The 72,089-nt window shown below is 42.1% G+C and overlaps 2 protein-coding genes across 2 annotated transcripts; both read left to right on the forward strand.

Moving 5' to 3' along the window:
- The first annotated feature begins 1,205 nt into the window (after positions 1 to 1,205).
- Positions 1,206 to 12,459, forward strand: LOC146976665 (P2Y purinoceptor 14-like). Its single transcript, XM_085796720.1, has 3 exons — positions 1,206 to 1,358; positions 3,656 to 3,915; positions 11,673 to 12,459. The coding sequence occupies exons 1-3, from the start codon at positions 1,206 to 1,208 to the stop codon at positions 12,391 to 12,393; spliced, it is 1,134 nt and encodes a 377-aa protein (XP_085652846.1). The 3' UTR covers positions 12,394 to 12,459.
- Positions 12,460 to 14,503: 2,044 nt separating this feature from the next.
- On the forward strand, positions 14,504 to 30,902 carry gpr171 (G protein-coupled receptor 171). The gene is made up of 6 exons (XM_085796721.1): positions 14,504 to 14,642; positions 23,385 to 23,497; positions 23,591 to 23,786; positions 26,374 to 26,586; positions 28,098 to 28,226; positions 30,345 to 30,902. Exons 3-6 carry the CDS (start codon positions 23,619 to 23,621, stop codon positions 30,900 to 30,902), a joined length of 1,068 nt encoding a protein of 355 aa, XP_085652847.1. The 5' UTR covers positions 14,504 to 14,642; positions 23,385 to 23,497; positions 23,591 to 23,618.
- The last annotated feature ends 41,187 nt before the right edge of the window (positions 30,903 to 72,089 follow it).

Consider the following 72,089-nt stretch of genomic DNA (forward strand, 5'->3'; position numbering starts at 1 on the left):
GTCAGTCAGTCAGAGTACTTCACACTCAGTCAGTCAGTGTGATCTCATCTCAACAGGTTAATCTCAGTATCTCATGAGTGTGAACACTGTAAACAGACAGGTAGCTGAGCAGTGACAGCTGGAGGATGGAGACATCTGCATCAACAACAACATGTCGTCCAGGCAACTGTCAGCCCGTGTGTGTGTGTCTGAGGAGCAGCAGATAGTTTGTGTTGTGTTGATGGGGAAATGTTTTTGATGTGTGCCTCTTTCCAGGTTCACTGATCGTGATCATACCGGTGAACTGCCTGCAGACATCCTGCTTATTAGAATATGTGAGGCCATCCTGCAGAGACTTCTAGTTGATCTTATCAACTCGTTTCTCCTTAAGTTAAAATGAAATTTTGTGAAATTGCTTTTTGAGCATAAATGTTATCTGTCATTCTGTTTTCACCAAATGTCTCAAATGTGAGATAAAAGAAGCTAAACATTGACTTCACATTACATTTCAAACTTCATGAGATGTGTTCAGCCCTAAATGAGAAATTAGCTTTTTTTTTCTCCAAACAAAATATCAACTAAACACAAAATTTACTATATTTAGCCTAAAACAAAAACAATAGTTTGAAGAGCTGAGCAGGTCTGTGGCCCTGCTGTCTGAGGAGGCTGAACTCTCAACTCTCTTGTCTTCTTTTCATAATCTTCCTCATCAAATGAGTCAAAACTTTCAGCCTCTGAAGCACCGTCATCCTGCTCACTGCTTCTCTCTCTCTCTCTCTCTCTCTCCTAGCGATTCTGTGGTTTTCGAAGCGCTTCACAGTTGTTGTTTTGATTGACAAGGGCGCACGTATTTGAAAGAGGAGAGTCACAGGAGTAGTTGAACTGCTTTTCTACGGCGTAAAATGACCAAAATATAAACAGAAACAGCTTTGGTGATGGTGAGAACAGTAAAGCAAATAAAACCAGGCTTCTCCTCAACAGGAGAACAGATGTGTCAGTGAAAAGGCCTCTCACGGCAGCGGGGTCCGGTGTGTTGGAGGGCCGAGGAGGAAGGTGGATTTCTTACTTAGTTGTGTTTGTCTGCAGCGGTTCTCTGCTGCTGTGGTGATCTGTCAGCTTCCTCTCCGCTCTCACCACTTCCTCTGAGGCAGACGCTCGGTGTCTGACGGTGTTCAGACCATTTCAAGTCACTTTTCACATTTCTCTGCTCCAAAACATCCAGAAACATGATGAGTGACCTTGGAGGGGCCGGCAGCGTGACCCTGACCGGCGTGACCCCGACCTCCAACCAGTCCGCTAACGTGAACGGCACCTGTGATAACATGGCCACACCGGGGTTCCACACGTTTGTCATGGTGTTCTACAGCCTGGTGTTTCTGGTGAGTCTGTCGTCTTCAACTCCCCCCCCCCCCTTCCCTCCATCTGACTCTTGGACTGCGTTTACACGTGCCCGGCTATTTTCATAAACGGACATTTCACCCTCTCCGTTTACAAAAAACACTGCGTGCACACCAGTCCGTTTTCAGAAAACGTTTCGTTTACACCACCCGTGTATATATGCCGTTAAAGGGATAGTAGCATTTTTTTAAAAGTGGGGTTGTATGATCTACAAATAGCCCCTAAGTACTTGAATTGCAGTAGAAGACTCTCTGCACTCCTCCCGTTAGCAACGCCAGCCCATAATAGCCCTGCCCAGAGATTTACAACATACATTGTTGTGAATGGACCCAAAGAAACGGCCTATTTTTGCGGCCTAAAAGAGGTTTTACGTAAAAAAAAAATACACAGTTCCATTGTTCACTATAATATAATTTTTTCCAGCCCTTCAAAGTGCAGGAAAAACACAGTTTTTATTTGGACCAAACCAACTCACGTATCCCTCCGCCCAGGGTTAGCGCCCGCCGATCAGCAGTTGGTTAGGTCCAAATAAAAACTGTGTTTTTCCTGCACTTTGAAGGGCTGGAAAAAATTATATTATAGCAAACAATGGAACCGTGTTTTTTTTTTTCAGGTAAAACCTCTTTTAGGCCACGAAAATAGGCCGTTTCTTTGGGTCTGTTCACAACACTGTATGTTGTGAATCTCTGGGCAGGGCTATTATGGGCTGGCGTTGCTAACGGGAGGAGTGCAGAGAGTCTTCTACTGCAATTAAAGTACTTAGGGGCTATTTGTAGATCATAAAAACCCACTTTAAAAAAATGCTACTATCCCTTTCAGAGCATAGACCAGAGCGGCATTTTTATGCAAATGAGAATGACTGATGCATCCTGGGTAATTTAGGGGCAGCACCCGGCATATTTACATTGCACTCAGTGGCTTTTTGTGTTTTGATGGAGCGTAGACTAACTAACAATCAATTTGAATGTTTTATTTTGTGTTTCTTTTGTAGCATAATGTGTCTCATAATTATTTTGACACCCTCTTTGAAACCCACCGTTCACGCTATCTTGAAAAATTACAATGAATGAATCTAGCGGTATGCTCCTTTAGCCTCCCACAGTGATCAATGACTCCACACAGTGACCAGAAATGTCTGACCCAGACATCTACACGTATTTGGTGGAATCACCAGGGAGGTTTTGGCTCAGTGTTGTCTGTAAACAGCCCGTTAATAGACAACTTTTTGTTAGTTAGTTTGTCAAGCCAGTTAGGCTGAACTTTTCAATGGAGGGATGCCGGGCGCTGCCCCTAAATTACCCAGGATGCATCAGTCATTCTCATTTGCATAAAAATGCCGCTCTGGTCTATGCCAAACCTGTAGGTGGCAGTGTAGGGTGAAGCTGAAGCCCACGTTAGCCAATCAGAATCCCGCACATGATCCCACATAGCAACCTGATAGCAACAGCAACAACAACAACGTCACTTGCCCTCCTTGTGTGTAAAGTTTTAATATTTTTTCATGCGAGAAAGTAACTGTTTAGATGCCAAATATACGGCCAGTTTATCCAGATGAGGCTGTTTAGAAGTTTGCTCCGATGTTTCTCGGAGAGGTGAAGCTTCTTTTTTTTTCGGAGAAGTGAAACTCCACCTGTGGAGCAACGACCGGGACATCACAGAGGCAGCAGCCGGTCTGCAGAGCTGCTCGGTCGGCCAACCTCCGTCGTCATCCCGGGGGACAAAACTATCGCTAATTAACTTACCCGCAGGTTTTTAGAGGTTTACCACCGGCTGGTTAAATTATTTTTAGGAGATAAATGTTGGTCTCATTGATGAAATCTAACAATTGTGGCAGTAGCATTAGTTTGTTTGAATGAAAAGTGAAGCTTCATGTGTGTGGACAGAAGAGCAGCTCAGCCTCGTGACTCTGTACAGAAATCACCCCATTTAACGTTACATCAATAAATAAATGTTTTACAATGGACACATCAGTCTGCATTAAATTTGATCATTATTATGATTTATTCATTTATGTAATATGGTTACGGTTAGACGTCAGGGTCTGACGTCGGCTACCCAAATCTCCGTTTTTCTCCGTTTACATGCCAGAGTTTTCCAAAATCCCCACCCTGGCCGGAGTTTTTAAAAAGCATCATTTTCAGGGGCGTTTTCTCCGTTTGCGTGTAAACGGAGGGTGCAAACGATGGTTAATGTCTCAGTTTTTAAAAATAACCGGGTACTACGTATAAACGGGGCCTTGTTCAATCCAGATCTGTTCGTCTCCCTGTTCCCCGAGCAGGTGGGTCTGGTCCTGAACGGCTTCACCCTGAGGGTTTACTTCTGCAGCACTCAGCAGCACATGTCCAGCAGCGTGACCGTCTACCTGAAGAACCTGGCAGCCGCCGACTTCTTCATCAGCCTCTGCCTCCCCTTGAGGATCGCCAACTACGCCAGCAGCTCCGTCCCCGTCCGCCGCCTCTACTGCAACTTTGGCGCCTCGGCCTTTTACCTCAACATGTACGCCAGCATCCTGTTCATGGGCTACATCGCAGCCAACAGGTAGGCCCAGCCAGGTCACAACGCTGAGCTGTTTTTTTGTTGTTTTTGTTTTTTTTAAAGGGATAGTTCACCCAAAATTCAAATTTCACTCATTATCTACTCACCCTCATGTCGACTAAGAGCCGGGAGAATTTTCAGAGTCCTCCGTGCCTTCTCTGAGTTACGGGGGGGTCCGTGCAGCAGTATTTGTCCATATAATGGTTGTGAATGGTGCTCACTTTTCTTCGTCCAAAAAGACACACCAAAAAACATCCAAATACCTCCATACTGCTCGTCTGTGTGTCCCTCTTGTATTGAAGCCCCGACATGAGAAATTGTTCCGCCGGTTGCACTGACACAGGAAGAGCAGTGAACTGAGACACTGGGAGCTTCCGCTACAAACAAGCTTAAAATATAGACTTATTTTATTTTTTTCGGAACAATTTCTCATGTCAGGGCTTCAATACAAGACAGACATTACAGACGAGCACTATGGAGGTATTTGGATGTTTTTTGGTGTGTCTTTTTGGACGAAGAAAAGTGGTATCCATTCACAACCATTATATGGACAAATACTGCTGCACGGACCCCCCCCCGTAACTCAGAGAAGGAATGGAGGACTCTGAAACTTCTCACAGCTCTTAGTTGACCTGAGGGTGAGTAGATAATGAGTGAAATTTGAATTTTGGGTGAACCATCCCTTTAAATTGATTGGATAGTTGAGAGAGACACGAAATGGGGAGGCAGAGAGAGGGGGAATGACATGCAGCAAAGGGCCACCAGATTCGGGATTCGAACCGGGGCCGGTTGCCGCGAGGACTGTAGCCTCTGCATATAAAGAAAGTTCACTTTCTACATGAACTAGTTTAAGGTTCAGTTCACAGATTAAAAAAAAAAACTAGTTCAGTTCATAGTTCATAATTCAAAATTTCACGATTCCAAAAATGAACTAGGTCGTGGTTTACTTTTTTTTTTTTAAATACATTGCTGCAAGCTATTTATTTTCTAAATTATTGCCACAGCCCATATAGAACCATAGACAGCAATTATTTTATCAGTTTTAACACTGAAACTACGTGTCAGATTTCATCTTTGTATCCAATTTTGAATCCTTATCCAACCAGGGTTTACATTAGCATTGAGGAGATACGGCCCTCAGGATACTGGCATTTCCCCATTGTTGCTTTAACATTTTTTTTTTTTTAATGACACATGCGACAATGCGACACTGTGGTGGCTGGTGTTGCCAGATTGGGTGGTTTTTCCGCTACAGGTCTGTTTACAGAGTGTTTTATCTGGGTTTTCACCTGGAAGCCTCTATGGAAATCTGCCACACTCTTGAACTAAGTTATAGGAGAGATTGGGGTAGGATGAGCCACTTTTCATATTCAGGATCACTACGTCAAGACAATTATAGTTTTGTTGCCAACTAACATATCTTCATATATTTCAGGATGATGTGCATCCCCACTAACAAACAGAATGAGCGTAAACATAACAATTTTGATAATATAGCATGTCCAAAAAAAAGTGGTCTCATGGCTCAACTCAAATTCAGTAGATTCAGTTCACGTTTGCCCAACGATTGTTCATTGAACGCGTTCAGGCCCAAGCCCAACAGTGAAGACAAGTATTATTTGTGCACCTTTCTGTGTGTGAACTACTGTGTCGGTTTGTGTCATGATCAGTAAATGGTGTGTGGTATGTTCAGTGGGTGTTTGGCGTCACTCTGAGTCATGTTAGTCAGAAACAGCTGTGTGGTTTGCTGTTTCTTTGCATTACCACAAGTTTTTTTGTATACCCCATTTTTACAAACAGTTTGTCTCAAAGGTCTTTACACAGCATCATAACAACATCCTCTGTCCTTAGACCCTCACACCCACTGAGGAGAAACTCCATAGAAAAAACAGGAGAAACCACAGGGTGAGAGACAGAGGAAGGAAACAGACAAGAAACAGTTTACAACATGGAATATGGGAAAACATGGAAATAGTTTCAGTCAATTAACAAGAGATGATGAAGGCAGCTTCTGCTGGGCAGGCTGGGTCATGTAACTATGCTACATGTGTGTTTGCTGCTTCACTTCAGTGCTGCTGCCCCGCTGCCTGCATTGGTTAATTGGTTAATTAACCACATCCTCATTGTGCCACAGTGCCACAGAGCTCCGGGAACTTTTCACACTGTGAGAGAATTACTCTTCACTCTCTGATCTCTGATTGTTGTTAATTTACTGTGTTGTGACTTTGGTGTCCCTAGGTGTTAGAATCAGGCCTGTGGCAGAAGACAGAGCAGCAAAACCATTACTGTAGATCTCACTCAGATCCATTCATTTGAAATTCAAGATTTATATATATCCCCAAAGGGGAATTCAGTTTCCAAAGAGCAAATCACAAGGAAAACAGAACAAGTTAGTTAATACACAATCATCCATCCATCCATCCCTCTTCAATCGCTAAACTGCTTACCCTTCTTTGAAAAAAAAATGCAATGGAATATGCGGGATATTTATGCAATTTTATGTGATAAAACTGCTGGAATTTGCAAAAATTGCGGTTTGATAAATAAGAAGAAAAAGTGATTCCCCCAACACACACACACACATCACAGAAAGTGCTGGGAATAATTAAGTTCTCATCTTGTTTTATTTCAGACCTGAATAAACACAAAGCTCAAACAAGTTCCGTAGCTTTACAAAAAGAATACGCTACAACTTCTGTAAAAATGAATAAATTAAACAATAAACAGCAAACAATAAAATTAAATGTGTGCTTCCTGTTTTACAGAGGTACTGTAGCTATACAAGTGCAATCTCTTACTGTAACCTAAATTTACATACTGCTAAAAACTTATAAACTTACAACTGTAAGGTTTTTGAAACTAGTATGAAGTAACCAACTGGTAACAAATAAGTGCAATCTTCCAACTGTAAAGTTGCATCAACTCCTGAATGACTTTCCGATGACGTCACTTCATAACGTTCCCAAGGCAACACGAGGAGGCTGCTCTTGTTTGAAGTAAACACAACGTTTTTCAACTTTATGCAAAGATATATGTGACTCTTTTGCAATGAAAATGCGGGGATTATGAAATCATGCAAGCCCCGCATATTTTGCATATTTTGCACATTTTGCACGGAAATCTGCGATTTTTGTGGCGAAAGTACGGCGTCTTTGAAAAAATGCGTGCAGACTTTGGCTGATTATGCGTTGAATTATGTGATAGCATAATCACTTAAAGGAGCAGCAGGACTCAGAGTCTCTCATGGGTGACTGAACTTCTCACCTTCTGTCTAAGAGAAAACCATAGACACCCTCTTGAGAAAACCCATTTCTGCCACTCAGATTCGCAACCTTGTTCTTCCGGTCATGACCCATTGCTCATGACCAGAGGTGAGGGTGAGGACAAAGCTCTGCCTTTTGGCTCAGCTCTCTTTTCATCGCAATGTTGTGGTACAGCGATTACAACACTGCTCCCGCTGCAATTGCTATTATTATTATTATTTCTTAAGGTCCCTTTTGTACATTCAGAAGTTGGTAAATCTGCCTTTTCCTTTGATGCTCCAAAATCCTCGTGGAATATTCACCAACATACTTTGGGGCTGGAGAATATTCCCTCTCTTGCTGATTTTAAACAGTCTGACTTTTGTAAATCATTCTGCAATTGTTATTCAATGTAATTGTATTAATGCTCTGCTGCTGCTTGTAAACTCACCGTCCCTGTAAATGAGGGAAACCTCAGTGACCAACGAGTTAAAATTGGGATAAAACAGATCTGTAGCTTGAGCACCAGTGCAAGCAGTGAGCACATACAGGTCCCATGCATGGGCCTCACAGGACACATGATTAAAAAGAAAAATAGATAAGTAATACAGATGAATGAAGCGGAGCTGGAGGTTGGAGTTCCCCCCCCGGCCTGATGGTCCTGGATAAGAACACAGGATGTGAACAAACTATAAATATGAGGGCTGAGCTGCTGCTCTGGCCAGGTTTCACATCATCATGAGGATATGAGATTGTTCTGGTCACCTGTGCTTAAAAAGCATGAGGGATGTGGTCTGACAAAAATAAAAACACAGACAAAACACACAATAGAGAGAGAGAAGCAAAACACACACCATGGAGACAGCGCTGCACTGACGGTAAAAGTTTATCTTTAACAATCATCACCCACCAGCTTCCCTCAGCCCTCAGCCTTCCTCACCTCCATCCACCTTCCTTCCCTCTCTTACGCCACATGCAGGCAGGCTTTTGAACTCGCAAGTCACAACTTCAAGTCACAACTTACGACTTTGTAGCGTTCCAGGCAACCCGTAACTCACGCTTTTCTAACCTGTTACCTGTGAAAATGCACTAACGGCAGTCAAACCAGTAACTTCCTGTAGGAAAACCACGAGTTACGCGTTGCCTGGAACGCACCAGTAGTCCATGTTCTTTAGGTGCGTTCCAGTTTCCTCAGTTCTGTCAGACAACTCTGAAATGAGAACAAATCATTTATTTAATATAAGCGTTGCAAGCTGAAGCACAGCATAGTTAGCATATTCTTGAGCATGGTTGCAGCAGGATTGAGTGTAAGCATTGCAAGCTGAAGCACAGCATCAATTTCACTTTTGTATGAGTATCACTTTTGGAATCCATTGCACCAGTATGGAGACATCAGAGCAAACAGCTGAACCACCGGTAGAATGAGACTGTTAGAAAACGTGATAGACTGCTATAAACACTGTCACTGTTACGCAGACTGTGGTCACATCTGAGCTTGAGGACTTGGGTCTGAGGTGTAGACCATGATAAAATAGCATTATCACATGCACACAGTGCAATGTCACCACCACGTACAAGATGTTATGACCATGTGATCAACATTCAGTTGTGTTTTGTCACCACAGGTCTTACTCAGCTGTGTAACTTCTACAATAAGAGATCCAAACACTGGTCGGTCATTAGAAATAAGCGGCGTGCAGTAATGATGATGATGATGATGATGATAAGGCCAAACATCGTCAGTGAAGCTTCTGTCTTCAAGGTGGTCATGGTTCTCCAACGGAAAAAAAAGAAACAAGAAAAGACCAAGGACAAGAGGATTATAGAGGAGTCTTCCCAGGCTACTCACCCTTATCATGTCACTTAATTTATTAGTTCTTCTGGTTTTTGGAATGATCACTAGAGCCGTGAGGTCACTTGAGAATGGTTGTTACAGTAAATCTCCTAGGGGACGGTAAAGGGATAGTATACGTTGTGATATAGACATCCTCCTCTCTTTATAAAAGGTATCTCTACTTTCATTTTAATGGCCTCATTCACTCCTTCTGTTCTCCCTCTCTGAAATATGAACATTGTAGAAGTGTGTCCCTTATGGTAGCACATTTCTGAGCAACACATTTATGTAATTTGACCCAGAAGATAAGACGGATAGATGGATAGATTTATTAATGATACTCATTTATTTTTATATTCTATATCTATCTGTGCCTTTTTAATGTATGATCGGTGCTGTGCTGCTTGCTGGAACCTCAATTTCCCTGAGGGTAACCTCCCACCCATCCATCTATCTATCTATCTATCTATCTATCTATCTATCTATCTATCTATCTATCTATCTATCTATCTATCTATCTATCTATCTATCTATCTATCTATCTATCTATCTATCTATCTATCTAATACTTTATACTTTATCAATCTCCAGAGCTATAAAAAAAATGGTTAAGAAGAGCAGTGTAAAACAAAAATAAATAAAGAATATAGAAATATGAAATATAAGTATAAAAAGGACACAACTATAAACATTAACACAAATTTTGATAAAAACATAACTAAATAGAATTAGTTGTTATCATCAATCAATCAATCAATCGATCAATCTATCAATCAATTTATTTTAAGTTATTATCATGTAGAAAGAAAAGTGCTGTGTTCATGAACGCAAAAAAAGTGACAGGGCGGCGATGAGGTTTGGTTTATTCCAGTTCTTTGTGTGTAGGTCTCGGTGGCTGCATTAAAGAGACACACTAACTTAACTGTAACTGTGGACCAGACTGAGCTTGGTTTGGCATTAACCTGTCACGAGTCCGAAAGGAACCTGTTCAACCAGACGTAGGATTTGGGTGCAGTGGAAGCATGGAGGACCTGGGCCATCACTTCACTTCAAGCCATCGGGTCCTGATACAACACAAGTGAGAGTCACGTCTGTGCTCTCGGCAGGAAGTCTAGCATGTTTGGTGATGTGAAACTTTAACCACGTCCCCTAAAGCAGCTATTAGTCAGTGTGCTGAGCAGGGGGTCTGGCAGTAAGAATTATTTCAAAACATGTTATGTGGTCTAATGGCTTTGGTCCACCTTAACTTCCTGCTGTAGCTTCTGCACCGTACTTCACGACTCTACCGATAAAAGGATGTGACTATTAGCTTGGTCTTTCCCTTTAACCACTCTGTAGCTGCAGAGACCAAGTTTAAATGTTTAAAAGCTCACTGTCATTGAACACAACAGGGGATTTTGCAGATAGAGTCAGTTACAGTATGAACTTTTTTTTTTGCAATACAATCCAGCACCTCACTACAATCCAGCACTTTATTACGGGTATTTCTGCAAGACAAAAATAGAAAAAGCATGCACATCCGTCTAAGTCTAAATACTGGGTGCCAGACAACACAAGTAAATCATAGGAAAAAAGAAAGTCAGCACACCAACAACAGCTCCAGAGCAATAATTTATTATCACCAATAAAGAGAGTGTAAAATCATCATACAGTCATGACATGGGTACCGGAGGCATCTTGATCCGTTCATATCAGGTGATGAACAACAAATAAAAAAAGAGAAAAGGAAAAAAGTCCATCCGATATCTGTGTTTATCGGGTTTTTAAGTCTGAGGAAGGGTTTCTGACCCGAAACGTTACACTCCCTTTTTTGGTGATAATAAATTACTGCTCTGGAGCTGTTGTTGGTGTGCAGACTTTCTTTTTTCCTATGATTTCTGCAGTACAAACCAGCACTCTGGCATCTTGCAATAGAATCCAGCAGTACAGTGCACAATTTACCACTTTGGACAGGCATTTTGCAATAGAATTTCAACAACTTGCTATTTGGTCTCATGTGGTCCCCAACTCAGTCTGTGTTGTTGTGCTTTTCTATTTTGTTGTTGTTGCTCTCTCTCCTTCTCTTATTGGTAATACTTTGTATTGTTTTTCTATCTAACACCTACCCGCCAATGGGACAAGAGATGGAAATTAGCTGTATGGCTGTAATCTCATTCATATTTACTTTATAAATGTTCATTAAAGGTGTACAGAAATGGCCGTTTGTCCTGTTTGTCGCGCCGAGTTGTCACGAGCTGCAACACGAGTTTACCCGAGTAAGGAAAACAAATTTGATTAGTCGTTATTGAGCGGGCGGGATATTCAAAGCTTGGGGCGAGACCGAGCTCCGTGTGTGTGTGTGTGTCTCAGACGTTTGAATGACGGATTACGGATCCAATATCAGTGGCAGGTGAATCGTGTACAGGCTGACGTATAATCCGTGCGCCTGCATTATCCAATGCGGAAAAAAAAATACACACTTTCATCCTGGATTTACTCAAAAATAGAATTTTGCACAAAGTTTGGCCTACATCGTCTGATAGATGAGTTATTGCACTAATTTTATGATCCAGAGTGGTCTTAAATTCAGTTTTCTTTTCTGTACACCTTTAATATGCACTGTCCTATTTCCTAAATACATGAATACATGAATAGATTGGAATTGAAATTGAAAATTGAATGACGTTGTGGCCTCTCCTCTCCAGGTATCTGAAGATCGTCCATCCTTTAGGAACTCACGTCCTGCAGACGGTGCGGGCTGCTCAAGTCATCTCCGTGGTAACCTGGGTTCTCCTCCTGGCCATGATGATGACCTACGTCCTCTTGTCGCTGCTCACGCAGGAGCCATTAGACTCTGTCTCCACGACCGTGGGCTGTGGCGTCCTGCACAGCAAACCTGTCACCGTGCTCTACAAGGTCCTCCACTGCTGCTCCGCCGTCACCTTCCTGCTGGTCCTCATCTCCCTGGTCTTCTTCTACTACAGCACCTCCCGCAGGCTGTCGCTGGCCCTGAAGAGGCAGCCGGCCTCCTCCAGCCCCAACAAACTGGCCAAGTCCCGCAGGAACATGTTGGTGCTGGTCAGCGTCTTCTGCGTGTGTTTCGTCCCCTACCACCTGGTCCGTCTTCCCTACGCCTTCCTGATGGGCCGCTGCTCGTGGTGGAGCCAGGGCTTCTTCTACCTGAAGGAGCTGACCATCATGTTGTCTGTGCTCAACGTCTGCCTGGACCCGCTCATCTACTTCCTCTTCTGCAAGGCCTTCAGGGCCCAGCTCAACCTGGGGGCCGTGTTCAGCACCACACAAGCACAGACGTACGCAGGACGGTCTGTCAGGAGGAGAAGCAGCAACGAGCAGCTCAGCACCATCAGAATCAACAGGAAGACGTCGTTGGTCAGCATGACAACCAAGAACAACTGTGTGCTGTAGCTTCAAGCCAGCAGGCACTCATGACGTTATTAGTCTTCTAACAGAAGACTTCAGGTTTCCAACAGACCCGGGGTTTTTACCACCGACAAACCAACCAAACAACAGGATGTAAATATAATTTTAGCAACAGGAAGCACTCGTATTTATAGTTGTGTAAAATTCAAGATTTTATTTTATTTTTTAAATGAAGGTCTGCTTATATGTGAAACAATGTTGGATATTGAATTAGTATCACAGACCTAATGTTCTGACTTCACAAAATGTACAGATACATTCTGTGTGGACCATATGTATATGTTATAGATCAGGGATTAACTTCAAACATGAGTTTTGAGGACTCTTTGTTCCCTTCTTTCTTTCTTTTTTCTCAGCCAGCTGACCGTAATCCTCAAGAAAAGGAACACACGTCCAGGATATCAGATGAATTTACTTATTGAGGCTATGATTATGGCCAGTATAAAATACAACAGTGGCACCTAATGGACAAAACAGAGAACTGTCACCACACGGCCACAAGCTTCTTGCTTTTACAGAGTCATCACTCCACCACTGCCTGCAGCAGATCTTTTTTTTAAGTGAAGCAAACAATATAATGTACTTTAATATAATTAATTACTGTAAAATACTGTACATATATATGTAGAGGATTTTATGTCATAATGAGGGTTTGCATAAATGTCAATGCAACAAACAGAGCTGGTCACACAACTGAAGAGGAGGAAGGCTCACTCAGCCTCATTTTCCACTGTAGGAACTTAAAGGTCCAGTGTGCAAGAACTGGCAAGGTTTACTGACAAAATCTAAATATATTGTAAGTGTATAATCGCTATAAAATAAAATCTGTTCGGTTTTTGAAGCCTTGTAGCAAAGGTCTTGCTTGTATGTCGCCATCTTGCGTACGCCATGCAACCCGAACAGAAAATCCAGCCAACCAGAGAGCACGTTTTGTAAGTTTCGCTTTCATAAATAAACCAATGAAGGAGAAGGAAACAGCAGATATATGGTAAAATGGTTTCGATTTTCACCTCATCGCTCCATACTCCTGAAATACTCCCAGGTTTTATGATAAACCAAAATTTATTTTGTTCTCTTCTTGTTTTACCAATCACATAGATAGTCTCCCCCATTTATTTGTCCCTCAATCCATCGGATCACATTTTCATTCTGCGTTTGTGTCCATCCAGCTCTCTGTCCACACTCTCCATGGCGGAAACGATTACCATGCGCAAAACCCTTATTTAAATACCTATTTTGCGTACGCTAACCAAACACACAAAATTTTACTAGGAGCACGCAATTTAGCGCCCGTTATCTGGGCTCTCAGTAGATCCGGCCCTTAATGTCATTGTATTTCGTAATAAAATAAAGACTTTCTAGCCTATTCTAAATTTAATTAAGAATCATACTTTCCCATGTAGACCAGTAATACCAAAGTCCATCAAGGCACAGGCACTCATGTGACCTAACGTCAACTTCACTCCTCTTTATTAGCCTTTCTAACTTTTTCCTTTTCTTACTTCCTCATCTAGTGAACTCTTTTGTTTCTATTCAGTGATGTTTAGGGACTTACCCATCAGTTCTTCATGAATGTACTGTCCCAGGCCTCCATAAGGCTTAGTTATGAGTAAATGAGAAAGATGAGAAAAAAAAAAAACAGGAATAAAATGTCAAAGCAGTACAGACAGCTGCTGAGTCACATCTGAATTTCCACTGAAGGTCAATCTGTCATCAAACACCAGTTCTTGAGTATTTGTTGGTTCTTGTTTTCAGGAGCCAGTGATAGTAATGGAGTAGGCTGCATTACTCACCATGCTACACAACACCATTTAAAGAGGCATTAGAGTGTGTGTAAGTGTTAAAGTCTGTGTTATCTACCCTCCCACTCTTTATCATGATCACTCACTCACACACCCACACAGGTAACTGATATTCAAGTGACATTCACATCTATGGACGAGTGATAAACCAGACACTTTCCTCATCGCTGAAACCAACCTGACGTATGAGTCAGTTGCTGAAAAGCTCTGCATACGTTTGTATATGTTTGCACATGCGTGTGTGTGTGTGTGTGTGTGTGCGTTAGGGAAGTGTGGTCTGTGGTCTGATAACAGGAAAACACCTTTGTGTAGCTTCCGCAGCTCTGAGCACATGAGCTCACTGACAAACAGTTGGAGCATCTGAGCAGAACCTGGAGAAGCAGCAGCCGGTCGGAGAGAGAGCACAGGACCCGGGAGAGGACGGCACAGGAGGTAAGAGCTGCTTCAGGTTCATCTTCAGCTGTCCACACTGATCATCTCACCACGCTGAGCTCCCGACTCCATCATCCTCCGCCTGCTCTGGTTCAGCTCAGTGTGTTCCTCTTTAAAAGACTTAAGGCAAGGCAAGGCAAGGCATCTTTATTTATATAGTATAGCGCATTTCATACCAAGGCAACTCAATGTGCTTTACATGAAGACAAAACATTAAAAAAAAAAGAAGAAGCATAAGACAGAATAGAAACAAACAAAACACTAAAAACAGAGTTAAAAGCAAGAGCAAATAAAAGAAAATAGATAAAGTTTTAAGTTCTCAGCTATAAGCGCGTGAAAAGAGAAATGTTTTTAACCTGGATTTAAAAGTGCTGACAGTTGGGGCTGATCTCAGTTCTGCTGGTAGTTTGTACAGTACTTAAGTAAATAACAGTCTGGTTGAAGTATTGTGGAAGATCTTTGGTCTTTTGGGCAGGAAGATTCAAATTTAATGTGTGTTTCCTGGTTGGGTGACCTTATTATACCAAACAGCAGGCTTGGGGAGGAGGCTAACAGATTCCATGTAACGGTGTTCTGTAATTAGGATACGACTAATTGTATTCCGTTACAGTACAGAAAAAAACGATAATCGGATTAGCCACTGGTATATTTGATAAAAACGGGGGTAGTAGAGCAGACAGATGCACAGTGCACACTTTACAACACAAAACCACAACAAACCAACACGTGAAACGACCTCCATCAGTGTGTAGCCCGATCTCCGTTGGTCTCCGTTGTGGTTCAGCTCCGACTGTCGGATCAAAACCACGGAGCAGAACCAGCTAACGTGATAACAGCTGTGTATAAAGTGAGAATAAAATGTAAACAACAGATCACTTTGTCTTTCTGAGCTCGATGTGCTCGTCAACGTTCATTTTTTTCACTTTCTGTTTTTGTTCTTGTGGGATGGATGTTTTCTCAAAAAAAAAATGTCGCGCTTTTCCACCTCCACTATTATTTTTCTTCCTCGTCGTGTTGGCTTCAGGACCCTCCGACTGACCGGTGACTGCTGGCTTGTGTCGGCGGCTGTGACTAATGTTGACAAAATGATGATTTAACACTCAGGAGTTTATCCTTTGTGTTATATTTTCAAATTTACCAGATTGCTGGGTGTGTTTGACTTCCTGTTTGGAGTGATCTAATCTACGCTGACTGATGTGTGCTGGCATGTTTGGTATTGAAGTAATCCAGTACATTACTTTAAATTTGTGATACTTAGAAAAGTTACTGATCAGATTTTTCAACAGGTAACTTGTAACTGTACTGGATTACATTTTTAAAGTAACCCTCCCAACCCTGCCAAACACACACACACACACACTTTGACTGTTAAGGGAGTGTAGCAGCAGCAGTTGGGGTCTAGCCACTTTCAGAGTAGCAGCTCTCAGTCCATAGTGTAGTTTGTGATTCTGGACCATTTTCACCAGTTTCCCTAACGTCGTCTGGTTTCGTTTGCCTTTAGAAACCTCACCCACCTACAGATGACTCATCGGTTTCTTTCTCTTTTCTGTGATGCCAGTCAAGAGGTGAACAATGGTCATTTCACTCACGATAGAAAAACTATCATTTGTACTTTTACAGAAGTTTTCACAGAGGCATGGAATAATGATCTCAGTCTCACAATGGATGAAACAACATGGGCAGAAATCTGGCTTTTTTAGATTTCTATGAAACATAGGACAAATCAAAGTTTGACAGACATGTGGAGGTGGGGAGAAACCGGTACTGTGTCTGGTTATATGTTCATAAAATTATTGACAAACTCAATTTGATTTCCGATGTCTACCTTGACTACGGTTGCCAACTTCTTGAAGTAGAAATAAGGGACACAGGGCACTGGCCATGGGGTGGGAGAGTAAGGGGTTTAATATATAACATAATTTTAATAATTATTATTTCATTAGCTCTACATGAAATAGTTAAGATTGTTTGTACTACATCACTGTTTGAATGAGTCTTAAATATGATGAACTTTAACTTTTATCATAGCTTACAAATAATAATATTTATGAGTGGGGAGTAGGCCGAGTGAACTGATGCCTCATTCGTCAATGAGAACCGGCTGCTGATTACGTGGTAATGTCTAGAAATAGCCTAGAAAAAAACGGTCGATTTCATAGTAATGTCAAGAAATAGCCCAGACATAACGATCAATTGCAAGGACTCGTAGTGAAAAATTCTGGTCTTTCCCAAGAAATGAAAAGCATGAAAAGCATGTGTAATCTTTGCCTTTATGAAAAACATGACATTACTATGAAATTGACAGTCATTTCTAGGCTATTTCTTAACATTATCACGTAAATAGCGGCCTGTAAATTAATAATAAAATTTTATCTTCAAAAACACAGGACAAAATACATTCCTTATCTGTTCAATAAGGGACACGTCTTTTAGTTTCCAAATATGGGACAATTTTGTATTTTAAGGGACGGTTGGCAACCCTAACCTTGACTCTGGACCTCAGGTTCTGCTCCTGGGCTTAGCCAGCCCCCACATCAAAGGTTCTCATCGAAGTAGTCTGTTCAATATTCTTACATTTGCTGCCCGGAAAAACATACTGCCTAAATGGATTGATACTCCTACAATTGACCTATGGCTAAGCCCCCACCCTCACACTGCGTATAGGCATTCCCATTTGGACATTCTGCCTGGATGTCCAGTGAAATGAATTAGAAAAAGTTAGTTTTGCTTGGTTTTATGAGCTTTTCTCACTCAGACACGAGGTATCCTGAGAGGCTGGACCAATGGGAGCCAGCAGGCGATGTTACTGAAGCTCAGCCTGCCAGCTATCATGATGGGTAGCTGCTAACAGCACAGACACTTATCAGTAAACCCAGAGATAACTACATGAGTAGTAGTACATGAAATAACATCATCTGAAGGCAGAAACATGACATTTTTCATGTGAATAGATATTGGCATTGATGACAGCGGTTCAAGGGTGTGCAGTGTTTCCCACAGGATTTTAAAAGACCATGGCGGCGGGGAATGAAATGGGAAACACTGGTGTGTGTGACTCTGGTGTTAGCTCTGGCTAACGTTAGGTTGAGAAGCTAAAGTGAAGATAAAAGTTTTTTGGGGAATCCCAAAAGTTTTGAAAATACACTCCTCCCGCCCATGAACATGTATGGATTCAGAGCAGACCTTGGTGTGGTGGCCCGGGGTGTTTATTGCAGCAGCAGCTCAGACGACCGGTCCAGCCCCGTTGTTGTCTCAGCTTTCAGCAGGACACTCTGCCGCCGTGACATTTTGCCAGAATAAGACAACAAGGTCAGACATCAAGACTAGACAACAGCTAATTCATATGCGCACTCACCACCAACAGGGCAGGGTTGTTGAATCTGAAATGACCGACGGAGACATGCAGTTTATCATGGTTGCACTAGGGCCTGTACATTTTTGCTTCTAACTGAAACTTTTCATCGACTTTCTCCACAATAAAATGATTAATATCCCTTGCTCATTTTGGTAACTTCTGATGACATCTGATCTTTATCTCGCCAAAAATGATCAATGGTCTACTGCGAAATGTCTGGTACTGTGACAACTGCTTTTGTGCCTGTCACAGCATGTTGATTTGTTTGTCCAGTGAGTGGAGGGGAGGGCGTGGCTTAGCCATAGGTCATTGATAGGACGGCATAAGCTGATATTTGAGTTAATACAAGTGGAATATCCAAATGTAAAACGGCAGTTCTCTTGAAGACATCTTTAAACAAGCTGGTAAAAGACTCAGTAGAGACTAGGAAAAGATTGATTGCAGCACTGACATTTGGCAAAATTTCATCTTTGGGTTATAAGGTTAGAGCTCTACGTACTTGGTGATCGATTATCAGTTATTTACCAAGTCATTTTGTTTTATGAAATTTGGTACATTAATGTAAAAAAAAAAGAAGGATATATCCTTTATTCATGTATTTCTTTGTAATGGAATGAGCATATAAATTGTGGGCTATGTATGTCTTTTATCAGGGATTTCAGTAAGAGTGTAATTTCTGTGGCCACTGTTTGTAGTGGTTTCATTTTGTATGTTTATGAAAAATCACAAATTAGGTGCGAAATATAAATCAATAAATCTATATACTACATTATAAACATTGTCTATTTGACCAGTTTTATTTAATTTAAATGACATTTTGTTCCTGAATCCACCCGACTGCTGGGATTAGAATAAGTTTTCCCAATCCTACTAAAAAGTTTTGGACAACACAAACTGAAGGTTTGATCCAGATGAAAACCAAGATCTGATCCGCTCTCAGAATCCGTTTTTGGTTTTGATCAAGATTTGATCCAATCTATTATCCAAAATCCGATCAGATGACCTTTGAACAACTGGGCCCGAAGCACAAAACTCAAGGTCAGGGACAGACGTCTGTAGTGTGTGTGCTGCAGTGGGACTGTTTGTATGCTTGACTGGTGATGAGGTTCAGGTGGGAACACCAGGTGGAGAGGATGAGGCTGATGATGTGGCAGGAGGAGCAGGCTGCACAACTCTGGCACTGTGTTGTAACTGGGAAAACACCTTAAGGATGTAATATATCTAACAGACAGTAAAGATGACATATTGGTGGGTGTCTTCAGAAACTACAATACTCATGAGCTTCAGAGGAGAAGAAGTTAAAGAGGAACTATGCAGGATATTTATCTTATGTTTCATTTTTACCGTCATTAAACAGCTTCAGACTAACTGTGATGTTAGATAAATGACTTGTGACTTGTTACAGGGAGAGTGGAGGCTCACTTCCACATTGTGGCTGAAAACCAAACCAGCATGATCAGAGCTTCCAACCATAATCTCTTGTTTATGACAGATACTACGACACAAAGACACACAAATGCACACCACCGGGAGGAGGCTTAGCAAAACAGTGGAGAAGTGACCAGACTTATGTGCTAAATGATGCATAAATGACGATCAACGTTATGTCTCAAATGAATTATTTCACTTGTAAGCTGAGTAATAAGTGAGGGATAATGGAGAGTTAGTTGGTTGTTATGGAGAAATATACAGTATATATAATATTGTGCGTGCAAAAATGTGGACAAATAAAGTTTTACATGACGCTGCAGATATCTCTGCTACTGTCTGTGATAGAATTCAGTTGACCAGAGCTGTTCAGAGACATTGAGGACTTTCATTAAAATTTGGGTCTAAGGAAGGACCAAGGAAATGGTCTTTGATTTCAGAAGGCCCAGACCAGTCCCTGTCTCCATACAAGGAACAGATGTGGAGACCGTGTCCACGTACAAGTACCTGGGTGTGATGATGGATAACAAAAAGGGATCAATAAAGTCTTGATCTTAATCTCATTTTTAAAATTTCTAATGGAGCAGAAAATAAAACTATAACATTGTAACTGTAAGGTCGTTAACATTGTAACTGTAAGGTCGTTCCCACACCTGACCAGGAGGACTCAGTTCCACTGGGGGCTGAGAGAGGTTTTTTTAATGACTTGTTTCAGTTCTGCTTTCACATTGGAATTTCTGAAACACGCCAAACTTTCCAGTGAGTGGACATACAGTATGTAGAGTGGGGGACAACCAGGAGGTTCTGGTCCTGTGAGGCCTGCTGGTGTTGCTGGCTAGGGATGGAAAAGATCGGAAAGTAACCAGGTGCCTGATGACGAGAATCTTGAAATGAATCCTGAACCTAATAGGCAGTGTAAAAAAATACAGAATGGGTGATGTGAGTCATCCTGCTCGATGATGAGTAGAGTAAATACATCCTCAGTTTGTCAGGATACCAAATTAAAGGAATGTTAAAGGGATAGTTCACTCAAAATGATCTACTCACCCTCATGTGGACTAAGGGCTGGGAGAGGTTTCAGAGTCCTCCGTGGCTTCTCTCAGTTGCAGCGGGGCTCCGTGCAGCAGTGCATGTCCATATGACGGTAGCAAATGGATACCGCTTTTCTTTGTAACAAAAAGACACACCAAAAAACATCCAAATGCCTCCATGCTGCTTGTATGTAATGTCCCTCTTGTATTCAAGCCCCGAAATGCTAAATCTTGCGAGATTTGGACGGACCAGGAAGAGGAGCTTCCGCTACAAAACAAGCTTGAAATATAGACTTTTTTCATTTTTTTCGGAACAATTTCGCATTTCGGGGCTTCAATACAAGATGGACATTACATACGAGCAGCATGGAGGTATCTGGATGTTTTTTGGTGTGTCTTTTTGTTACGAAGACAGTTGGTATCCATTTGCAACCGTTATATGGACTTGCACTGCTACGCCGAGACCCCCTGTAACTCAGAGAAGCCACGGAGGACTCTGAAACTTCTCCCAGCCCTTAGTCCACATGAGGGGGAGGAGATAATGATAATTTCAATTTTGGGTGAACTATTCTTTTAACAGTGTGGAGGACTGAGCAGGTAGACAGACAGACAGACGCTTCTGCAGAGACGCAACATGTCACCAACAAGCCTCCAACCTCAGGCTGTGTTCTGGTGGCCTACTTTAACACCTGCAGCTCATTTTAGCTCACTCAGCAAGCGTGTGTTAAAGAACACCGGCGCTGAACATGAAAATATCAACAGTGTCATTTTAAAACTAGCACAGCAGGCGCTTGTTGTTTAGTTTTGTTGCGGGTGTAAAACAGGACTCAGACTAAAAGCAGAGTGTTACTCTGAGCTGTGGTCAATCTGACCGCCATGCACACGCTGATGATATGAACTGTATACTTCTTTTTTATCCTCTGTCTCTCTGTCTCTGTCTCTCTGTGTTGAATAACAGTCTGAAAGTTCTGTGAAAAGATGAGATAAACTTTATTATTGCCTCCAAGAGGGGAGATTTGTCCTGGGCAGTCATAGGTGCAGTTTGCTACAATACAATAAATTACATTACAATAAATTAAGAAAAAAATCTGAATCAGAAACAATGGCAGTGTTGGTGGTCTTTCAAATGATTTAGCTGTTTTTGCAGTTTTTCCCGCCTTGTGCAATAATCACGGACCAGAGAAGAGAAAAAAAGTCAGATAAAAGCTCATCTAAAGGCAATAAAGTAAAAAAAAACAGTGATGAAGAGAAACAAAGGCAACAGATAAAATGAATGAAAAGCATGAGGTAAAATAAAACATCAAAATCTCATTATGTAGCACAATTTTGAAGTGAATGCACACTACCTCAATGGTACTGTCGTCTATCATTTGCAGTTAATCTGCAAATCTGCACTTATTGTAGTTCCACCCCATGTTTTTAAGATATGAGGATAAGTGGATGAATGCTCTTATTATTTTATAGGTTTAGTACATCAAATGAAGGGCTCAGATCTCAGACCACAGACAGATACAGAGACAGACAACAGGTTGTTGTATTATTGCATGAAACTGCAGATACCAGCTCTTAACAGTTTACTTTGCTGAGTGTAGTCGTAACTTCTCACTTCTTGTTTTGTCATCTTCTGACTTGTTATCTAAAATCTGTTTTCTGAAAAGCCCGGAGGTTTATATTGGTTCATCTGTACAGCTCGCTGTGTGACTCACCCTCGCTGTGTCATCTGATCTGTCTGCCACCTTAAAAATATCAATGCGGAGGAAATGGTCCTCACACTTGGGCTCCCTTTTGTCGTTCTTGTTGAAACATCTAAATCCTCTGACTGTGACTCTCGGCTGTGAGAATCCTGTTTGTGCTGAATAGAAGCAGTGCTGTTCAACGCAAATGAATACACAGAGCTTCCTTGTGGTTTCCTGCTGCAGGCAGTTGTGCAGGCAACTCACCACAGCATTTGTTAGCTTCACATCCTGCTCAGCAGCACCTCAGCACACCTGGCTGTCGGTCTGCCACCTCCTGAAAAATCAGTTCAGTCCTCAACAAGCAGGCATGACGATGATGATGATGATGAATGACTTTATTTCGAACACGTCTAAAAGAAAATAATTAAACAAAATAATAAAAGTATCATCAAATCATAGTATGCACACAAGTATGAAATAGGAGTAGGAAGAAGTATACACTTTCCTACCTCTTTTCACGTTTTATATATTTTAATATTATTGCTAATAATATAGTATATCCATATAAATATGTTATACATTACATAAACGTCCATACAACATATATACATATGGCATAAACATCTATTTAAATATATATTAATTAATATCATTTTTCCAGCCCCTCAAAGTTCAGGAAAAACACAGTTTTTATTTGGACCGAACCAACTCACGTATCCCTCCGCCCAGGGTTAGCGCCCGCCGATCAGCAGTTGGTTAGGTCCAAATAAAAACTGTGTTTTTCCTGCACTTTGAGGGGCTGGAAAAAATTATATTATAGTGAACAATGGAACTGTGTATTTTTTTCAGGTAAAACTTCTTTTAAGCCGTGAAAATAGGCCGTTTCTTTGGGTCTGTTCACAACACTGTATGTTGTAAATCTCTGGGCAGGGCTATTATGGGCTGGCGTTGCTAACGGGAGGAGTGCAGAGAGAGGAAAAACTCCCAGGAAACCCCTTAGGGGAAAAATTTGGAGAAACCTCAGGGTGAGCAACACAGTAGGGATCCCTCACGTGCAAAATGTAGTTTATTTCGAAGAGGAAAATGAGTGAGTCCCTCCTCTGCAAAAACAAAACAAAAGATCATTTTTTCCTTAAATTAAAAAAAAAATGTTGCACATGTTGGCAAAAGAGTTCTTTAGAAATGAGTGAGTGGCTGTATTCCTGCACGCACTAATAAGAGCTGTTATTCTTTCATCTTTACCCTACTACAGATCTTGGCTCTTCCTGTTTCTGATCGTGCAGCGTACTGAAACACTGAAAACCAGACCCCCAGACCACAGGCAGAGCAGCTGCTCAACACAAACTTCCTCAAACTACGTCGACAGTAAGAGGGTTTCTTCTTCCCACATCGCTTTAAATATTCAAACTAATTGAACAGTAAAACTAACACATGTCTTCTATACTTTGTGTTTTTCAGTACCAGGTGAGCAGTTCAGGCCCTTAAGATGCCGCCGTCCTCCAACGTCAGTGCTGGGGGAGCTGAGACGGGGGAGCAGTGTATCGTCAACGACCAGATGGGCCCCTTCACTGTCCTCTACATCCTCCTCCTCATCATCAGTCTGCCGGGGAACCTGCTGTCGGTGTGGGCCTTCATCCGCAGCCCCAGAGCGAAGGTAACTCCTCTGTTCATAGAGCTCATCATCCTTTCCTAGATCTTTAACTAGCATTTATTATGCACTTTTGTTGCACATCTTTAATATAATCTACTTGCACTTTAAATAAATGCAACACTTTTTTCACTCAAGCTCATCTTAAGCTAGATTCAGAGTGAGACACCATTAGGTTACAATAGTGAGCTTTTTCCACTATGGTCTAATTATCTGATATACTAAATTTTAGGTTTTCATTAAATGTAAACCATAATCATTACAATTAAAAGAAATTAAGAAATTAAACATTTTAGTCTGTGTGTAATGAATCTATATAGTATATGAGTTCCACTGTTTGAATTGAACGACTGACATAAATGAGCTTTTCCATGATATTCTGGTTTATTGAGATGCAGCTGTAAGTGAACACGTTGTCTTCAGAGTTGATGTGTTAGAAGCAGGAAAAATGAATGTAGGTTTACAAGTTGACTGAACTGATGAGGTATCAATATAACACCATTTAGGAAAGGCAAGACAAGGCAATTATATTTGTATAGCCCATTTTTACAAACAGTTTGTCTCAAAGGGCTTTACATGGCATCACAACAACATCCTCTGCCCTTAGACCCTCACATCCACTGAGGAAAAACTTAATAGAAAACCCTTTTAACAGGGAATAATCTGAGAAACCTCAGGGTGAGCAACAGAGGAGGGATCCCTCACCCAGGACGGACAGACGTGCAATAGATGTTGATGTATATGTTGATATAAGAAGAACTACACAGAAGGGAAGGAAGTAACATAGTTGAACATTTCCTGCTGTAGATGTCACATGACCCGACTGTAGATTTGAAGGTAAATATTAGTATAAGGACCGAATGAGATGACTAAGTCTGAACTAATCCATCTGAAGAGATGATTTTCTGATGAAAGAGATGAGAGTATTTGCATAAATTTAGTTTGATGAAGTGACAATATTACGTGGCATATCCTCCTGAGACATAGCGATACATTTGTGTAGTGCACATCATGTTTTAACTCTCAACAACCACATTTTATGGGAAATGTGAGTATGATATTGCCAATTTTAAACATTTTGAATCTTTTTTTTTTTTTTTAAACTTTTTTTGTTTGTTTGTTTATTTTCAGTAAACATCTCAGCAACATTTAAGTGATTTTCCAGAGCAGGATTGATAACATTTCATATGAAAAATAGTCAATTTTATGAAAGAGCTGTGGTCCCATGATGTTATTCTTGACTCTAAATAATAATTAATCAATGAAAACTGTTCATGGATGGACATCAAGCCTTTTGTTATGGTATCAAGCATGGGAGCAGAAGATGCGAATTGTTTCTCTGTGTCTCTAAAAAGCCTGAATGCTCTGTGAAATACCATCTCAGGACAAATGTCTAATGATGACATCACAAAAGTAAATAGTGTAGTTGATAAAAAAATAAGAACGAAATCTCTTAATTGACATTAGTTTTCTTGTGTTACTGTACTTTACTGGATAATTCTAGTCTTTCCATAAGCGTCAATACATTGCCAATTGAGAACAACATAGCCATGTTGTTCACTACAGTGAACATGTTTTCATATTTTTTCTTTGCAATTTGTTCTTCACCACCCCAACACTTACTTAATGTAAGAAAAAATCAAAACCTGAGAATTTTTTTTCCCTGGTAGTCCAGGCAAAATAGCGTTTTCCGACAGACTAATTATAACAGAATGTTTTTCACCATACATCATTTCTATGAGGTGTCAAGAACAACATACTAAAAGTCCTAAGAAATCCTAGTTGGGGAAATATGTTTAATTCTCATTGATTTACTGTATATAAGTCTATGGTGCTGACAACAACACACCCCAATGGGGCTATTTTTTTTCCTTTACTGCTATCACAATGAAACTTTACACAATGAAAGTATCCATGAAATGTAACATTTTTTGTATTACAAGTTTCTTTTAAAATGAATTTGAATATGCAAATGAGCCTTACACTAATCAAATATGCCCAAAATACACCCGAATAGGCTTATTTTTTTTCCTTTACTCCTCCTCCTCATTGGCAAATTAAAATTCAATTTTCCAAGAAACTTGTAATACAAAAAATGTTACCTTTCATGTCTACTTTCATTGTGTAAAGTTTCATTGTGGTAGGAGTGTTCTCTCTCAGAAAAAAAATAGCCCCATTGGGGTGTATTGTTGTCGGCACCATAGACTTTATGCAGTAAATAATGATGAGAATTAAACATATTTCCCCAACTAGGATTTCTTAGGACTTTTAGTATGTTGTTCTGGACACCTCATAGAAATGATGTATGGTGAAAAACCTTCTGTTACAATTAGTTCTATTTTTGTGTCCAAAATGAGCTAGATTGCCTGGACTATGGTCTCAGGAGGATATTATATCAGGAGGAAAATTGAGAAGTAATGTGAGATGCAATTGATAATTCCCCAAAATATGAAGAGAAATGGTTTGATGTGGTGAGCTGATATGATTTCACGTGAGTTGGAGTGAGTTCAGACGCTCCAAATGAGATGATGTTATAAAGTGAGTGTCTTGTGTCAGATGAAGGGAGATTAACGTGAGCCCTGTGACTGTGCAGCAGCAGCAGAGCACCAGCGTCTACCTGATCAACCTGCTGGTGGCCGACCTGCTGCTGCTGCTCGCTCTGCCCTTTAAGATCGTGAAGGACGTGGGCGCGGCGCCGTGGAGCCTCATGGTGTTTCACTGCCAGGCCAGCGCCGTCACCATCTACATCAGCCTGTACGCCTCCATCGCCTTCCTGGCCCTCATCATCACCGACCGCTACCTGCAGGTACAGCTAGGTACCACTCAGCAGCAACACTGGTCCATTCATTTTTCACACTGACTGCCTCACCTGGTTTTTAAAGGGATAGTTCAACATTTTAGCAAATTGGCCCATTGCCATAATCGCTATAGTCAGAGCAGTAGGTTCGTTACCTTTAATTGTCGGTGTAAGCTGTTTTTAGAACGGCAGAGCGGAGCGGCGAGCTGCTCAGAGATACGCTATGGAGGCTAATGGGATTTCTTGGTTTCCCTCATCAAATACACAATCCAACAACTCAAAAACGCTGTCGTGGACAAATTGTGAGCTGCACATTCACCACGCTATGAGATAATAACGGAACGTTACTACACAGAGTTGTTTTAGAGGGAAATTCATGCAAAACCGCTGATGCGCGTTGCGTTCAGGGACAGTTTTTCAGCAAGCAGACTCTGCATTTACCCTGTATTTACCCCGAAAACGGCTCTGTTTCGTAACGTTCCATTATTATCTCATAGCGTGGTGAATGTGCAGCTCACAACTTGTCCATGACAGCGTTTTTGAGTTGTTGGGTTGTGTATTTGATGAGGGAAACCAAGAAATCCCATGAGCCTCCGTAGCGTAGCTCTGAGCAGCTCACGGCTCTGCTCCGCCGTTCTAAAAATAGCATGCACCGACAAATAAAGTTAACGAACCTACTGCTATGACTATAGGGGTTATGGCAATGGGCCAATTTGCCAAAATGTTGAACTATCCCCTCAAGTTACGGTCCTTCCACTTCCAACTTACAGGATGTTATACGATCTATACTGACTCTTCAGCTCAAAGTCACAACTGGAGGTAGCACATTAACCCTTGTGCTCCCTTCGTTTGTAAAAACACCGCCAGTCATTGAGATTGTTTGACTGACTTTAAGCATATTGTAGCAAGATTATCACTAAATTCTGTCTCACCTTGTGAACTTCACTCCAACTTATTAAAATATATTACATTTTTTTTGTACTTTTTTGGAATATATGATGTCATAGACTTCATTTGTATGGATCTGATGATTGTGCTAGAAAACACAATATTGTCACCTTGTATCCCATGTCCTATAGTGCTGGCTTGTGGTGGGCGGGGCATATATACATGCAAATCCCAGCAGTGTTGCAAAATTTAAGAAAACACCCATATGCAATTCAAGTATAATCATCAATTTCATTTGAAAAAGGCAATAGTTGTATACGAAATATGACTTTTTCAGGCAATTAAATAGAAATGAAATTTTCATAGCGCTCTCTAGTGGCCTTATAGCCCTGAAGGCCACACAAGGGTTAAGGATTCCTGAAACTTAGAGCAGCCCAGGAAACCGTGATATTTAATTGCTAACTAATTTGGAACATCTGCACAACTGAATGCAATCCAATCCAACAGGCCTGCAATAAAGCAAACCCTTCTGAGAGGGGTTGACTCAACATCACCGATGTCCAGACTCATTAGGAACCCTGTTCAAGACCAGGTGTAACTGTGAGCTGACGTGTCTGTCTCTCCTCCTGCAGGACTGCCACACCATGAGCTCTCTGCGGCTGCAGGAGGTGGGCTTTGCCCGGCTGCTGTCTCTGGTCATCTGGCTTCTCCTGCTGCTCATCATGGTGCCCAACATGCTTCTGCCCATACAGGAGGTCAAGGTACGGTAACTCTTGCAACTATGAGTGGCTGCTTCAGCTGCATTCTGTTCTACATTCGTCACCATTAGTCCAGTCATTTCATGAAAAAAGGTTGCACAAACTGCAACAGAAGCAAACTCAACTGATTTTGTATCCTCAACATGTCCTGAGTGAGGGAAAAAAATCCCCGAAGAATCAAATCAGGGGAAAGTTTCGAAAAACACCCAAATATAGCCCATTCATACGCCTATTAATTATTTTTCTCATGTGAATAGGGTCAATTTTTTAACCTTTAGATATCTCCATGAAAATTACTGAGTTGATTACTTACATTAAGACAAACAAAAAATGTATTACAAGTTTTTTGAAATTCTTTGTTAACATGAGCAAATTTGCATACATTTGCATAAATTCCACCGTTTTGACAGCACATGTATATATAAAGGTGCTGTGGTGGTACCAGCATGAAAATTGGACTGAGTCGACTCCATCGGTCAACCGACAAGAAACCACTTTAAATTTCAAGATGACTGCAATTTTTCAAGAGATAGCCACATCCTTAGTCGAGCAGTATGTATGCAAATTAGCCATACGTAATTGGATTATGCACTGTTTGCTCATACCTGCTCTACTAAGGATGTGGCTATCTCTTGAAAAATTGCAGTCATCTTGAAATTTAAAGTGGTTTCTTGTCTGTTGACCGATGGAGTCAACTCATTCCAGTTTTCATGCCGGTACCACCACAGCACCTTTATATATATACATGTGCCATCAAAACGGTGGAATTTATGCAAATTAGGGCTGTCAGAGTTAACGCGTTAATCGCGATTAGATTAATTAAAAAAATTAACGCGATTAAATTTTTTAATCGCGGTTAATCGCGGCCCATTTTGTCCTCTGTCTGCTGGACTGGAGGACTGGAGTGTGGGACCTCCAGTCCAGTAGGTGGCGGTAAGCCACCTTCAAGTTGGTTGCTACACAAATATACACAGTCTAACATATATCCACAGCTCCATCCATTGATTTTTTGACCTTTGTTGTCAACAAATGCACATGGCCATGTATTGATTTTTTTGATAGCGTCGGTTGTCAACAAATGCACGTGGCGATGTATTGATTTTTTGACGGCTTCTGTTGTCAACAAATGCACATGGCCAGGCAGAGGCGTAGCAAAGTAAAGGGCAATTTCCACTGGATGCAATTCGTTTCAATTCTGTGTGAGTTTCATGCATCATGTGTTATGATTAGGTACTAGGCCTGCTAGGTCTGGTCTAAAAGTTGTTTGTCTAGAGATTATAACACTTTGGAGGGTTGAAAGTCCAAAGCGCCATATATAATATTTTTAATAGAGATTAATCGCGAGTTAACTATGGAAAAAATGCGATTAATCGCGATTAAAAAAATTAATCGTTTGACAGCCCTAATGCAAATGTATGCAAATTTGCTCATGTTAACAAATAATTTCAAAAAACTTGTAATACATTTTTTGTTTGTCGTAAAGCAGAAGTAAGCGATCCGGTCGTTTTGGCTAATGCTGCGTTCCAGGCAGGCTTTTGAAACCGTAAGTTACAGCTTCGCCCTCGTCATGGATCTATTGGTCCTCGTCCCTACGTCACCACATTCACGTGCATCCCTTGGCTGCACACACAGAGAGGACTGCCCCTTTATGCCGTTCTCTCTCCTCATTGGATAAAGGTTGTAGGATACGAGAAAAGTTTTCTCCTGGGCTCAGAGCAGAGCAGAGTGACTGACAGACCCGTGTTTCAGACCAAACACTCTATGTAAGTGATTGCTGTCGGAAGATACAACTATTTAAGACTTAGATTAACACGAAAATACTGCTTACTTCTGCTTTAATGTAAGTAATCAACTCAGTAATTTTCATGGAGATATCTAAAGGTTAAAAATGTTACCCTATTCACGTGAGAAAAATAATTAATAGGCGTATAAATAGGCTATATTTGGGTCTTTTTCGAAACTTTCCCCTAGTGGGATTCTTCAGGGCTTCTTTTTTTCCCTCACTCAGGACATGTTGAGGATACAAAATCAGTTGAGTTGAGTGCTTCTGTTGCAGTTTGTTCAACCTTTTGACCTAAAATGACTGGACTACATTCTGTACGGCTGTGGTTGTGTTCTCAGGCGAAGCGTTACCTCAGCTGTTCGTCCCTGAAGAAGGACATCAGCCTCCACTGGCACACCCTCACCGTGTTCCTCTGCATGGCTCTGTTCCTCAACGCCTCGGCCGCCGTGCTGCTCTCCAGCGGACTGGCTCTCAAAAGACTCATGGCCAGTCGCTCCGACCCCAAACTCTGCGTGGACGCGCGGCGGGTGGCGGGCAGCGTGATGGCCGTGGCGCTGGCCTACATGCTCAGCTTCGTTCCGTACCACGCCGTCCGCACGCCGTACACGCTGGCCCAGACCCAAGTCATCACCGACTGCCGGACCAAGAGGCAGCTGTTTCTGGGGAAGGAGTCGACGCTGCTGCTGAGCGTGCTGCACCTCTGCTTCGACCCGCTGCTCTTCTTCTACCTCTACTCACCGTTCAGGCACACGGTCCAAACATGGCTGCCCTCCAGCAGGAAGAAACAGACCGCCATCGAGGCGGCGGCGGCGGAGGAGGAGCAGGAGCAGGAGCAGGCTGCAGCAGAGGAAGTGATGCAACACACAACCTCTGTGCAACACGAGCCTGAGGTCTGACCACAGACGCCAACGACTGTTTCAAATACGTGATTTTGACATATACTTGAAACAAAACAAAGTAAAACTCCTGAGACAGGCACAGTGCATGTATAGCAACAAGACTGGAGGTACATGGACACTGGAAGCCTCAAATATATCGTTGAACTCAACAAATGGAGTGAGTCCCAGACGGGCTCTGCTCCACAGCCTGAACTCCATAACTACAAAGACTTAAACCTGATAAATCTGTGTGACTTACTGTTATTTCAGTGTTTATTCATCATTACTCATCTAATTGCATTTACAGTCCTATTAAGGGGATATTTGAACATTTTGGCAAATTCGCCTATTGCCACAATCCCTTTATTTTTAGGAGTAGGTTCATTACCTTTAATTGTCGGTGCAAGCTGTTTTTAGATTGGCGGGGCAGAGACGCCAGCTGGTCAGCTAACACAACGGAGGCGCATGGTATTTCCACGGTGTTTCCCTCATCAAACTTACGACATTACGACACATGAAGCAAATACTCAGAACTACTTTCACTTTGTCACAAGTCACTCTGCTGAGCAGCCGTGTCCGGGTACGTATTTACCTCGAAAACAACGCTGTCTCGCAACATTCCATTAATATGTCATAGCGTGGTGAATGTGCAGGTCATAAGAGTGTTTTGGAGAGCTCACGTCTTTGTCCACCGATCTAAAAACAGTTTGCACCAACAAACTACTACAACGGAGTATTAGGGCCAGCCCCCCCCCCAAAAAAAATCTGGCGCAAGCGAAAGAAGCAAGCAAATAAAAAAAAGTCAGGTAAGAAAAAAAAAATCCGGCACAAGAAAAAAACAAAAACTCTGCCTTTTTTTTTTTTTCTTGTGCCGGATTTTTTTTTTTTTGGGTTGGCTTTTTTTTTTTTTTTTGGCTGGCCCTAATACTCCTTCGTAAACTACAGGGATTATAGCAATAGGCGAATTTGCCAAAATGTGGAAATATCCCTTTAATGTGTATTATGTTGCATTGACTGTTATAAAGGGTAAAATATGAGGAGATCTTCTGATATTAAAGCTGGAATAAACCAGACCTTCTCCTACATGTTGAATTGTGATTTGGTCAGAAACACAAAGAGTTTGATGAACAAACAACAACAAAGTGTAGACTTGTTGTTGTGTGGTTGAACCAGCAGAGGGCGGCAGTGACCAGTGTTCAGCACCGTGACAATGACAATGACCCTGTAAAAGCACACGCACACTATGAACTGGTTTCAACAGAGAGGTGACATGTGTTTTAACAAATGGCATTAAGGAAAGGAAATAATAATACATATAAATATGAAATAAGAATAAATAACAAAAATGTAATTTAAAGGAGCGGTATGTAAGAATGTGGCCAAAATTGTTGCTGCAGTCAAATTCAGAACACAGCAGCGCGTTGTTTCCCTAAGTGGAAGCTTAACTGGCAACCCGGAAGCTGAAATGCCACTGATGCTGTAATTGGGAGAGAGCGCTGGGTGTCAACACGTAAATTCAAAACATAAACATGATTTGCGGCCTGCAAAAAAAATGTTTTAATGCAAATATTCTGGCTGTAGCCTACTATTGTTGTTGGTGAGTTCAGTATGTTATCATTATTCCTGAGTCTCTGTGACATATTAGGATGATTTTACAGCCAGTTGCTTTAGATTTCTTACATATTGTACCTTTAAAGCTGATTTATTGGATTACACATACACAAAAAAGGAAAATAAATTCAACACAGATAACAGAAAAACATTCATATTCCACATAGAGAACTCCAAGTCAGGGGATATTTCAGCTAAGGGACTTAAAGACTGTGTTCTCCTCTCCGCCACACTCCCAGCCAGAACATTTTAAATATGCAGTGTGGGTAGTTGGGGGGGAAACAGCTGTGTGTGTGTGTGTGTGTGGAGTCTTGGCAAAGTTGCATGTGACGACATGTGAGCCCCCTGCACCCACCCCCAAAAACAACGAGCTGGATGATCACAGAGGTTTTCTGTCGCTCCACATGCCTCAGAGGACGGAGGACGGGGGGCGTTCAGGTACGGAGGGTCAGGCTGATGGAGGTGGACTCACTCATCAGTCACCCGTGGCCATTTTTCACTTCAGCTCCCCCCCCCTCCACAAATATTTTGGCAGGATCCACTGTGCCGACTGTCAGCCGGTGTTCAGCCTGTCAGACGTGCAGCTGCTGCCACAGTTGTGAGGGACGGTCAGCAGATTAAATCACTCTCAGAGTCTCTGCTGTTTCTGTCCTTCTTGAGGAACGGCTACTGAACTCTACTCGTTTCTAAAAGAGGTGCAGGAGCTAGTTTAGTTTTATAACAGCAGGGGTGGTTTATCAATCAATGGATCAACCAATCAAACCTTGTTTCTATGGCACTTTTCTGACAATTTAAAATTCAATACATAATAAAAAAAACACCCTAATCCACCCACAATCCCCCCACCACCCCAACTACCATTAAAGCAGAAGTAAGCGATTCGGTGGTTTTGGCTAACTTCTTGTCAGCCGATGGAGTTAGCAGTCCCCGCCCTCGTCCCTACGTCACCACATTCAGGCGCATCCCTTGGCTGCACACACAGAGAGGACTGCCCCTTTATGCCGTTCTCTCTCCTCATTGGATAAAGGTTGTAGGATACAAGGAAAGTTTTCTCCTGGGCTCAGAGCAGAGCAGAGTGACTGACAGACCCGTGTTTCAGACCAAACACTCTATGTAAGTGATTGCTGTCGGAAGATAGAACTATTTTAGACTTATATTAACACAAACATTCACCTGACTTCTGCTTTAACTAAAGTAGAGACTGACATAACAGTGATATGGGGAGAACTGGCGGTAAAAGAGTCTTGTGTAATAGAAAATAAATAAAACGGGGGCATATTAAAGAAGTAAAATCATAGATATAAGAAAGGATAAAAAGAAAACAGGATAAAATAAGTATCAATAGGAGAAGAAATAAATACATAAATAACTAAATAAAAAACACGTTAAAGTGTAGAATGATAATAATAAAACAATAAATAAGTAATAATAAAACAGTGAGAATGTAAAAAGATGGTATAATAATATCAAGTAAAACAATAAATTCGTTAAAGTCAATGCAAGACTTGGTGTCTCAGAACGGACCTGTAACAATATAGAGGCCAAATAATACATTTATTATTGTTGGGCTTGAACCCCATCAACAGTGTGACCCCCCAAAAATGAGAAATTTAAACCGACCACACACACACAACACACAGTCATGGCAAAGGAATGTGTTTCTGTGCTCAGCTCAGCCGGACACAGACTGACCCCAATCTGGAGAAGGAAGGCCACAGAACAAAAAGAGTGTGACTGTCCCTTTAACTGCGTTGCGTCCCAGCTGCTGGGTGATGTAGTTTTCACATAAATCTGGTGCAGCCAGTTGAACTCATCAGCCCGTGGAACATGACGGGCTCGCTTTCTTTTTTTTTTTTTTGGTGTCATAGTTTCGGCACAGCTGGCTGCTGTGACCTGGCTTCACTCTCCCTGGACTCATCTGAAGGGAAACATCTGGGCTCTGTCTACGTGTGTGTGTGTGTGTGTGTGTGTGTGTGTGTGTGAGAGAGAGAGAGAGAGAGAGAGAGAGAGGGAGGGAGAATGAGAGAGAAGACTGTGTGCACTCACTTTGTCCTTGGTGTTGCAATAAAACGCAGCACTAAAATTAGACCCTGAAGACTCTGATATTAGCTCACTTCCCACATATGGAACTACACACACACACACACACACACACACACACACACACACACACACACACACACACACACACACACACACACACACACACACACACACACACCGACCGTGGGGTGTGCAGTGAGTAAGTTGTTGTTTTTTCTCTTGAAACAGAGATAGCAGTCATCCCTCCATCACTCACAGGGAGGAGGACAGGGGTTACGTGTACTTTAACTCATATTACTCTGGGAAATATTACAATTATGTATCGGCCTAATAATTTTACGACTGTTGCTGAAAGGACTGACATATGTTTGCAATATAATAAATATTATTCCAACATGAACATCCCCTCTGCAGTTATATGAGGACATAACTATGTCCAGAAGTATGCGGACAGCGCTGCCCCTCATTCTTAAACACATTTTTGTCTGGTTCTATTTTATCCTGATTTAGTTACACTCCGCCCCTTGTTTCCAAACAATGTGTTCAACTCTTCCTGCATGTTTATGTGTTTGTCTTGCTTGGACAGTGAAAACACTCACCACAAATGTAATGATTTCATTAGTTAATTATTGATATGACGCTCAGTAATGTTCAGTGGGATTGTCATTCACATTTCAGGATATCCAGCAGCTCTTACTATTGTCTCTCTGACATAGTTTTTGAATTGGTTGGCTACTTTTATGGTCTTCTCTTTCGCAATCTGTTAGTGTGTGTGTGTGTGTGTGTGTGTGTCTGTGTGTGTGTGTGTGTGCGCGCTGTGTAAGTAGAGCTGCTCATCTGGTTTCTATTAAACCTCTAATGGGACTTATTTTGACTGCATCAGCTTCTCCTCTCCTCTTACTTCCTACGATTCCTCATCTGGTCTTCCACTCTGCTTTCTTCTCCTCCTTCCCTTCCCTTCCCTTCCCTTCCCTTCCTTCCTTCCTTCCTTCCTTCCTCTTAATCAACTTATTTTTTCTCGTCCTTTACCTTTTCAGCTCCACGCACATAAAGAAGTAGCCTACATTTTTATGTAGGCAAAACTGACACCTAGAGCCCACGGCCCACAAACCAAATCTGAGTTCTGTAGGTATCATAACCTGGTTTTGAGACCTTTATATTCCTTCAGTTGATACTAAAGCAGAAACTTTATTTGGCCGGTTATTGACAGGTGATGGAGAACCACGGGGACAGAAACAGGTCGGCTGCAGCCCAACAGCACATCAGAACCTGTTCCAGTGCAGCTTTTAGACTTTGAGTAGTGGTTCTGTTTGACTTTGGACAATGTGCAGCTGAGTTTTGGGAGTTGTGTGGTGCGGATCAGCTCCTAAGAATTGTGGTTACCATAGCAACCCCCCCCACTCTGTGCAGGTTCTCACAGACTTTTATGTGGATCTCTAGATGCAAATAAAGGGGAACTTAACACCAGGATGAACAGCTGTCTGGTCTTTCTCCGGCCTGTGTGTCTGAGTGTGGTTTGTTCTGGTCCTGGTTTGTCCCGGTACAGACAATGGGAAGGAAGAACCAGAGCTGCTATACGTGAGCAGGAACAACTTCAGATAACATATTTTAACTTATGCAATATACCAAAACCAGAACAGGAGCCCAGAGTGAAAACAGGACCTGGTGGAGATGGATTTGGATGGGATGGGAACAGATGTTCAGGTGGGACGGTCTGGTGACTGAGAACAGGGGACAAGGTGTTTTCACAAAAGCCCTATTCGCACGGGATTACTGTAATATTACCTGGGGACCTCTGGTGATTTGTAAATGACCCCCCCACGTCTGTGTTTCTTGCGGTACAGTCGCACGGGATAAGTGAAGTCTGTTTTTTACTCAGATTTACTGACATTAAGGCTTCGATATGACGTCAAAGCTGTGCACGTCGTAACATCCGCTGCTGTCACATCCATGTGCGGAGCAAATGTAAATAAAATGTCAAAGCAGCAACAAGGCCGTCGTGGCATTTCATTAAAAAGCCGCATGTCAATATCCTCTGAGATTTCACTTTTTAATGGATCTGAGCCAAATGGGTCTCCAGCACCGATACCAGTCCGTGTGTTTGCACCTGAAACGCCTTTGAAAATGCCGCTCATGATTTCCACCGCAGCCTCCATGTTTCCACCCGTACAGTAGCTATGGTTTCAACCGGGGAAGAAGTAGAAAAGGCGCGCAATAAAAACGACAAAAACAAAAAATGCCCCTCAATTACTGAGATGCAGAGTGACACAGGACTAGTTTTACCACGGGACGTCGATCTTTGGTGAAATATAATTTGCGGGGGAATTTTTACTTTACAAAATTACTGACATGGCGCATTCGCACGGGATTAAGATCACAGACGTCCTCCGCAATTATTACAAATTACCAGAGGTCCCCAGGTAAAACTAATCCCGTGCGAATAGGACAAAAGACAGATTTAAGCCCTATTCGCACAGGATTACCTGGGCACCTCTGGTAATTTGTAATAATTGCGGAGGATGTCTGCGATCTTGATTCCATGCGAATGCACCATGTCTGTAATTTGTAAAGTAAAAATTCAACTGCAAATTGTCTACCATTTTTCGACAAACACAGACAGCCGGTGATAATACTACGTAGTCCCGTGCAAAACTGCATCTCAGTGACTGGGGGGGTATTTGTTGTTTTTATTGCGCGCCTTTTTCTACAGCTTTGACGTCATATCTAGGCCTTATTGTCAGTAAATTCAAGTAAAATACAGACTTCACTTATCCCGTGCGACTGTACCGCAAGAAACACAGACATGGGGTGGGGGTTATTTACAAATTACCAGACGTCCCCAGGTAATACTAATCCCATGCGAATAGGGCAATAGATAACAAACAGTGTGAATTCATGTGGTGCATAAGTGGACTGAGGAACTGTCAGAGTAAGAATAAAAATCTGATATGGAAAAATAAAAAAAATAACTGCAGTCTCTTTCTTCTCTTTTCTCTATGTAATGTAATCATGAGCCATGTTTTCCTCTGTAATGTAATGTTGTATGTCATGGAGATCAGTACCTGTGCACCTTTGTACTGTACAATGTGGTGTGTCAGGAGGTGTTATGTTTTATTTGGTGAATGGGCCAATTGTTATTTTGGATTATATGTCCTATGTTGTGTACGTTATTTTGTTGTTAAATGAGCAACTCAGGGATGCAAAATGTAGAACTTCAGTCCGACTGACAATAGAGGAATTATTTATCTATCTATCTATTGATTTTTTATCATGGTAACACTAGTCTAAGGCCTAAGTTATCCTGGGACGAAGGTGTAGCTACAGGATGCCTCTATGCTAAGCTAGGCTAACCACACCCTGACTCTCTGTGAACACATGTAACGGAGGACCGCGGGTATCGCCACAGTCTCTGAGCTCCATCTAAACAAGCAGTTTTCCAAAATGCCTAACCCTAACCCAGATTCCATTTCTCCTCCTTCTCTCTCTGGTTCTTTTGCCTTACTTGTCATTCTTCCTTTCCTCTCTCTTTCTTCTTTCTCTGTGTCCTTTTTAAGTCTGACTCGTCACCAACTGCCACCAGACGACCCATTTATAGAGTGAGAGAGAGGAGGAGAGAGAGAGAGAGGTGGAGGTCGTTTGGTGTCGTGGGAACAGCTTAAAAAAAATACAGCTCTCCTATCACAAACACACACACTGAACAACGGCTTTAAATTCAGTCATTTCCTCCTCCAACACATATTTACACTGTAAAAAAAAAAGTGTAAACTCAAAAACTATGACCATTAAAACACTGAAACTCTTTAAAACAGTAATGCATCTCACACATGTGCAAGTCTCAAATATGACGCAAGCAAGTCGCAAGCCATTTTTTCTTGGGCAGGTGAAGTCAAGTCTGTTTTCTATAGGTCTTATATAGTGTTGCTGGAATCGAGCTGTTACGGACGGGGTCATAGCTGGACGCTTAATTCAATTCAATTTAAGTCCTGTATCCTTACACATTTTTTCACCTGTTTTTAGCAACCATACTCTAAATTATTTAATATGTTTACAATTAAATCTTGGATTTCACTACAGTTTTTAAATATCTTATTACAGTAAAAACTGGCATCATAAGTAGGTTAGAACTTATTTTTTTTGTTTTTACAGTGTACACAGTACCACAGTACCACAGTATGAAACTCATATTAACACATTCACAAGATGTCTTGATGTATGACAAAATACTTCATTCTACATGTTAATTTATTTATTAAACCAAATTCATACTAACATTATACATAATACAAATAAATAAGACTCATTCTGCACTCATGGGCCACAATTTGGCATCTAATTAAAATCAAACAATAAATTCTGCCAGGGACCATGGAAACCTTAGTGCTGGTCTGCTGACTGGTTAAAGTGTCACAGCTCAGTCACCTCTCCTTCAACCAGCCTGCCAGGCCACGGCCCCTCATCAAGCCAACACTACTCACCTGTGAACACCTTTTCCCCTGCAGTCAGCCCAGCATATTCTCCAGCTCCACACTCACTCCTTTACCAGGTCATTCTCAGCATGATGCCAGACCTTTCAGCACTCTCTCTGACTGATCCCCTGGTTTCAACTTGGCTTCAGTCTCTGACCACAAGTTCTGTTTGTCCTTTTCCTGGTTTTGTCTGCCTGTGTTTTTTTTCTCATCACTGCTCCTGCATAAGACAGACTCTAGTAGGCTACTTACCTGTAATCTACTACCACTCATCTGTAACCTGCCTAACTCTGCTCCTGACCTGGTTACATAATAAAACTCAAACTGTTGTTCCATTGTGCTGCATTAGGGTCCAGAAACCTAAGAGTGTGGACCAACGCTGTATTTTCTGTGAACTTATGCAAACCACATGCTCCCTTCCTTGTTCACTGTGGACAGCCTCTACTACCATGAAGCTCCAGCTCTGTCACAGGGATCAGCCTGTATTTGTCTTTCCCCTGCTAGCATCACTGCTACCTGCAGCGGTTGAAAACGGTTCGAGCTGGCTACATTTAGCCTTGTCCACAGTCTTCCTGCAGTCCCAAACCAAGCTAACAGCTTTGCAATCATTTCAGTCTACAGTCAACACTGTGTTCATTTTTGGCTCAAAGAACTTTTAGTTGGTTGTAACAAGGTCATGTTCCTCTGTCAACTGCATACAACTGCAGTGAAACCAGAACCAACACAGTAGGGATATCTGTCGCAGGATTACACAAGAGACAGAAACAACAATGAAAAGAATACACTTTCTCCTTATTTATCTGAAAATGAAATTTTATTGTTGGACGGGTTCTGAAAAGTTGATCCAATATTTATTTAAAGCAGAAGTAAGTGGTCCGGTCGTTTTGGCTAATGCTGCGTTCCAGGCAGGCTTTTGAAATCGTAAATAACAGCTTCAAGTCACAACTTACGACTTTGTAGCGTTCCAGGCAACCCACTCGTGTTTTTCCGACCTGTTTTACCGGTGAAAGTCACTATAACGGCCACTCGTAACTTCTGACCCGTGAACTCGTACCAGATCAAACTGGTACGACTTCACGGTCGGAAAAATACGAGTTGCCTTGAACGCACCATAACAGTCCTCGTCCCTACGTCGCCACATTCACGGCGTTCCTTGGCTGCACACACAGCCCTGCATGCCGTTCTCTCTCCTCATTGGATAAAAACTGTAGGATACGATAAATGTTTTCTCCTCGGCTCAGAGCAGAGCAGAGTGACTGACAGACCCGTGTTTCAGACCCAACACTCTATAGAAGTGATTGCTGACGGAAGATACAACTATTTAAGACTTATATTAACACAAATATATCACTTACTTCTGCTTTAAGTGTTTGTGCAACTGAAAAAAAAAGTGAATCTGTGATCTTATCTTATTCACTTCTCCAACTCCTAGAGGGGGTGGGGATACAGATACAGGAAATAATTGTAAGTGCACCATCTCCTATCTCCATTGTCTCCTGTAGTACAGAAGTTCAGAGGTTGAGATAATGCAGATGACAGTAAGATAAGCAGCATAAATCTAAATAAAGCATGGACCCAGGTTTATGTGCATTTTCTTTTAAGTGCTTAAAACACATCATTTCTGCTCCTGCCTCTCTAAACTGGGAGGATAATGACTGTAGATGCAAGATAACCAGTTTCAAACACACATGAGCTTGTCATCAATCTGAACATTTAGGTCTCAGCAAGAAGGAGAACAAGCATGTTTTCCAAAAGGTTCAGCGATTCCTCGAAGGACAGGAGATCGTTGCACACAGAAGAGCAAAACATATCAAATATAACCCCACCACCATGCCCGAAATAAACCCGAATGGAGCTAAAGATAGTGAAAGAGAGGGAGAGAGAGAAGATTGAGAGTGATAGACAGATGGAGGAAAGGAGTGAATAAGTAGAAGGAGGAATGGAGAGAGAGAGATAATAGAGAGAGAGAGGAGCTTGCAGTGAATCAGAGGTTGTTTTCTATAAAGAGCCTGAGAAATATTAAACTGCTGAGATGGAAAATACTTTAGTGTGTGACGTGTATTTGTCTTGAGTACCAGTCGTCTGACCTCTTCAACCGTCTGACTCAACCACAGAGAAAACAGCAGGCAGATCGCTGCTGATGGTAGTCATCAGTCTGACCGAGCAGATACTGTTTCAAAGCTGACCAGCTCCTCATTAGAAGTGATGCCACATGTACACTTCAGGTTGTGTGTTAGGTTTAGATTAACACGTCATGAGAACCGGTGGCGGCTGGTGTAGCTTTCTCCAGGGGAGGGGGCTGTTCCAAACTCTGAAATTAGACTATTAGGGCCCATTCTGAGGCCTTTTCCCCACTTTTCTGCACAACACAACACTAGGACAATTAAAAACACTGTAAAAGACCAACACCACACATTTATTAGCTTCTACCTCCTCTCTGTAGCTCCCCTCTGAAGATGGTGGTGGTTGTATGTAATGGTCTATTCCATTTGCGTTGGAAGTCGAAACTTGGAACTTGGAGCTCGTAACGTTACCTTAGAGGAAGTCGAAAAAATGGACCATTAATAAAACAAAACAAAGATGCAATGTTTATATACTAGAAGAAATTAAAAGTAAAACTGAAATGCACCGTGTGAATCAAATGTGTCTTTGGCCCCAGGGAAGAAACACGTGACCAATGAGTAATTTTAGACGACATAGAACATTATTAATCTATGTTTTTATTGGCTGTATTACATTTTATAAAAGATTTATATTTATAAAATATATTCATATATTTCATTTTTTTAAAAGTCTTACTCAAGGTAATGTGGGGAGTAATGGGGTGGCATCCTAGTGCCCTTATATTGGTAAGCTGCCTCTGATAAGAACTCTCACAGGTCAAATGTAAGTGGATCGAAACAAGGTTTAAATGCAGACATGTAAAAGAAATAAAGAAGTTGAATTTCAAATAAAGCAAAAAGAAGGTTTAAAGCAGAAGTAAGCGATCCGGTGGTTTTGGCTAACTTCTTGTCAGCAGATGGAGTTAGCAGTCCCCGCCCTCGTCCCTACGTCACCACATTCACGCGCATCCCTTGGCTGCACACACAGAGAGGACTGCCCCTTTATGCCGTTCTCTCTCCTCATTGGATAAAGGTTGTAGGATACAAGGAAAGTTTTCTCCTGGGCTCAGAGCAGAGCAGAGTGACTGACAGACCCGTGTTTCAGACCAAACACTCTATAGAAGTGATTGCTGTCGGAAGATACAACTATTTAAGACTTAGATTAACACAAATATTCACCTTACTTCTGCTTTAATTGTGCTGAAAAACTAAACTAAAGGTTGAAGTGTTTGTCCTGCGGCCTCCAGCTGTGTCCAGTTTCAGGGGCTGCTTCCTTTGGAGGTGCAACTGAAATGAGACGTTCTGGCTCAGCCCTGATGCTCAGCTTCTGTTTCACTTCTTACTGAGGAACGTTTAACTCCTCCACATTGTTGGTAGCAGATCTCCAGAACCCACCATAGGACTTTTTAAAAAAAAAGGAAAGAAAGAACCATGCTCTTTGATGTGACAACACTATGGTTAAAGTAAAAAAAAGGTGAATAAAAGTCATTATTAGCTTATTTTCTTGGTGTCTCAGCAGAACACAACACAACAACAGGTTTTCATTTTAAGATGTTTCTGGGAAAATCCCTGCACACATGCATAATTATTGAAAGGTGTTCTGAGGAGAAGAAGATCTACTTAACAGTGGTTTTTGTGTTTAAGTCTGATCACTTACAGACCTAACATAACAACATCCTGTAGCTGGCTTGTTTTACACACTGCTCTACAAGCTTTAAAAACACCAAACACAGCAAAGGTCAGAGGTCAGTGAGTGAAGCGTCGGAGCCGTCATCACAACCAACACCCAGGCTTTCTGTGGTGCGATGATGGGAAACGTGCTGAACTTCAAGGTCGACCTCAGTTTGTGGAGCAAAATAACACGTGCCTCCAAAATATACAGTCGGTGTCGGGTTATTGCACAACTTGACTGTTGTATAAGGCCTTGTGATTATCACACCATTATACACACACACACACACACACACACACACACACACACACACACACACACACACACACACACACACACACACACACAGAGAGAGAGAGAGAGTCACTTAAACTGATGCTTCTCTGTAATCTGTCTAGATATGATTACAAGCCCCAAGTCAAATTTCATCATCTCAGCCAATCACCATGCAGCTCACCTGGCGGCCAGGGTGACAACCGGCCCTGTCATTACTGTCTCGGTGGTAACTATGGTAACCAGGTAGCTGTCTGGTTTATAAGGTGACAGAGCGGAGACAATGACACACACATGTGCGAGACAGGTTGTCCTCTGACTCACATGTACATGTTGAGGAGGACACGGGACATGACCCAGCCTGAGTCACGGGCTGTGAGACGGAGGTGCACTGGATGGATACGACTTCCAGGAGGAATGAAGAGCACTTCAACAACTTGTGGCCTAAGTTCAGCTTTAGAACTGCTCAGGTCAATGTCTAGTGTGTTTTCCTGTTGCTAACTAATGATTGGTTTACTTCCTGAGTCAAGACCAAATAACTCAAACAGGGAGACCCCCAGTAGCTGGGTTTCCATCCAAATGTATCAAATTTAAGAGCGGATTTTGTGAAAATGCGCAAAAAGCAAATGCCAATATATGCCCGTTTCCATTCGTTATTGTTTTGCGATTATTGGGAGAGGAGGAGTGCGCCGTGAGATTACGTCATAAGAGAGCGTGAATGTATCCATGACAACAGTTGACACTCAGCTGACACTCAACATCATGTACAATTTACTACTTTCCGGACCTGAGTATAAGCCGCACCAGCTAAATTTGAAAAGAAAATACATTTATAAACCGCACTTGAATATAAGCCGCAGGTTTTCATGTTGTAACATGAGATATTTACACAGAAAGACAGTCGGAACTGTGCAAGTCCGCTCGCTTTTCTGCTGTTTTGGTTCCACTCCTCTCCTCCATGTGCATCTGTTTACATACAAAGCCGGTGAAAAATCAATAAATGGAGCGACCGGATAACGTTACATAACATGATGTAGTCTTAACCGTCATAAACAAAAGATTATGGGTTACGGAGCGTGTTTGTGTTGCGGTGCAGAGAGGAGAGCTGGGACACCGTGTCGTTCTCCATTTGTTTGAACCACAGGGTTTGAACGTCGGCGGGTGAAGGACTTTTGGGAAGTCGTCGTCCAGCAGCTTCACCCACAAACTCTGCCTCAATTTGCATAACCTGTTTCCATAACAGAAAGTTGCATTTTCCTTTTATCGATACGCTGACAAATCCACCCCCCCCAAAGCGTAAAAACTTTTATGCACATTTACTGCCTTTTTTCAAATTTCCGGCGTTTCCATCCAATTCGCAATTTTTGAAAATGCAAATAAAAAAGGTGGATGGAAACGCAACTAGTGTCTCAATCCGTCCTCTCCCATGTTCTTTTCTTTTCTTTTTTTCTTCAAATCAGCAACAACTTGGATCACTTATCTCATGCATGGTGTTACGTCAGTGAAAATGAACTGTGAAGAAATGACTCCATGGATTAGATCATTGCGGTCATCTTTTCTTATGTGTTGTCATGACAGAATATAGCGTGCACTCAGCGGTGAAAGGCCTCCTAATTGGTGAAGTCAGTCATGTAATGTTCACACCACAACCGTACTCCTGATTACAAGTTGTGCTGAGTGTGTAGCACATGGCAGGGACAAGGAGTCACAGGAGATCCTCAGTGTTACTGGTAAATACAACAGCAACTACAATATCATAGAGAGCCAGTCTAGAGGTCTGTGATTGTGATGGAGAGACACAAATACGACAAACGTGAGGATAGTTGTTTATTATTTTATATCAGGATGACATTGTCTTGATGGAATATTTCAAAGTTGTAAACTAATACATTCAACTAAATTATTTTTATAAGGGGAAGAAAATAAGAAACCAAAACAGAAATACCTCAATCCTATATCGTTACAACAACAATAGTGACATATTTATTAAGGTAACTTTATTTATTCAATTATAATTACAAAATGTAAGGCAAGGCAAGGCAAGGCAATTTTATTTGTATAGGCCATTTTTATAAACAGTTTGTCTCAAAGGGCTTTACATCGCATCGTAACAACATCCTCTGTCCTTAGACCCTCACATCCACTGAGGAAAAACTCCATAGAAAACCCTTTTACCAGGGAAAAATCTGAGAAACCTCAGGTAATTAAATAAAACAAAAACAAAGGTAGAAACACTAAATCCATACCAAAATTCTGAAAATGTGGATATTTTGTTTTTCACAGTTGTGTAAGGACTTTAGTTTCCATAGGCAGAGATCCCTCACACACTCAGTACGTTTACATGCAGAGCTTAATCGAGCTAGGCTCAAAATTCGATTTTGTCGTCAAGTCAGAGTTCTGTCCTTGTATCAATATACATGCAACTGAGAAAATCGAACAACTGACAGCGCAATCCTCCCCCTCATGCGGCGTCACCCGTTGTTTTGCGTCCCCAAAAGGAGTCCGGCATTTTCTTCATTTGCATTGATTCCACCATGACAACAACACAGCCACAGCCAGTATATTTTATTTTATTTTACCATAAGTATTGAGAGTGAGGAGTCACGTGCCGATTTGGTCTAATCTGGGCGGGGTTTGAGCTTTTTACAGTCAGCCGGTCGGCCATGATGGAAGGAGACGCTATAGACGGACTAAATTCTAGCTCTTTTTTGCGCCAACAGATCAACAAATTACAAGAAAGAATAAGGAGAAAGTAAATCACTGGAGCAGTTTTTAACACAGCAGTGATTTCCAGGCATTGTAAAACAGAAAATTACGGAGTAGACGATTTTGTTTTGCCCATAGACTAGTAAGGCTTTTGCCACCGGAATCCTTCCATCATGGCGGAGAAGGGGGGTGGGGCTCTGAGCTGTGACGACAACTCCTCACTCTCAATATCATATAAAAGACTCAAGTGGAATCATGCAACAGTCTAAATAATGTGGAGCAATGAAAACAATCTTAGTTAATTATGTTGGTTGATGGTTTCAGATACTACTCTTGCCCTCTATGTGTGCGGAGATTAGCCTACTGTAAAGTTATGTATGTAGGCTATAAGCCTTTGAGCAGATGCAGCGTTGTGTTTTGAAATACATTTATCATATTAAATCAGATCTTATTTAGGCACACTAGGCCTATCCTACTGTTAAACCATGCAATGGTAAATAAGGTGTTTTTTGTTGTTGTTGTTTTTTGACAAAGACTGGAACTGAGGTTAAAAGTTAAAGTTAAAATATTACATATTTTTCGATGAACTTGTCGCTAAATGTGGACAGAGTTTAGGCCTATACCCCATTTTGACAGTTAATGTTATCATTGTAATGCAATAATGTTGCTGACAGACTCGCGTTACATTGTTGTTTAATTAAATATATAAATCAACGACAAAGCCGTGTCCTCCAAAAATGTCTACATGATTTTATTTTGAAGTTTCTTGCGTGCACTTCCTGTCTGAGCGTGGAGGCAGCACCGGAAGCACCGGAAGCAGCCTGGCGGTGGAGGTCTGCAGCCAGACACTCGGAGCTCAGCTGCCTCGGCTGAATGCAGCGCTGCGTGGGCTGTGGAACTAGTCTGGTTAGACAAAGAGGAGCGTCGGGTGCTGCAGCCACTGGCGGAGCTACCCCGGAGCTACCCTGGAGCTACCCCCCCCCTGGGGCATAATCTGACAAAAAACGGCTCTGCGCGCTGAACTTTAGTTCCGCCCTACCGCCGTTTCCGGACGCATTTTACTGCAGCACACAACAAACTCACCGCGGGAGCAGAGGAGCAGCCAGTTTGTAACAATACGCTGTCGCCAAGCAAGGACACCTTTGGAGGTAACTTAAGTTTTCTATGACTCTGGTCGGTTCTGGTCGAGTTTTCTTACTTGTTGACTGTGACTTTATATTATTACTCCAGTTCTGAAGCATTTAGACACATCTGGTAACTAGTCTCCTTGTGGTACATTAGCGAATGGAGAGTCTGCTCTGACCGCCCTCATTTAGGCCTACATTACATTATATTGTGTGTATTTCGTGATTTTTAAGACAAGTCTTTTGCACTTTAAAACAATAGACATCATTATACCATCGATTAATCACCAGCTTTTTCCCCCGCACATTCAGCACACAATATCTTTTAATAGTGACTTGCATGCTGCTACTCTCTGTAGCAGCGCAGCATGAGCATAAACACTCAAATAACGATAGTCGTCTGGTAACTTAATGTATGTTGCTGCTCTCCTTACCTGTCAGGCAAAATGAAAAGAAAAATTGCCTGCTACTTCACTAGAAAGACAGGGCATGTTGAAAGGAGGAACAGTGGTGAGGACACAGACCCTGTAGCTACTGCACACTGTGACTGCCTGCCGTTTCCGCCTTTTGTATCACCTATAATATAATATGTAATGATGTTTGATAAAATCATTAAGACTTACTGTTACTGACAGTTTCAACATTTGTGTTTCAGACACTGTCACCACAGAACCCATGCAGGGCTCATCACAAGGCACAGTAGGTAAGTTATGCCCACAGCTACTGTTTACTTTATGTATTGCAATGAATCATTACATTCTAAGTAACTGCTAGGTAATAGTATAGTATAATTTAAACCCGACATGACCAAATCCTCCTATTAATATTTTATTGTGTGTAGTTCAACTGAGAGGTGTCAACAGACTAGATTTTAGGAGAGCAAGCAGGACATTTAGGGACACACACTTGTAAATTGATTTGCAGGGCAAGTATTCACAATACTCACACACATTGACCTGCCACCTGTAATTACAAACATCAAATTTTTTGAGTCCCTCCTTTCATGTTTCACCAGCGTTACAAAACAAAAGACAGGCAAATTCACTGGTTGCACATGTGCACAAGTAGATGACAGATTTACTGGCACTGTCCCAAATTTTAGGGGCAAAATGCCCCCATTTAGGGGCAGTCTGGAGCCCTGTTTAACAGTGAAACACAACAATCAATAGTGTTAGCTATTTAGAAAAATACTTTGTATGAGTGTTTATTTTGCACAATTAACCTACTGTATGTTATAGACATATTTAATTTGAATGTTTCATTTTGGCCCGCGACCCTCCACCCCGATTCATTTTTGGCCCTTCACTAAGAAGAATTTGGGCGCCCCTGCCCTAAGGTTTCTCCAGTTTATTTTCAACAACATTCCAGACCATCAACATATAACTGTTTTGTGCATTTGTACAGTAATAATAATAATAATAAACTTTATTTATATAGCACTTTTTAGCACAGCTGTTTATTTTTCATTAAGGGGGGCTCACACTTTGAAAACCCCTGTTCTAGACAATGTAATAAACACACACAAAAAAATTATGTGAGGAATTTTACTAACCTAAATCTGATAGATTCCATCCACTAAATTAAAATGATGTTGCAGGACCAAAAATTTGGAAATTGTTTGACTTCTTGACATCAGGGTGGTTGTGATGAACAAATACGATCCAAAAACATTGTTAAGACTGAATAGGACCCAATGACTGGTAGTTACATAAAAAAAAACATTAAAATTTTTTGGGGGAAAGCAAAAAATGTAATTCTGCAACAGTGGCTGCAGGGTTAAGGGTGTAAATATGTTGTTCCTATCCTGAGAAAATGTTGTCATTTCCTGCCCTGATGTCCTTTCATGATGTCACAAAAGCTACACATACACACAGATTGGCATGAATACATGAACACTGCTTTAACACTGAAACATATTTTGTTTCATATTTTGGTTCACCTAAAAAGTAACTTGATTTTATACAATTTTATGTTGTTTCACTTCAATTAAATCTAAAAAAATAAATCTTTTTGCACATTTTCTGCAACCACCTTGTCTCCCCCCAAATACAAATGCTTATTGCTGTGGGTGGGTGTGGCTGTTGGTGCAAACACATGGTAATGACTGTGGGTCATCAACAGCCCTTAGCCAATGGCTGTTGATGACCCACAGTCATTACCATGTGTTTACCTGCTGATGAGGATATAAGGTGAGCAGAAGCTCACAATCACTACTCTGTTTTCTTCAGACAGACTTCCAGATCTTCTGCTGTTGGTAAGTTTCTTTTTGCTTGTTTTTCCTTAAATTTCCACCGGGGACCTGTTGCATTTTTCTTGCCTTCTTCTCTCCTGTTTTTCTCTTTGTCCAGATCTCTTTTTCTCATTCTCATCTTTTTACTCATTCATTTGTCATAATTGTCTCTGCTTTATTTCCACTTTGTGCCATTCCTTAAAGTTCCACTCTCTTCCACTCTTTTCCAGGAAAAAGAAGTTTCTTCTTTTCTTCAGTGATAGCATCACGTTGAGACCTTCTGCAGTTGTTTCTCCTGACCTGATTCTGCTGCTTCCAGACAACCAAAAGGCAATTTTCATTGCCAAATAAATATTCCTTCTTTTGCCATTCCTCAAAGTTAAAGTTCCTTAGAATTCCACTGGGCATAGTGGACTTTCTTTCCCGAGCTACTAAAAATCTGGATACATTTGGCTGTTTGGATAACCTTAAAGAAAAGTAAATATGACAGACACACTGGCAGCCACTAAAACACTAGCAAAAGACTTTAAAAGATACATTGAAGCACACCAATACATGGTTTATGGCTATAAATTGTACCACGAGGCACATGAAAACAGAGACTGGGCAGAAGCATACAAACGCCTTAAGATGAATGTGCACACCAAACCAGAGGATGGGGAACTGCATAGGCTAGTTAACACAGAATACAGCAATTGGAATGTAGCTACAATTTTAAGCACAGCTAGATATTTTCAGAGGATCGAAACAGATTTTTTAAACAACTTAGATTCCAATACTCCAAACTGGCCGGAGGCATGGGCCATGGCAGTTAAGTGGGCCAAGAAAGACATGGTAGACTTTAAAACAGATGTGGCAGAAAAGGCTGAACAAAAACTGAAAGAAAAATTTAACAATTGGAACTTCAGCATTCACAGACCGATCTTGCTTATTGGTGACTCTAATCTTTCACGGTTACCAAAATGGAATGACAACAGAGTACAGGTCGAGTCGTTTCCAGGAGGAAAGTTTTGCCATCTCCTTCAAATGTTGGAGAAAACTAACAAAGCAGACCAAGTCCAGAAAGTCATACTCTCATTCGGAATCAACGACAAAAACAGTAGCGACAGAGAGCAAGTCAAACAGCAGTTGGACACCATCTTCAAAGTAGCCAGAGAAAAATTTCCAAAAGCTTTGATCGTTATGCCACTGATCAACTTCTCCAAATATTTACCAACCACAGACAAAAACACACTCTCTGATATAAACACAACACTACAAAACTACCCACACCTTCCAAAACTATCAGAAGCACATTTTCAAACCGTAGGTGACAATGTACACTGGACTCGAAGAACGGCAGAAAAAATGTTACTTCTCTGGAGAATTACTTTTAGATTTTGATGCAATAACAAGAGAGAGCAGGAAGGTATCCAGTAGCAAAATTATGCAAAAAGGAAGAAATCACATGCAATCACCAGTGATGTAAATGCTAATTGCTGTGGTTCATCAACAGCCACACACAGACATTATAATTACTTGAACACTGGAAAGCATTTTGCGATTTTGTTCTATTTTAAATAAACAGCTGTTTGCACTTTTCATGTATACAATAATGTTTAGATTTTGAAATAAAATGGAAAATTTTGTATAGCTACATGTCGTTGTGGTCAATTTTTTTTGTGTCATCCAGTAAGATAGAACCATTGTGCTCATATGAGGACATTCATTTTCATTACCATTAACATGTTTATGTATATGTAGCCTACAAACAGCACACATGCTTATTAGGTTGTAGATAACCTGCAGGAAAAGTTGGGGTAGTAAGGAAATTGACTCCAATATAAAGTGTTTACACATTCACACATTTCACTAGTCACACAATGCTGTCTGGCTCTGATTATCATACTGAAAGGCATGCAGCCCCCAACTAACCACCACACCCTACACTCCTGAACATTCACACCTATCTCCAAGCATCCCCCACAACTGCTTTGACTTTGAATTGATCAGAAACTGAAACTGAATTTCTTTAGAAAGTCCTGCTTTCTGTGATAAGAGGAAACTTCTCACAGAATTAAAGGTAGTTAGAAATTATTATAAGTAAATGAAAATGTAAAGCCATGGCCATGTATTAAAGCAGAAGTAAGCGGAATGTTTGTGTTAATATTAGGGATGTGAACGTGTACTAAAATATGTACACGTGTACACTGTGCAATTTTTTTCGTGTACACGTGTACACGCTTCAGGACCGCTATAGGTTGCTACATCCTTATTTTTGTTTAGTCTGATTTGAGCAGCCGGTGGAAGCACTGCCACTGTCACTAGCTGCGTTTCCATTACAGAAAAGCGATATTTCTGAAACTTCGAAAAAGTGCCTTTGCTATTTGTTTCCATTGAAAGGTGTTTTGCGAATGAGCCGTAATGCGTCTTGCGTTTCTATGGTGACGGCACAGCGATCTCAGCTGCCGACAGCTGTTGCTGTTATTGTTTTTAACAAAGACGAAAACAGCGCTTGATTGCTGAAAGGCAAAGCCCGTGTGGCGCTGCAGCGGCCACAAATAAGGGCGCACTCACACGGGCCAGTTGTACCATGCTGAAGCTCTAAAGCCCCCTCCTCTGTCCCCGCTGGCCCGCACTCACACCACCTCCAACCCAAGCTGATCAAGTACGGTTTCCTCCGTTGATATAGAAGGATTATTTGTTTACCAACACGGTGGATGTGCGCTTTAACCTGACTGCAGAAAGAACGGAGCCTTTTAAACACCAGCGGTGATGAGGCGCTGACAACAATGTACGGTGGTTGTGTCACACACCCGTACTGGTTTATGTGACTTAAGGTGACATTTCGGTGCAGGAGGGAGTGGGAGCGTGGATGCGAACCAATCTCCTTCAACCATGCACGGAAAAGGGGAATGATAGGAAAGGTTTTTCTAATTTATTGAGAAACGATGCCCAGGTCAGCAATGCATGACACATGTGGTTCATTTGTCCTCTCAAGTTACATAAACCAACACAGCGTGGACACACCGGACACACACAACTCCCGCCCCCCGACACGTACCGCACCGTAACTGGAGAGATCCGCCCGGTGAGCGTTCAGAGTCGACCACCGTACCAAGTTGCCAGAGCCCCGCAGAGCCCAGTCTCTCCCTCCTCTCCCACACTTCAGCACCTGTCCTGGGCTACAGCTTGGCTCGCTCCACCGTCCTTTATTTTTGAGGTATAACTAATAATAATACAACGTATAGCCTACACACGCGTATGAGTGATCAGAACAGTAAATTGTTTACGCTTCTTTTTAAAAGAGTAATAAGTCATTTAAAACGAGGAGCGAGCCGAACCGAGCCGACACGGTGCAGCAGGACAGGTGCTGAAGTGCGGATGAGAGGAGTGGACAGACCGGGCAGGAGCAACCAGCCCAGAAGCGTCTCGTCAGTCCTCGGCCGTCTTTAATGTCTAGAGATACCCCTTTCAATCCGTTTAAGGTTATTTGTTTGTTTGAATATTTTTTGGCAACCAGAAAAGCAATGTTTGACCCGGCGTTTATTTCGGATGGGTGTTTACGGTTAACTCGGTGTCGGCGCCATCACACTCGCTCGCAAAAAAAAAAAAAAAAAAAGACAAGAAAAAAAGGGGGAAAAAATCACACTCACACATTTTGTCTGAAGGAGGGAAGCGCGTCACAGCATCATTTATTAAATCATAGTTTTCTCTAAATTAAGACAGTTTGAGAGACTATTTTTCACCCAGCCCCCCCAAAATGTAGCCTACGTTATGTTAAAAAAAAATTAAAAAAATAAAAATTGCGTGTATCGTTTAGGGATTTTTTACTAAACGTTTACAGTTTCATTCCGTGTAAACGTTTACACGTGTACAAAGTCACACCCCTAGTTAATATACAGTAAGTCTTAAATAGTTGTATCTTCCGACAGCAATCACTTACATAGAGTGTTTGGTCTGAAACACGGGTCTGTCAGTCACTCTGCTCTGCTCTGAGCCGAGGAGAAAACTTTCCTTGTATCCTACAACCTTTATCCAATGAGGAGAGAGAACGGCATAAAGGGGCAGTCCTCTCTGTGTGTGCAGCCAAGGGATGCGCGTGAATGTGGTGACGTAGGGACGAGGGCGGGGACTGCTAACTCCATCTGCTGACAGGAAGTTAGCCAAAACCACCGGATCGCTTCTGCTTTAATTCCCATATAAATAATATAATACAATATCATCAAATAAAATAATATTTGAAACAAAACAACACACAACAACACTTTTCATTTATACAATGTTAACATTTTGAAATAAAATGGTTTTTACTTTTGTATACATGTCTTACAGTAAGATAGACCCGTTGTGCTCACATGACAACATTACTACTATTATTTTATTACGATTTTTCCATTACTTTTACTAGTTTTGCCCTCTGCCATGTGGCCTGTGCTGTCCAGAACTGACTGAACTAAATGTGTGATTTAAAGCAGAAGTAAGCGATCCGGTCGTTTTGGCTAATGCTGCGTTCCAGGCAGGCTTTTGAAACCGTAAATTACAGCTTCAAGTCACGACTTACGACTTTGTAGCGTTCCAGGCAACCCGCAACTCGCGTTTCTCCGACCTGTTTTACCTGTGAAAGTCACTATAACGGCCACTCGTCAGCAGCCCCCGCCCCCGTCATGGATCTATTGGTCCTCGTCCCTACGTCACCACATTCAGGCGCATCCCTTGGCTGCACACACAGAGAGGACTGCCCCTTTATGCCGTTCTCTCTCCTCATTGGATAAAACTTGTAGGATACGAGAAAAGTTTTCTCCTGGGCTCAGAGCAGAGCAGAGTGACTGACAGACCCGTGTTTCAGACCAAACACTCTATAGAAGTGATTGCTGTCGGAAGATACAACTATTTAAGACTTAGATTAACACAAAAATATTGCTTACTTCTGCTTTAACAAGCAGTTTTCAGAGAAAGGAGGCCGACAAATCTGAATTCAGTCTGGGATCGCAGGCCACTGAACATGTGTGGTCATGGAAGAGACTTTAGATTTGAAGGGCGGGGGTTTGAATCCCTGTCACAGCTAATCTGATGAAAAGCTTGCTTTCTTATCATTAATGGTTGTGAAAATGAATCAGTAGCAGAACATTTCACTTATAAGACTCACATTATTTGTAAGTATAATCAGAAGGTGTAAGATAACAGTGGACCTGATAACTTCACTAAACCAGCTTGATTGCTAAGTAGGGAACGCCAGTGACTGGGATACTGGTGTTCAAAGCCCAACAGGATCTGTCGAAGAAGAGCTCGTTTTTTTTATAACATACATATGAGAAGTATTTGTATCTGTAATCACAATGAATTGTATTTGGCACAATTATTCGTATGTGTTATCAGGAAGTATGTTCCTTTTGGCACAGGATCTTTTGCTGCGTTCATAACAACTCGGAGGTCGGAATTCCCAACTCGTTCACGCTGCAGGAACTCGGAAGAAAAAAAAAACATGGATACCTGAAGGAAGTTTGTCGTATTGTTGCTCATCGCTGAATAGGAAAAATCAATGCAGCAGTAAATGATGTTTATTTTGAAGGAGAGGAGACGCTGCAGATGAGTGCACATATAATGTTACAGCCTTGATAACAGTTAAACGTTATTTCCGTCACATACGAGGAAACACAATTTCACAGCTTAATATAAAAGTATTTCATATAGGCTACTGCAATAATACACAAAAATATGCATTAAAACCTCAACAAATAACTTAAAATGTCTAAATTCTAACCGTTTAAGACGAGGGCTGCCATGTTTTGATGTTGTCGTGACATCAAGTCGGAGCTCTGATATGATACCCGAGTTTCCAACCTGTAATGTCCGAGTTCGACGCCAGTCAATTCATTTTTTACAACTCGGAGCTCGTTTTTTTCCGACTTCCGAGTTGTCTTGAACGCAGCATTATACCCATGCTTTCAACAAAAACTCTTTCTTCCAAAAAGTGTTCTCTGGATCAAAACGGTTCTTACTGGAACCCTTAGTGTTACCAAGAACCCCCGAAAAACCCTTTCTTCATAAAAGGGTTTTTCAGAGAACCCCAGTCCTTGTAGAAGAACCCTTTTGCAACCCTTATTTCTAAGAGTGTATAGTAGTGTTTAGTGGTGCGCCAGCCACAACGGCAGGAGGTGCATCCACCGCCCCCCAGCCCCCTGACAGTCAGGCCGCTTGGCACAGACCAGCATGACCCTGCTGGAGAGGGCAGCGAGGGTGGGATGAAAGCAGTGAAAGCTCTAGAAACATGATTGGCTGTCAGGACGAGCCACAGAGCCACTGTGTCATGCTGGATGTTACAACTGTACCAGACATTGTATCAGAGCTTCACTGTGCCTGTTGTGTCAAAACCTGGTTCACTGAGAGAGGAGCCACAATCTCAGATCCCAGACACTCCGAACCTGCAGGGGGCAACCACATCAGTGGTGGAACCCCAGGTAAGAGGAAGGAAGTGCCTGAGGGAGCACATTCACCTGCGCACCCATTCAGGAAGCATGGTTTGAAATGTTTGGAGGTGGCTCAGTCAGCTCTCTTGCCTGCTCCTGGAGACACCTCACAGCCACAGCTCCTGATCGACCATTGAAGACACCACTGGTACAGTACAGTAAATGTTTTAAGTTTGGAGGCCATGCTTCCCAATGCTTTGATTGTGTGTTTCTGGTTGCAATGGTTATTTTTGTTGAGTAAATTGGAAACTTTATTATGATTTTATAGAAGTACTTTGGTACTCGTGCTTTGTTTCTAGTACTCTAATAGTGACCTTTGGTGTAGCTTGTTACTTTAATTGTTATCCTTTTTGAAATGATTTGAAATGATTTGATTGAAATCTGAATAAGTTTAATTTCATTTCATTTATCAAGTAACATTAACATTTATTAATTCATTTATTCTTTATTAAGAAGTGTGAACGGAAATTATTTGCTATTAATGCCTTTGTCTTTCTGTTTATCCTAGGTTATTAACCTACTATTCTGTTACACCCCATTCATCTCATTCTGCCCCAAAATAAAATACTGAAGATTGAACAGAATTGAGTTGTCCATCGTGTCCTTCAGCAGTTGATCAGCCGTTTTTCAAGTTTGGGCAGAGCTGTGGTCAACAAATACACACTTCAACAGCACATAACTTGACAGTTAATAACCACCGTGGACAGTGAGGACAAGGATTAAAGGCCTGAAGTCAAGCTGTCGACGCGAAGGACTGGAAATTCTCCACCATGGCGGAGGAGGCTCTTGGCAAATCAGTCAAGCAACTGAAGCAAGAGAGGACCTCAGCTAAAAGTGCCTTCACCAAACAGGCAAACTACCTGAGCAAAGCTGCAGATGGCCTGATCAGACATGAACTACAAGAGGAGTTCTACAAGCTCAGCTCCCTGGCAAGATGTGTCAACGATGCAAATGATGACTACAGGGCTGGCCTACTGGCAGATGCGGAAGTAGGAACTGAGAAGGATGAAGAGGTCAAGCTCGACATTCACCAGCAGGCTGAGCTTGAAAAGACAATAGAAGAGTGCGACGCGAGGCTGGGGGACATCCGTGAAGCAGTCCAATCCAACCTCTGGCCAAGATACGGTAAGGAGGAGGTTGACTCTGCAATTGAAGAAGCGGAAAGAGCCTGTGATAGAGCCCAAGCAAACCCCATCGCTGCTATCAATAGAGACGGCTACGAAATGCAGCTGAGAGGAGCAGAGAGGCTAATCCATGAGGCAATAGCGAGCCTGAAAGACTGGGAAAAATGGATTCCACATGATCAGACAGCAGACCTGAAAGGCAGATTAAAAGACCTGAGAACGTTCCACAGCAACCTTGAGGCCAGGAGAGCAGAATTCCTCACCGCACAAAGAATTGCAGAAGAGGAAAGAAGAGGATCAGAGCCCCAACTGATGGCAGTTCCACAGCCGGTTCCACAAGCAGTGGTGAGAATAAAGCCAACCAGTCTACCGAAATTCACTGGGTTCAAGAGGAATTTCCACAGATGGAGGAAAGACTGGGAAAGCCTGCAAAAGCAGGGAGAACCGACTGGCTCAGTGGAGGTAAAGAAGTTCCAACTCCTTGACAGTGTGGACGAGAGGATATGCAGAGACCTGCGGCTGTCTACATACAACACTGCTGAAGACATATTCAGAGTGCTTCAAAACAGGTACGGAAACAAGTCAACAATTGCCTTGGAAATAATCGAGGACCTGGAGAGGATCCCTCCCTTGAAGTCGTACCAGCCGAGGAAGGTAATTGACCTAATTCAAGCTGTGGAAAAGGCCCTGAATGACCTCACCGAGCTTGAAAGTGCTGGAGCCATCAAGAATCCCCTGGTGATCAGATCCATAGAGAGCAAACTGCCTGACAATATGAAGAGGGACTGGCTGACATTCATGGTCAATCCAAGAAACGGAGTCACACCTGACAATCACTTCGATAGCCTCCTCACATTCTTAAAGACTCAGGAGGACATTCTAGAGAAACTAGACCAACTGGGTGTAGGTGAGAGACCGGAGAAGAAACCGACCTACCCGGAGAAGAGGTTTGCCTCCACAAAGTCCACAAGAAGAGGAGGATGTGTTGTCTGTGGAGATGAAAGGCACAGAGAGAAGATTTTCTTTTGCAAGCGGTTCAAAGAATTAAAGCCTGGTGAAAAGCTAAACGCCGTTGAAAAGCTGGGAGCATGCAGAAGATGCCTCATGTGTCATGAAGAGGACGAGGAATGTACAGACACTTACCTGTGCAGGAACAGAGACTGCAAGAGAGACCACCATTTCTTTCTCTGCCTGAAAGGAGGATTCAAGGGAAAAGAATCTGAGAAAGTGGGAAAACCCAGCACCAGAAGGCAAACCCTCACAGAGGAACAAGAGAAATTAATATCTGAGCTCCGCCCAGACATGGCAGAAAAATTCAGGAAAGCTTTCACCAACATGGCTGCAAAATCACACTGCACTGGGAAAAACCTACCTGGAGTGATGGACTCAAACACATGTGAGTTACCAGTTATTCTTATGCTCCTTGAGGTAACCACCAATGCGGGGCAGAAGATTGGAACACTCATTGACTTGGCATCAGACACCAACTACATCACTCACAGAGCTGCCAGAAGACTGAGACTACGAAGTGAAAAGATCACACTTGTTGTCCATGGAGTCGGAGGCATGGCCATGAAGGTAAAGACCAAAAGATACTTACTCAAGGTAAGAGTCAAGACACCCAGAGGCACGGAGAGGGCTCATGAGCTGATCTGTTATGGCTTGGATGAAATCGCAAGAGTGCACAGAGTCATCAAACCGCAACAACTCAAGAAGTTTTTCCCTGACATCAGCCTGGAAGACCTCCACAGACCAGAGCACGTCGAGCTTCTCATCAGCCACCGTGAAGGAAGACTCGCCCCACAAAGAGTAAAGGTAGTAGGAGATCTCGTCCTTTGGGAGAGCCCTTTAGGAAAGACCGTCGGCGGAGCGCATCCAGACCTCTTTGAAGTCGTGGACATGGCCCTACACAACTCTGAGACTCACTTTGCACGATCGATGAGGACCACAGCAGTGAAGTATCAAGAAATTGCCGAGATACACGAGATCAAGGCTGAAACCAAAAGCACAGCTGGCAGAGAGTTCTTAGACTGGTGGACATGGGACAGCATTGGAGCAGCCTGCGAACCCATGTGTGGAGGATGCAGATGTGGTAACTGCCAACCGGGAGGTAAAGACATGACTCTGAGCGAGGAGAAAGAACTGGAGATCATCAGACGAGGCCTTACCTACGTGAAAAAAGATGCACACAGTCAGGAGGCTCACTGGGACACAAAATACCCCTGGATTGAGGATCCAAGTTCCCTGCCCAATAACAGGAATGCAGTGGAGGCCACCTTTCTACGGACAGAGAGACAGCTCAAGAAAGAACCAGAGTGGCGGGTGGCATACACAACTCAAGTCCATGAGATGGTGGAGAGGAGAGCAGCAAAGAAACTCACCAAGGAAACCATCGCTGACTGGAAAGGCCCAGTATGGTATGTCAGCCACTTGGTGGCGCCAAACCCACACTCCATTACAACACCTGTGAGACTGGTATGGAACAGCAGCCAGAAGTTTAGAGGGCTCAGCATGAACGACCTCCTTCTGAAAGGGCCTGATGTTCTCAATCCCATCCGAGCAGTGTTATTAAGGTTCAGAAGAGGAGTCCATGCTGCTCTAGGTGACATCAAGAAAATGTACAATTCTGTGTGGCTTGAAGATCTGGAGATGCACCTCCACGGATTTCTCTGGAGAGACAGTGAAGATGGAGAAATTGAGGAATATGCCATCACCAGAGTCAACATTGGTGATCGACCAGCAGGGTGCATCGCACAACTGGCCATGAGGGAGACAGCAAAACTGCCTATGTTCACTCACCTGGAGGAGGAGCGTAGGATCATTGAAGAGGATGCCTATGTGGATGACATCCTTACATCTCATAATGACCTGGACAAGCTAGACAAAACCACCAGAACAGTCGAAGAAGTCCTGAAAGCAGGTGGATTCTTCCTCAAGCCGTGGGTCCGGTCAGGCCAAAGTGGGAGGCAGACACAAGCATCACAACATCCAGAAACGTCGGATCAAGTCTTCATTCTTCCCAACCAAATGAGGGAAGGAGACAACAAAGCCCTTGGAGTGGGGTACCTGGTCGAATCTGACAAACTGTATCTCATGACTTCAATCAACTTCTCAAAGAGAAAAAAGAAGATGAGAATCAGCCAAAATCTTCTTGGGAAAGAGGTAAGAGAAAAAACTCCAAACCCACTGACTAGAAGACAACTTCTTAGCCAAGTGGCTAGCCTGTATGACCCCATAGGCCTTGCAACACCTACCAAACAAAAGGGAGCCATTCTAGTCAGAAGAGCTTTTCAGGAAGCTGGAGGCAAAACTCTAACACGAGACACATGGGACAAACCTCTGTCTGAAAGACTTAGAGAAGAAGCTATCCACCTGTTTGAGGAATACACACGGCTCAACCAAATCACCTTCCACAGAAGCCTCACACCAGTCAAAAGAATTGGAGGACCCTGGGGAATAACATTCTCTGATGGAAGTGACCAGAGCTATGGAGCTGTTGTGTACTTCAGATGGGAGACCGAACAAGGCGTCCAGGTCCGGCTTGTGGAGTCCAAAGCAAAGCTCACACCACTTGACCAAAAAGGAGAACCAGTGAAAGCTGAGGTATGTGGTGCTGTCTTTGCTGCAAGGCTCAGAAGATACATCGAAAAGCACAGTCGGATGCAAGTGGAACGTTGGCTCCATCTGCTGGACAGCCAAACCGTGCTAGGAGCAATACAAAGAGACAGTTATGGGTACCAGACCTTTTTCGCAAACAGAGTGGGAGAGATCCAGAAGTCCACATCAGTTGAGGACTGGAGGTGGATTCCAGGTGAGCAAAACATTGCAGACATCATAACAAGAGGAGGAAGCCCAGAAGACCTCAAAGAGGACTCTGTGTGGCAGAATGGACCAGAGTTTCTGACACGACCTGTGGATGAGTGGCCGACAAAGTCAGCCAAAGATGTCGCTGCGTATGCCAAAGAAGGTATAAACAAGCTCCAAAGGAAATGTTTTACAGCAGCACTGACCCGAGCACAGGTGAGGAGAAACCAAAATGCCCCATCTGCCACTGCAATTCCACTGTCTCCAAATTCTGCTCAAGGTAAAACTGACCAAACCAAGGACCTGCAAAGCAGCCCCATTGGAGATGAACACCAAATCCAAGTCTGGAGACCACCTGCTGGTTTTGCAGTGAAAAAAATCCTTGACATCAGCAAATTCAGCAGTTTAACTAAACTGACCAGAGTCATCGCCTGGGTGTGGAGAGCTGCCACAGAGTGGAAGAAAGTGCTGGCCAGAACTTCAGTCACAGATGAACCAAAGAGGGTGAGAACTTCTTCAGCTCGAATCAAATCCAGAGCCAAAGAAGCAAACCTCTTTGTCAGGACCAAGTGGCACACAGCACACAGGAACGTGGCCGTTGGAGATGTTGTCTGGCTCGCTGACCAAAACACCCTGCGAGGTCAGTTCAGGCTTGCCAGAGTCATTGATGTCAATGCTGACAAAAAAGGAATCGTAAGGGATGTGCATGTCAGAACCTTCCCCAGCTACCCAGTCTCAACTGTGAAGCCCACTCAAAAGGTGAGAAATCCATCAACCAAAATACCTGCAACAGTTCTTCACAGAGATGTCAGACGAATAGTCGTCCTGCTTCCAGTTGAAGAGCAGCAACAATGGAACAATTGAATCCATCACAGAGCTGGTGTGACCTCCTTGGGTTGAGCAACCAGGAGGTCAAGTGGGAGGTGTTGTGTCAAAACCTGGTTCACTGAGAGAGGAGCCACAATCTCAGATCCCAGACACTCCGAACCTGCAGGGGGCAACCACATCAGTGGTGGAACCCCAGGTAAGAGGAAGGAAGTGCCTGAGGGAGCACATTCACCTGCGCACCCATTCAGGAAGCATGGTTTGAAATGTTTGGAGGTGGCTCAGTCAGCTCTCTTGCCTGCTCCTGGAGACACCTCACAGCCACAGCTCCTGATCGACCATTGAAGACACCACTGGTACAGTACAGTAAATGTTTTAAGTTTGGAGGCCATGCTTCCCAATGCTTTGATTGTGTGTTTCTGGTTGCAATGGTTATTTTTGTTGAGTAAATTGGAAACTTTATTATGATTTTATAGAAGTACTTTGGTACTCGTGCTTTGTTTCTAGTACTCTAATAGTGACCTTTGGTGTAGCTTGTTACTTTAATTGTTATCCTTTTTGAAATGATTTGAAATGATTTGATTGAAATCTGAATAAGTTTAATTTCATTTCATTTATCAAGTAACATTAACATTTATTAATTCATTTATTCTTTATTAAGAAGTGTGAACGGAAATTATTTGCTATTAATGCCTTTGTCTTTCTGTTTATCCTAGGTTATTAACCTACTATTCTGTTACACCCCATTCATCTCATTCTGCCCCAAAATAAAATACTGAAGATTGAACAGAATTGAGTTGTCCATCGTGTCCTTCAGCAGTTGATCAGCCGTTTTTCAAGTTTGGGCAGAGCTGTGGTCAACAAATACACACTTCAACAGCACATAACTTGACAGTGCCCCTCTGCTCTGTGTTTAATAACCTGGGCCTAACACTCATTAATCAGGCACCTACATGTTATATCACCACTGTTTTCATCACTGTTGTCGTGTTTGATCAGCTGGTAATGATTTACAATGAAATGTTGTTAAAGACACACACACACACACACATACAGCAGCAGTTAACATGCCTATGTTATAAGAACATTTCCAGGAAGCAGAAGTTGCGCTGACATGTCTACAAGGAATGTCAGTACACACACACACACACACACACACCCACCACACTCAACACACACCAAAACATCATGTCAAATCTGTAATGGACCTATTTTTGACTCTATGATCACCGCTCTCATGTCATCGTCATCGACTTGTGTTTTTGTCCAAGTAGCTAACAAACTCTCCCATACTGTAGAGGTCCAGGGGATAAATATGGTCGTTTACTCACTAATATAGCTAACTTTGGTGACATTAGGAGTCCTTCAGCCGATATTTAGATCCATTTGAGAGCTTCGTATATCCATACAGCCTCTAAATAATGCATTATCAGCTGCAAAACTTGTTAATTTCACCAATATTTTGTTATGATTTGCTCGTGCTATTCCTTTTTGACTCCGGCGTTGCCTGTCCTCCAGCGTTTGTAGATTGACCTATTAACCTCTGAACTTGATGATGTCATCTCTGAGTGCCGCGCAGCCGCAACATGGCTCATTCACTCTACCCCTGGCTAGCTCAAGACCGTCCCATCCTCCCGGGGAGGTAAAAATATGTATTCAGGATGATAATTAATAACCCCTGGGGCACAGTCAGGAAACAGTAGTTTTTTCCGCAAATTCTTGCAGCAAGAGACTCCTGCAGACTACCGTGTCGTGCCTCAGCTGGCTGTCTGGCTGGCTCCACTCCTTTCACCAACTCTTTTTTTTTTTGTATATTTTTTGGCTTCTCATGCTTTTATTTGATAGGACAGTTGAGAGAGAAATGGGGAGGCAGAGAGAGGGGGAATAACACGCAGGGCAAGGCCGCTCGACGCTCTCTACCAACTGAGCTAAACACCGCCCCATCCTTTCACCAACTCTTGAGCACACTTTTGGAGGGGGGTCAGGCTTCATCCAATTAATAGAAATGATTTTTCTTGCTGTCATCAACAGTATATGCTTAAGTTAACGCTGATCATTAGTAAACTGGGGTCCAGGTGCATTGTCCAATAAGAATATAGTCGAGCATCCGGGGGGATGTCAGGTCTAAAGATTTTCTCCATTTTGTCCTTCATGTCTTTCCAGAAAGTCTGTATTTTGGGGCAGTCCCAAATAACATGGGCATGATCTCACAATTTCAGTTTTAAAAAACCCATCTTCATCTTCCAATCAAATTCTTTCCACGTTTTTCTCCCCACTTCCTTGTGTCATCCAGAACAGACGTCTTCCCATGTGTCATTATCTATAATTGTGTTCAGCTCCGATTCACACTGTCCTTTAGTATGTCATAATAGTATGTCACTAATAAGTGTCATCTGACGTGTCCATCATTAACCTTTTATACGTCAATATGCTGGTTTTTACTGCGACAGCCCCAGTGTTTGGACTCTTTAAGGAAGCTGTAGTGTCCCGTTTCTCAGGCACACAGGTCAGGGTCACTTCCTGTCGTCTTCCTGGTCATCGACACATCAGAGCTAAGGTCAGAGACCGGGGGTGGACGCCCTCCACGCTTTGGAAAAAGGCACGAGATGGAGGACAGAGGGAAAAAAGGAGTGGGGTAAGAGACAAAAGGTGACTGAAAAGGAGAAGAAAAAGGATGGAGTAAAGGAGATGGGAAAAAGAGAGAAAGGAGCGGGCAGGCGGGGGGGTGTTTGTGTCCAAAACACAGTGGAAGTTGTTTCAAACAGAAACTGAATTTCTGTGTTTTTACCAGCCGTTCCACAAATTCCAAGTTTATATTGTGAAACCATTTATGTAGGAGCTGACTGTTTACTTTTCCACTCTCTCAAGCTTCCTCTGGATAATCAAAATAAGTTGGCCAATCAGCTGCGGCCCTGTTTTGCAACCCTGTGCACATCCTGTTGAGATGGAGCAGGGTACCAGCGTCCTGGATGGTCCCGGATCACACAGTTGTTGCTGTGGGAGGGGCCGCTGGTTCTGAACAGCATCTTCTTTTTTTTTTTTTTTAGTTTTTCTTTTCTTTTCCCTTTTTAGTGTTTACTTGAACTTAATTCATCTGTACTGGTTCTCTTCTTTTGTCTCGCTTTCTTTTCTCACCTCTTTTTGTTTATTTATTTAGTGCAGTTATCATTACTACTACTTTTATTTTTACTACCAACATCTTCCCTGTTTTTTTTCATCTTTTTCCTTTCTTTCTTTTTAAAATTTTATTATTTCTATACCTTGCACAAGGTATGTGATTATTATTTCTTGACTGGGCTTCAATTATTTGTTAGATCAAGGTGAGGTCATGTTATAAGCCTTTCGGGTTTCGGACCTCAACTGCACATTTCTTTTTCATATCTTTCTTACTAGTAAGAGAGATATGTAAATGTTTTGTTTTATTTTTTATGTGCAAATAAATAAAAGTAAAAGAAGTAAAGTAAAAAAAAAAAAAAAACAGTAAAAAAAAAGTCAAAGGTCGTCAGCTCCAGTCCCTCATCGTCCACCCCTGTCTTCATAGTTTTATTTTTTTTTTAAAACAACATTTTATTTTATTTTATTTTATTTTATTGTATTTTATTTTTTGAAAACAACACGCTGGACAAAGACACAACGTTCTTTATACAACTCGTAGTACTTATGGCCAAATTTCATATCCACAAAAAAAATGGACAGAATCAAAACGCAGCCTGGATCATTTGACAGAATCAAAACGCAGCCTGGATCATTTCACACATAATTCTCCAATATGCAACTACAATAAAAGACATTCAAAATAAAAAAGCTTTGAAAACGAACTGTATTTTTGAAAGATTCAACACAGCCCCTCTTTAAGAACCTCTTTAAGAATCTCTCTGTATGATGCATAATGTCAACATATGCTATGTTATGTGCTTAGATAATGCTGTTATGCTTATCTCACGTCAATAAAGCACAAAGAAAAAAATGTATTCCATCTTCTAGTTTTTCTACTTCAGAGCACTTGAATGTAAAATAGACTTTGATACGATGTACATTTGTAAATAAAACCTTTATTGTGCTTAAAAAAAAACAAAAAACCTGCCTTCATACATACATCACTGCGCAACACCAGAAGAGTCACAGCAACCCAGAACCTCAGCTCCTGCTTGTTTTCTCCTTCTCCTCTCTTTGTTTCTTCTGCTTGTGTCTGGACATCAGCTTCCTCTTCCTTATTTACTTTCTACTCCTTTTCATCTTCTCTTTATTTAAACCGGAATTCCTCCTTTCTCTTTGGTCTTGTTTCCTTTCCTCTTCTATTCTATTTTTCCCTTTCATCCATTTGTTCCTATTGGCTCACTTTCACCTTTCTCCTTGTCCATCATTTTTCTTTTAAAGGGATAGTTCACTCAAAATTGAAATTTCAGAGTCCTCCGTGGCTTCTCTGAGTTACAGGGGGTCTCGGGGTAGCAGTGCATGTCCATATGACGGTTGCAAATGGATACCAACTGTCTTCGTAACAAAAAGACACACCAAAAAACATCCAAACACCTCCATACTGCTCGTATGTAATGTCCGTCTTGTATTGAAGTTTTGTAATGGAAGCTTCTCGAAGCTCCTCTTCCCGGTTCGTCCAAATTTGACGAACTGAGAAGAGGAGTTTAGAGAAGCGTCCGCTACAAAACAAGCTTGAAATATAGACTTATTTAATTTTTTTCGGGACAATTTCGCATTTCGGGGCTTCAATACAAGACAGACATTACATACGAGCAGCATGGAGGTATTTGGATGTTTTTTGGTGTGTCTTTTTGTTACGAAGACAGTTGGTATCCATTTGCAACCGTTATATGGACATGCACTGCTACGCCGAGACCCCCTGTAACTCAGAGAAGCCACGGATAACTCTGAAACTTCTCCCAGCCCTTAGTCCACATGAGGGGGAGTAGATAATGAGTGAAATTTCAATTTTGGGTGAACTATCCCTTTACCCTGCTCAATCTTTCTCTCTTTTTCCATTTACATTGTTCTTTCCTCTCCTCTGGCTTGTTGTATTCTTGGCTTCTGTTCCACTTTTCTTTTTTGTTCTTCTTTCAACTGTTTTTCTCCTTTTCCTTTTAGTTTTGCCTTTTCTCTACTGTTGTGTCGTCTTTTTTTCTTTTTTCAGTCCTTTTCTACATAAACAAGTCAAACTCTGTCTTAAAGCTGAAAATGGACTCTCTCTCTTTTTTGTGACCGTGCTCTGCAGCGTCTCTCTCACTCGCTTGGCCGAGGCGTCGCTTGTGGTGTTGAAGCTCGCTCGTCCTGTCGTCGTCCAGAGACCACAATACAACCAACATCTAGGTCACACACACACACACACACACACACACCGCAGCTCTAAGTGCTTCTTGGCAAAGATGCAGAGAGATTAGGACAACGTGGCTGAGCCAAGCCCACATTCAGAGAGGCACACACACACAGACTCTGGGTCTGTAATCAGCAGCAGGGTTGGAAAGCCTCTCCGCTCTTCTGCTAATTAAAGACCATAAAACTATGTGAGCAGAATTGTGATTTAATGAATAAAATCTGCTGCTTCACACAGCTGAAACACTCCAGAAGCTTCAACATCACAGAGAGAGAATGAGATGTTTACAACACGACACCTGCAGTGACCAACAACAGGTGAGGTTGTGTCTGGCTTCATGGTTACACCCACTACATACGCACAGTCCTCTAAATCCCATCGTTCAGGATGGCACCCGAAGGCCGATTACGCCACAGCGTCGCGACTACGCCTGTCTCAGTTCAATTTAATCCGAAGGCTCCTCCAAATGCAGCTGACGAATTCAGCCTTCCTTCGCCAGTTCTAGAAGGACGCACCGCACCTATCCTTCATGACCTCCCGTATCCCAAGATTCTTTGCGCACTGTTGTTGTGGGAGCGTATGTTCCCCAGGTCCTATGTTCCCCCGATCGGGAAACATATCCCTCTTTTTGAAAAAGGGTCCTATGTTCCCTGTTTTTCCCAAAAAGGGTCCTATATTCCCTGGTTGCAATACATACTGGGGAACATAGGACCCTTTTTCTGAAAAAAGGGTCCCCACTGTTGTCGGTCGATGGACTTTCTCTACTTATCTGGACTATCTACTGTATCTATCGGGCCTGTCTAGCCTCTATACCGGTCTTAACCAACTCCTTTCTTCATTGCCTAAACCCAACCAATGGGACATTTCCACTTCTCACAACTCAACTTCTCACTCAAAAATAGGCAAAAATCTGCAAAGTCACAACTCCACCTCCAGGTATGGGTACAAAAATGTTCCCCGGGTCCTTTTGGGAAAAAGTAAGGGTCCTATGTTATGATCATAGGGATGATCCTGTTGTTATTAGCAACCTAGCATGCTTTCGAACGTTGTCTAAGAGAATAATAGTGTCTGTTAGAGAGTATAGTGTGTTTGAGACAGTATAGTGGTGTGTGTGATCGCAAATATTACTTATTTCTCAAGGGGCCCCTAATACATTCCTGGGTTGTGTTCAAACACAAGAAAAGTCAATTGTTTTTTTTTACAGATGTCAAAAGAAAGTGGACATAACATGTTGTGGCACTACTTCACCAAGGATGCCTCTGGTGGAGTAGTTTGTAATATTTGTACAGCTTCTGTAAGCCAGGGATCAACCACACAGAAGGGAAAAACACCTTTAATTAATTGGTTATTGGATTTTTTCCCCCTAATAATTGAAATCGGCATCGGCCCCCAAAAATCCATATCAGTCGGGCTCTATAGACATGGCTCAACCAGGTTGAGTTAAGTTAGGCACTCCTATCATTGAGATATAGTGACCTCAAAACGTGCTAAACCATATGGACAGATAAACGTGGTTGAGAGTTAATTTATTTTGTTCTAGTTTATTGGGTTTAAAGACAGTGGGCATTTGTATTAATCATTTTTTTTAAAAATGCCATGCAAATGCAATGCCACAATAACTGGCTGCTGTGATGCAAACTTGTTCATTCATTTTCCTAGATGGCTATTCTGCTAACTAGCTAATTTGAGAAGAGCTTTGGTGACTCGACTACGTCATATGCACGTTGTTTACAAACCAATCAATGTCAAGTGTAGGGAGATGCAGCATAGGTAGGATGTCAATATGTCATCAACAGTTCTTTGGTACGCTCGCATTAATGCAGAGTGAAACCAGAACCAACCGGATCTCTACATTCAAACAACGTGGCGTAAACACAAAGCTTGGTTCAGACTGTCAGGTGTGAAAACAAACTAAATAGCACAACTTTAAAATGACACGTGAGTCACGGGTTTGAAGATCTAATGATGCACCTATGTCAGTGATGCTGAACAGATACAGTGGTGCTCCTGGACTCGCTGGGCAAAGCAAGAGGCCCTTTGTGGTCCAAGAATGCCTCCCATGCAGCCAGGCATCAGGGGCCCCACTCATGAAGGTTTCGGGGTGACAGCAGTTCACTGTGTAGTGTCTCTATAGCAGGCGTACAGGCTTAAAGTTTATGGTTGTGTGTGTGTGTATTTGACAGTGCATTACTCAGGAGGGCCAGACAGATAGATGCCTCACACTCACTGTACTCAGAGTCTAAATATCTTCTGTCTGGCTGTTGATTCAGGGCCCTGAGGCTGAGCTGGAACTCATATAAGAGGCCTGTCATTCCCCATGCCTTATGGGCACTGAATGCAAAATGACTGCATTAGGGAAGACCTGTGTATTTTCAAATGTGTTCTCTAATAGACAATATATAGGCTATAAAATACTCACATCTGCTGCTGTTTCCTGCCCATTTGCACTATTGTCTTTTCTCCATGTCTGAATGACACTTTATTTCACTCCACTATTTAGGCTGTGTTTTATACAGTTTGCAGTTTTATTTATTTGTGTCCAACACCACCATTTTTTCCTTTTTTTTTTTGTCTTGTATTTTTATTGAGTTTTCCTTGGATGCATTTCAACAGCGGATGTCAGGGTACAAGGAATTCAATCCAACACTTAAAAATAAATAAATCTGTAAATATCAAAGTAAAAACAATACCAAGATCACACAGAATCAGATCATACCTAAACAATGCAAGTTGAATAAAATAACCATATGAAAGAAACATGGAAGAATGGGGAACAAAAGAAATACAACACCACCATTGTGTGCAAACTGCACACGTTACTCCTGTGCACACTAGTTTCTTTTCTGCCTTACAATGATCAACAGTGTGTACATTTTCTTATTTTAAATAACTGTATACTTGAAATAGTTTGGCATATAACTGTACAGAATGTCTTTCTCTCTCTTTTTTTCCTTGTATGCTACAATGCTACTGTAACAACCACATTTCCCATGTGTGGGATGAATAAACAGTCTTAGGTCTTAATGTGTTGTGTGTGTTTCAAAGATTTCTTATGTCACTGTTGCATTTTAACTGAGAGAATAGCCAAAGACAAATTTCCACTGTGGGAGCCTCTGGCCACATCACACAGGGAGGGTGATTCACAAACCTGATGAAGACAAACCTGCACTGATTAAACAAACGTGTCTTTTGTTTGTAAAACTTCAGAACTGATATATATCAGCAGACAGAATGAGAAGGAGCCTGTCCAAGCTTCTGTGAGACTTTGTTTATTTACTGAACATCTCTTTCCCTCCAACTGTCCAGCTTTTACAAACCACCTGCAGCCTGGATCACAACACACACACACAGTCTGTCTCCTGTATATCGACTACACAAAAACACATGCACACATTTTCTTCCAGCTGTTGACCCCTAACCCCTGACTTCCTCCCAGTGTGTTTGTTCTTCTCCAACACACACACACACACACACATTTGAACAGAAGCACGTGCACACAGCACATAAAGCGCACACACATGCACACAAATTTTGCAGGGGCTGGGCTCGCCGTGCTGCCACGCCGACGCTGGTTTCTCAGATAGCCTGTAATGAGACAGCAACCGGAGCCAAGATGGCCGCTGCCGTGTCATTAGCAGTGGAAAAGCGGTTGGTTATTAGAGATGGAATATCAATATGAGCTCTGGTGACTTCATGTGAGTCTGGTACTGTAGCTGATCCAGCACACAGGAAAGACTAGGATCTTCTAAAGACGAAGAGTGAAGCCTGAGAAAGTGGCGACAGGGGTGAATCAGCTGTTTATCGGTTACCATGGAGTCATCACTCAACCTCACGGTGTCAGACACACATGTGACTGACCACACTGTCCCCGGTTCAAAAGAGACCAAGTCATGACATGGCATCGCATTCTTTTATCTTAAAGTGTGTTCATGGAGTTCACTTCTCTGCAGCAGTTAGAGAAAACTATACACTATATATACACAAGTACTCACACCACCACAGCCTGGTTTCATTGGTTTCTTGTTTCATGTGAAGAACAACTGAAGAGTACTGCTCAAAATAACTTACACACAGTTTTTCTTCAGGGGGCCACAGAAAACTCAAAATGCGCCTCGTAAAACTTTGCAGACCCTGAACGCATCGTTCTCATGCAGGATGTGACTGGGCTCCGAGGAGGAGCTGACGCTGAATAATCCCACTCAACCATGAGGTGATTCTGTCCATTCACATGTCAGTGCTCTGTGTAGAGTCCTTGAAGAAAGAAAGAGAGAAAGAAAGAAAGAAAGAAAGAAAGAAAGAAAGAAAGAAAGAAAGAAAAAGAAAAAAGGAAGAAAGCTGATACTTCTCAACAACAGTCAAGAATAGTCAACAGTCAACCAATATTTCTTACTGAACGTCATTAAATCAGCAGCTGCTGATTCTCATTTACTGTCTTCTCAATGATGCCATCTGTTTTTAATCACAGTGGAACAATTAAACTTTACTTTATGTGACTTCTGCCTCTGACAGTGCTGTGTGACATCATGAAATAATGTGGAATCGTGGCAAATGGGAAATGGACTTGTAGCCTATAGCGCTTTTCTAGTCACCACTCCGACATCCCACCGCTTAGACATACTGCTATTCCAACATGTGAATGTCCCACCATTTCAACTAGGCTTTAATATAAGGAAATGTGCGTTACTCAACAGGTGACTCCCTTCTTTAAAGATGTACAGAAATGGCCGTTTGTCCTGTTTGTCGCGCCGAGTTTTCACGAGTTTACCCGAGTAAGGAAAACGAATTTGATCGGTCGTTATCGAGCGGGGGGGGAAAGCTTGGGGCGAGACTGAGCTCAGTGTGTGTGTGTGTGTCTCAGGCGTTTGATTAATAATCCGTGTGCCTGCGTTATCCAATGCGGAAAAAAAAAACACACTTTCATCCCGGATTTAATCAAAAATAGAATTTTGCACAAAGTTTGGCCTACATCGTCTGATAGATGAGGTATTACACTAATGTTAGGACCCACAGTGGAATCAAATTCAATTTCCTTTTCTGTACAGTTTTAAGACATGCTGATAGAGGAATACCCACATGGTTGTGCGTAATTATGCAGCAGCAGAGCGCAGACAGGGACTAGTCTGCCTGTCTAGCCTCTACCTGGTCTTTTTACTAAACTTAACCAACTCCTTTCTTCATTGCCTAAACCCAACCAGTGCAAAATCTTTTGGGGAAAAAATACGCTATTTAAGGAATTGTCGGAAAAAAGAAAAAAATACCCTCATTCCGACCATAGGAGGCAAAAAGTGTCTGAATGATGGGACGTTTGATAGAAAATGAAGTGTTGCCATTTAGACAATTAGAGGCCTATGTCGGACTGGTGGGATGTCGGAACGGCGGTTGCCATCCCTTTCACACACGCATTCATACAGAACTGTTCACAGACAGGCTTTGGGAGCTAATCATTCACACAC

The sequence above is a fragment of the Trachurus japonicus genome, chromosome 13 (assembly GCF_045865225.1).
Source record: "Trachurus japonicus isolate A0001 chromosome 13, Traja_1.0".
Classification (NCBI taxonomy): domain Eukaryota; kingdom Metazoa; phylum Chordata; class Actinopteri; order Carangiformes; family Carangidae; genus Trachurus; species Trachurus japonicus.

Coding starts and splice junctions, on each gene's coding strand:
- LOC146976665 (XM_085796720.1), top strand. CDS start 1,206: ATGATGAGTGACCTTGGAGGGGCCGGCAGCGTGACCCTGACCGGCGTG. Junction 1,359..3,655: donor TCTACAGCCTGGTGTTTCTG/GTGAGTCTGTCG, acceptor TTCCCCGAGCAG/GTGGGTCTGGTCCTGAACGG. Junction 3,916..11,672: donor GGCTACATCGCAGCCAACAG/GTAGGCCCAGCC, acceptor TCTCCTCTCCAG/GTATCTGAAGATCGTCCATC.
- gpr171 (XM_085796721.1), top strand. CDS start 23,619: ATGCCGCCGTCCTCCAACGTCAGTGCTGGGGGAGCTGAGACGGGGGAG. Junction 23,787..26,373: donor TCCGCAGCCCCAGAGCGAAG/GTAACTCCTCTG, acceptor GTGACTGTGCAG/CAGCAGCAGAGCACCAGCGT. Junction 26,587..28,097: donor TCACCGACCGCTACCTGCAG/GTACAGCTAGGT, acceptor CTCCTCCTGCAG/GACTGCCACACCATGAGCTC.